The 63,339-nt window shown below is 38.0% G+C and overlaps 1 protein-coding gene across 1 annotated transcript; it reads left to right on the top strand.

The window, feature by feature from the left end:
* Positions 1-10,558: 10,558 nt before the first annotated feature.
* On the top strand, positions 10,559-63,227 carry LOC104155413 (RNA-binding protein 33-like; the record flags this gene model as incomplete). The annotated part of the gene is made up of 12 exons (XM_009707831.1): positions 10,559-10,652; positions 16,868-16,916; positions 18,950-19,026; positions 21,078-21,378; positions 22,511-22,610; positions 25,518-25,528; positions 29,889-30,060; positions 36,864-37,072; positions 39,011-39,167; positions 45,176-45,234; positions 61,845-62,004; positions 62,896-63,227. Coding segments are annotated over 12 exons (1,721 nt in total), but the record flags the coding sequence as incomplete, so codon positions are not given.
* Positions 63,228-63,339: the final 112 nt, after the last annotated feature.

Raw genomic sequence — 63,339 nt, 5'->3', positions numbered from 1 at the left:
CGTGCTCGGGGCTGCCGTCGGGGCGCGGATCGGGTGGGCCCCGCGCTCCCTGGGGGCAGCAGGAGTTCCCCTGGCACCGTAAGGCCCCAGGGGCTCCTCTTTTGCTAATGGGAGTCGGTGTCGTGCGGTGATGGGAGCTGTTGACTCCCTTTGGCCGGGGCAGGGAAGGGACGACAGCTTCATCACTTATCGCAGGTGTGGGACCGCTGGGTGGGATTTTTCAGACGTTTGTTTCCATAGTTTTTACAGCTACAGTGTGTGACCTGTTTGAATAACTTATCTCTCATCTGGCGAGTAGTTGTAATTTATTTTACAGACTAACTAGAAATAGAAGGTTTCGCTTGGAAGATGTAAAATGAAGTCAGTGCTTGACTCCAGGATTGTCAGGTGCACCACTGCTCTTTTTCTTGACTAAGGACACTTCTTCTCACAGCATTTTAAATAACAACTCAAAACCCGCTGTGGTTCTGATTGGTGTATTAGGCAAATTTTAAAATGAGAACGCTTGTGCCCACTTAGTATAAAGGGATCCTAATTCATGGTTAGACACAAACAGTATTCCATAACAAAAAAAAAAAAGTCTTAAAACTGCACTTTCCCCACTTAGTTGAAGGTTGTCTGCTGCATACACCTTTGTACATGAAAGCCCACTCATTCAACTTGCAGTAGAGTTTTAAACAAAAGAACTAAAATGCTTCAAAAGTGGCACTTTCTTTAAATTACTACTTTAAATTGTGCTAGTTTGTGTGGTTTGGATCAGTTATATGTGATGTGGAAGTGAACTTTGCATGCATGTTCTGTCTCTGGAAGTTTTTTTGTAGTATTATGAGGATAGAGTAATTTAAAGAAAGTGCCACTTTTGAAGCATTTTAGTTCTTTTGTTTAAAACTCTACTGCAAGTTGAATGAGTGGGCTTTCATGTACAAAGGTGTATGCAGCAGACAACCTTCAACTAAGTGGGGAAAGTGCAGTTTTAAGACTTTTTTTTTTTTGTTATGGAATACTGTTTGTGTCTAACCATGAATTAGGATCCCTTTATACTAAGTGGGCACAAGCAGCTGTTTGTTTAGCATTGACACTGTGCTCATCAATAATGGTGGCCAATTAAATATGATCCTTGCCCCATATAAAATGTTTGTTTAGTCTAGATGATCACTTTGCAACACTTGCCTGAATGAAGAATTCCAGAGGTGTCACACAGTTATATCTATATGACTAGACAAGGAAAATTGCTGGTTGAAGTTGTTAAATATGCTTTTAAAATCCAGTGAAAAAGCCTAGAACTTACAGGAATGGTATATGCAACTCTTTTTTGAAAGGGACTGCTGTCTAAAGTCAATAGTGGTGACAAATGGGAAAGAAGCCCAGCACTAAGTGGTTGTTTGGCTTAAATGTTTTGATCAGTTAAGATTTTAACTGTAGGAACTAATGTTTTGGATTTATTTTTGGATTTTTTGGAGGGAGGGAAAGACTTTAAAATAGGGAGATAACAGCAGTTACTTAGAAGAAACTTAACTGAAGGAAAATCTACTGAAAGGAGGAATGGTCCTGTTTTAGCCAAATCAGGACACCAGTGTTTCCTTAAAAGCTCTAATGGTTGGTATGGTAGTATGAAATAGATCTTGGAAAAATAAATGGAGTGTTAATTTGGTGACATTGCAGGGTAACAGTTGACAAATTGAGAGATGTTTGGCTTTGAAGATGCAGATTAAAGTTTAAATCCTCTGTAAGGATATGTTGCAGGGCTGAAGAATGAAATGTGAAATGTCCATGTCATCTGAACATTTAAATATATTTGATGGAAGGAAGGTGATTTGTCTGTTGGACAGCATGTATGGACTCTTTAGTCATTTATAACTTTTTAGGCCCTTCGGAGATACTGGCTTGATTCATATGTACTTTTGTGACCAGATACTTGTCTAAGGATGAAGGTAAAGGCTCTTTTTGTGATAGGTTTCACAAACATAAACTGTTAAGTTTTCAAGTGGTGGTCTGTGAGATCTTTGGGAGTGATTCACAGCTTCATATTGCTTCACAAATGCCTTTGCTATGGAGCTTGATTTAACTTGCTTCTAGTTCTAGTTTGGCTATATTGAAACAGAAGTTCAAGGTGAGTGTGCTAGTGATGATGAGGGACTTTGGGGGCTTATAGTTGCTCATTAGTCCATTGATATGGTAAGACAGCAGTTCCCAAACTTTGATTCAAACTTTCATATGAAAACAGAACCAGGACAACGATGTTGAATGTCGAGTAGTATAATATCACTTAAAGGCCTGCTACAAAGAGGACGGAGGCCCTTTCTTCCCAAGGGGCAACAGCTGCAAGTTGCACCAGGAGAGGCTTCACTCAGTATAAGACAAGGCAGGTTTTTTGTGTTGGGGTTTTTTTGTTTGTTTGTTTTTTACAGTGAGAACAATCAACCACTGGAAGAACCTCCCCAGGGACATGATGGAGTCTCCATCACTGTAGGTTCTCAAGATGTCATTGGACAGGGTGCTAGATAAATGATCTCATTTAGGCTGCCTTTCCCATAAAAGATTGGACCAGATGGTCTTTCGAGGTCCCTTCCAACCTGGACTGTTCTGTGATTTAGTGGTTATCTGCTTATAGTGTAATGTAACAACTGTGTTGTATAGATGCTGACATTTTTTCTTGGTATTTACTTCAATCAATTTACAGCTAGATTTTAATCTCATTTAGGGAGGGATGGTTACAGGGTAAACTATAAACTGTCACTAAACAAAGCAAGGAGTGCTTCTTGTCTTGATTGTCTGCCATACTGAAGTAAGGGAAAAATATTGTAAGTTTTCCTCCTTTCAGATTAATTCACTTCTGATGAACTTCAGTGGTCTAGAAGACTTTGAGTGTAGATATCCTTGGGGTGTGAATCATGACAGGGGGTGGGGTGGAGGAGGAGCTGAAGAGGGCCCTATCTATATGTGTCTACCCCATTTCCTGCTGGAAGTCCTCTACCAAGAGTAGCTGAATGGGTGTTCTGAGCCTGTTACATTATTCCTCCAGCTTCAACTTAAGCTGTCATCAGTTTAATTTCATTTTAACTAATCTGAGGGCTGTCGTTGTGCTCTCAGGAATGGAGTGGCTTTCAAAACCTCTTGTGAAGCTGTTGATAAGAATTAGAAAAAAGCTTACACTGCTAGCACAGCAAGCACCTTTCTCTGTGTTGTGGGTCACTATCCAATTCAAAGATGTAGAAAAAATTCTCCAGTGTGACAAATTCAATTGAATTTGTCGTGCTCCAGGCTGTTCGACAGCAGCATACAGGGACTGGAAATAGATTCTGCATTTGCCCCTAGGTCGAAGTGGGAGGAGTGCTGGCTGTAGTTTGGTACCTGTGGGTATTGCATCCTGCTTTATTAGGTGGACTGATGCAACTGGTTACTGTAACTTAGAGTTACACTGGAAAATCCACACACTAAACCTTCTCTAAGTGTCAAAGGCCTATAGAGTTTACAATCCATGAAATACAAATACATGATCATGGGCTATTGTACCCACTAAGGACTAATGCCAAAAAACATTACTACTTGAATGAGCTTGTGGCAGGCAGTTTTACTTTAAAGCATATCATTTTTTCATCTCTTTATGCTTCTTTGACAAGCTTTCACTGGAAGTCACATTCTTCTGAATGTTCTCTCATTTCGTGTCATCTAAATTAAACATAACCTTAGTGTCACCACTTTTCTAAAAAAGACAAACCATAGCTTATTGCATCAAATACTAAACTTCAGATTTTAGGTCACATAAAACTTGTTGTCCAGAATAATTTGAGATGATGGTTGTCACTGACTTGACCAAAAAAACCTCCAAGTAAGTAATGTGACTGGTCCTGTGTTACTGAAGCTGCATTACAGCACAATATTTTAACTATAACTTTTGCTGGCTGTGAAAGATGCTGGAGAATTTCTGGAGAGTTGCAGTTTCTCATCAGTGTCCAAAGCCATTTGGGAACCGAGTCCACATGGATTTCATTTAAACTCTTGGCCTTCATTCACTGTTCAGCATTTGTGAGGCAAGGACTATGACGCTTTTTAAATGTTTTTCCAAAGCAAATGTATTTTCAAATCCAAGCGGACTTTGGAAATGTTTTTTTGTGGCTTGGTGGTTTTGGGTTTAGATGTAGTTTATTAAAAAAAATAAATATACTATTTCTTTCAAGCAATGGTAAGAGAACTTCAGTTCCAGGTGGCGTATCATAATTAGTTCTGTTCTTGCTTATTGCTAGTGACTTGCTTTGCATCATGACCAAATCTCTAAAATAAGTTGATTTTGAGAAGGTAAAAAGAACTCTTCTCCTGTAGAAATTAATTTTTCTACTTTATTTCTTTGAGGAAGCTAAACTCTATCTTATAGGAGTAATTTGGAATGAAAACACGAAGTTCACTAGTTGAGGAACATGTTGTGCAATTGTTACATTGTTATAAATACTTAGTCACTGAATACTTAAGGCTTCTATGAGTAATTGTTTACCACTATAAAGACTACATTATGTCTGTTCGTGTACAAATAAGCTAAACTGTTGGTGTTTGAGTGTGATGTATTTGTGCATGTATGTTTTTGTGCATAATGTGGTAGTAGGAGTGAATGTGATTTTTATGATGGGATAGAGAGCTTGATTATCTGTAATAAAAGGACTGGATTCATAGTGTGCTTCGTGAAGTGTTAGGTTTACGTCACAGACTTGGGCTCAGGAGTTACCGTTGAGCTTCTGATTTTACTACTAGATTCTGTTGCAATTATGTTACAAGAAATTTTCATTCAACTGGTGTTAATAGTACAGTTACATTGCCAGCCTATGTTTTAGACATGGCTGTTCTTCAGAAACTTCTGTATTCCATAGCAAGATACCAAAATTCAGTTCAATATTAGGCAGAAACACAGATCTGTTTTTAAATGGTATACTGTTCCTGAAAATCGAGTCTTTGCAATACCTATGTGTTGTGTAACCTTTTGCAATGAAATACTAAGAATAATATTCTGTAGAAATAAACTATTACATAAAGATAAGCTGGTAAGCTGTTTTTAATCTGGAGACTTGTACTTGAAATGCTGTCAAGTTGTCATGTTGAGTATTTTAAGTATGATACTGGGGAATGGGATAGATCAAGATGGACTTGTTATGTTCAACTTTAAATCTAAGCATAAAGAAGTGGCATTTTTTCATGTGGTAAATTACTTTTTTCCTCTAGTTTTCTTTTATTTTTTCTTTTCTTCTTTTTTTAATAGCTCCCTTACCTGTTCTGCTGAAAAGCAGTGCGGCTTAGTTATTTTTTATAAAGACCTGTTGGGTAAACACTGCCTAATACTTTTTTTTATCCTTTGAACTATTGGATCATTGTGACGTCTCCATCTTGTTTTGGCTAAGGAGAAATCTTCAATGCTTTTTCGGTGCTTAAAACTAATAATATGTTTTATGTTCATGATAGTGTAATATTGAAGTGAACCAAAATACAAAACTGTTAAGGTTTATGAGACAGCATGTAGTTCATGTTCCAGAAGGTGTGCAGGTGTATTTCTAGGAAGACTAACAATGCAGTCATCAAGCGTATTTCCTAGTCTAGAAGACTTGGCCGTCTCATTGCAGTAAAATACTCCATCTTGGCAACAGTTGCTATGTAGGACTACCTTTTTAGGCTATGTTGGTACCATTTTAAGACATTAAGAGCTCTGCTTTCTGCTGATTCACCTCCTACGCTTGTGAGACGTGACTGTGTAGCTTAGGGCTTCCATTTTACATAGAAAAATGATTAGCGAAGGTTTTATTGAAAGGGTGTTCACAGAGTTAGAAACTACCACCAGCATAGCCAAAGAGGAAATGAGGCTTGTATTTTGTAGATTTTTTGTGTGGATGATCTGTTCTTATTAAGCAGGAAAAAAGATAACAGTTCTGGGCATACATCATAAAACCAAAATATAAGCTGTAGAGAACAACTTACAGCACTACTGGTGCTACACCAGGGTAAGTATAAAGTGAATAGGAACCTTCTTTTCAGTGTGGGGAACCAAGCGTGTTTGGCTGTCTTTGTGTTTATTGTGGTTCACAGCTGGCCAGAGCCTTGTGAGACAGGCTGGTCTGTGACAAAACAGCTAGTGTCAGTCAGTCTCTGCAGCATCCTGCAACTTCTCTGTTGCTTTGATAATGGTGATTTTCTTGGAACTGCAGTAGGAAGAGCCAAGTGGTGGATTATTTCTTTTGTTTTCCTCTATAACCGGCCTGTCATGCTTGCTTATTCAGTTAGTGCTCTTTTGGTATTTGATACTTTTTTTTGTTTGTTTTTTCCTCTTCTTCCTTCTAGTACTGCCTGGTAGGTAGAGAGGGGGCTTAGTGTGTTTAGTGATCACCTGACAGGACAGGATCTTCCACCTGATTCATAGCGAATATGCACGCATCTTGGTGAGCTTTGCCACGAAAGCCTTGAACTGAAAGGAGGGGTTGTAGCCATTGCATTGCATGTCTTAGCAACAGTTGCTAGGTATGACTGCCTTGCTAGGCTGCGCTGATGCCGCTGGAAGAAATACAAATCCTCTTCCAACTCCTACAATGGACATTTTCCTGCTTAAAAAGCTTATGTTTATGGATCCCCCCCTTTTTATCTCCTCTCCTCAGCTCCCACACAGTAGTACTGAGAATTATTAAAAAAAAATAAAAATCTTTGGCTGTTGCGCTCAGTGATACTGTGCTCTGCTGATGCTGAGCGTTCCCCTTTCTGTACAAGTTAATGTTTTACAGGCACTTAGCCATGCTTGACACAAACAATGACTTATATGAATTTCTCAAGGAGAAACATCCATAAATGTTATGCTGATTGTTGTTTAGTGGTATTTTCCAATGTTACTGCCTAGACAGGTAGAAGAAAAATGATAATACGTGTAGTTTCTGAAATGGAAAACAAATGATGCTTCACTGAGGTTTGCTTTGTATCACATTGCACTGCAGGTGTAAGGCCTGTGTCCATGCTATGAAGCTGGTGGTGAATGCTATTTGTAGATGCGTTGACTGTTGTGACCTCCTTTTCTAAAGGACAGCTACAACCTGCTTTGGGCTCTGACAACACTTAGCGTCAAAATGGCGTAATACGTAATGCTCATTGTCAGTGTCAGCTGTCACAGAACAAATAAGCATAAAAAAGAAAAGCTGAATCCCTCTATCCCAAAGATCTTTATACCATAAGTGTGTGATGAGACAAGGAGAAAAGGGGTGAGAACAGGGAGGTGGTGGGAACATATGTGGAACAGTTCTTATAAGCTGTGGTAACCACACACAGATTGACCAGTCATTTTTGAGACTTTTGTATGCATCCTGCTAGGAGGGGACTTGTAAACAGGGCTTTGAGTGGATGTAATTCAGCTTTGGATTTTGGTAGGAGTTGCTCATAAATAAGGAATAGGATGTGAGAAATTTGCAGGGGTTGGAAGAGCTGAAGGGTGGAGGTTCATGATGTTGACTGAGTTGGGGTCGGGGTCTACACTAGAAACTTGCCAGGAACCTGGAACCTCTTTTGGTGTTGTTTCTCCACTAGCAGTAATACTAGGGTGAAATACTTCTATAGCTGTGAAACCTAACTATCTGACCTGGAAAAGTACTATGAATTATACTGAAGAGTGTTTCTTTTTGCTGTAGAGAGATCTCAGCAGAGAAAAACAGTTTGGCATGTACTTTTCTTGTCTAGATTTAAGCCTGACCAATGTGAATCGTAGAATCATTTTGGTTGGAAAAGACCTTTAAGATCATCAGATCCAACCGTATGCTTTGTTGCAAATGGTGTTTTGACTACTGATCACCAGTCTTCCGTTCTGTCGGGGAAGAGAGCTGTAGGATGCGAGCACACGTCATAGGCAACTGGAAGTGAATCATAGAATCATCATGGTTGGAACAGACCTCAAAGATCATCAAGTCCAACCGTATACCCAATGCCGCCATGTCTGCTAAACCCACTAAACCATGTCTCGAAGTGCCGCATCTAAACGTTTTTTTGAACACCTCCAGGGATGGCGAGTCCGCCACCTCCCTGGGCAGCCCATTCCAATGCCTAACGACTCTATCAGTGAAGAAGTTCTTCCTAATATCCAACCTGAACCTCCCCTGGTGCGACTTGAGACAGTTTCCTCTTGTCCTATTGCTAGTTACCGGGTAGAAGAGACCAACCCCCACCTCGCTACAACCTCCTTTCGGGTAGTTGTAGAGGGTGATAAGGTTCTCCCCTCAGCCTCCTTTTCTCCAGACTAAACAACCCCAGCTCCCTCAGCTGCTCCTCATAAGACTTTTTCTCCAGGCCCTTCACCAGCTTTGTTGCTCTTCTCTGGTCTTGCTCCAGCAGCTCAATGTCCGTCTTGTAGTGAGGGGCCCAAAACTGAACACAGTATTCGAGGTGGAGCCTCACCAGTGCAGAGTACAAAGGGATGATCACTTCCCTAGTCCTGCTGGCCATCTGTGTAGGAATTGTGTGCTGAAGAGCTAAGATCTTGTCTTCAAGTGGTGTTGGTCTATAATACAGCATTCTGTAGTTCTAAAAATGGTGCCTGACATGAAAAAATACCATATCTTGCAAGCAAGCAGGCATAACTTAAAAAGAAGTTACTGTCTTCCTGATGGTGGTCATTGTCTTCAGCTGTATTAGTCAATATGCGGACACTTGTAATTTGGGTTGCTACAAAACCAATCACATTACCTTAAAAAAAAAAAAAAAAATATCTTTGGAGGTGGTTACATCAAGTCAGTGGATTACTCCAATCCAGCTGTAAGAACAATGACAGTGCAGGATATTTGTTCCCTTAAAATGGGAGTGCTCCAAGATAATCACTGCAGCATGGTTTTGAATGACCATAAGGAGAGCAAGGTGGCATTTTTTTTCAGAGATCACAAAATTGGATAATGTAGTGTTCAAGAAGATAGTAAATGCTAGGATATCTGTCTGGCTTTCCCTTGTGGGTAAAACAGGAATTGGAATTGAAGGAGGTTGCAATATGTAGGTGTTGGAGCAGAGAAATGTAAACCAACTGTTTGTTTCAATGGTGTTGGCCCCTGTAAATTAGTTTAAATATAGAAGATTAATTAAAATATAAAAGAATGTGTAGGGAGTAAAAGGGGGCACCTGATCAAGGGGAATTGTTTTTACCTACTGTTCCAAAAGAAAAGAGTTGCCACACTTTATTTGTGTTGCATCATAATTCATACTGAGCAGTCTTGTTTTCAGAGCTATTTATGATGGAAATTTCTGATTTGAAAGCTCTTAATGACATTGCAAGATCTGAAATTTCTCTTTTTAATGTTTTTACCTCTTTCTATCGGTCACTAACAGCTGTGTTTTGATTGTATGAAGAAAGAAGTGAATAGGTTTGTCATTGCATATGGGGAGTATTCAGTAAAGGATACTGGGTTGAGTTTAAAGAGCTGAAGACAGATTTGGTTTTGAAGATTCATTAAAAGCAACCAAACACAAAAACCAGTTGATCCTTGGCATTGTATTTAGTCAGAGTTGAGTGCAAATAGTCAGGAAAATGACTGGATATATGGCATCTTAGTGTTCACCAGTTGAGACTGGACAGACTGGATTGCTCACCCTCCTGTATTTTGCAGACCATTAAACTTCAGCCAGTTTCCCCATGTGTTGAACACAACTTTTATTTGCCTACTTTTTTGACTCTTACAAAAGTCATTAAAATGTGTGAAAAGAGACTGATTCCAGGTGTACATTCTTAGTTGGTCTCTAGCCACAGGATGGCAGAATGAGGGTTGAGTGTTTCTGAAGGTATGTGCTTTCAGTTTACAGATGATGAGACATCTGGATGTCTGAACAGAGCAGATGAGCTTTGCATTTCTCTTGCAGATAAATGAAAGTTTTAATATTTTTAAGTAGCAAAGTTATTTGCAAACTAAGCTGTGCAAGAGTAATTTGTGATTTGATAAGCTAAAGTGAGGGTACTTGTTGAGAGAAATACATGGAGCACTAGTTTTATCTTGGAAGGCATGTGCATGCTTAGGTACATGGTGTAACCTGCTTCAATGACTTCTAGTGTTTTTAATGCCCCAGTTGAGATAATTGATGGTGTGTTAGACTTGACTTCCCTCTTCTGTTTTGGGTTGCTGGTACCATCCTGCCTTGTGCTGACCTGAGGTTTACTCCTGTTTTCAAAGTGCCTTTGCAGGCTCAGTGTGGGCAGATGAGCTTGTGGCCCCCAAGGCAATCGGAGATCTGGCAGACATGGTTACCTTCACATCCGTTGTGCCTCAGTTTCCTGCATCTCTGGGAAGCTCCAGTCTCTGGGATGACCTCTGTTGGCAACATTTTCCAGTGATTTATCTCGTGCTCTGTTTTCCTCAGGTCATCCTCGCCTCAATAGTGAGAAGAGGGAAAGCTATATAGTACATTATGGTTTTTTATTATTGAAGCATGTTGGTATTTGTCCGTTTTCCTCATGTTAAAATGGAAAGTAGAAAAAGCTATTTTTGCATCTTATAAAAAAAACTCCCCCCCCCCAAATTCCCATCTAAGTGGTTCTTTAGAAACCTCTGATTTTAGTAAGAATTATTTAATGTAGTCACCTTCTTCACAGATGATGACTTTGATCAATTTGATAAGCCTGGTGCAGAAAGATCTTGGAGAAGAAGAGCTGGAGATGATGACTGGGACAGGTAGGTAGAATGTCTTCATGTTCAGTTTCTGTACGCTAAATTACATTGCTCTATTTTCATATTCTGGCATTTTGTATTCTTAACATTTAGAGCAGCGCACATTTAGATACTAATGAAGATATTGATTGTTATGCATGTGTCAGCCGACGCTAGATTGTGCCAAACACATACTTGCCTTGAGGAATATAGAGTGTGCTATGAAGAGATACCATTTAAAATTGGAGAAATACAAAATATTTGTGGTGTGTAATTAACTTTGCAATTAGTGTCCTAGTTTTCCTTTTAAATATTTAGTAGATCTCAGTGGTTTAAACAGATTTTGCTAGTACTTGAATTTGCCCAACTGAATTATTTTTTTTTAAACTAGATGTTTAAATTCTTAGCCTTAAAGTCCTACTTCAGTTTTACATTGAGGAGAGTAATGAAGCTTAGATATGGGCTTCTATTGAAAAATATGACTATTGTAAAGATTTAGAAGTATGTGTCAACTTGGTTATTTTGGGGGACAGTAAGAGCATGTTCTACGTGGAGGCACTGTAGCTGGGAAAGACTTGAATCAAGCTACTGGCTAGACTTGTCTAGTCTTTCTGGGACAAAACTTTCCACTTTTTTGTGTTCTTTTTTTTAATTATTATTCCTTTTTGGTAATGGAGAGACTTGCTCAGACTTTGCCAGTGTTTTTCACTATAAAAAGGGGAAAAACATTCCAAATAGATTTTTGTCTTTTCTAATAATCATTGAAGTGATTGTAGTAAACAAATTTTACTCTAAGTAGTTTTCCACTGAGCTGGGCCCTTGGCACATGAATCAGGTACTCTACATTTATTGTCATTCCAGAGGGATTAGTTTCCTCTTCTGTTCTTTTCTGCTAGGTTAAGTGGATAGTTTTCATTGCTCTAGGAGGTGGGTAGGAGTGAATAAGGAATTTGGACAATAGCTTCAGTATATAGGGTGTTCTGCTGTATGCTGGTGAGTGGTGTCTGCTCTCTGTCATGCCAGCACAGCTCTTTGTGGGTTGGATGGTGAACTACCTCAAAGAACTGATTTGGTTTAAGAGTGTAATGAAAATAACTTGTTCAGGATGGGTCACTGTACCATGCTGCTTCCCAGCTCCAGCTCTGGGTATTCAGAAATACTGAAATCAATATTACAGGCAAAATGCTTTGTATTAGAATATTTTCTGAACTTTTTGCCTTTGTTGACTTCATAGTATGAATAGGTGGGCTCTTAGATGCTGGCTCATCACATTTGTTTTTAGCTATCCTACTCTTACTACTTCAGAAAATTTGGAAAAGTCAAACAACCATTGTGTCAGAAGTTGTCAGCTTATTGCCAATGGTAAACTCCCTTTGGCAAAGCTATTTTTATACAACTTGAGAAAGGTTACAGTGTATTTTCACTAAGCTGAGACTTTGAAACACACAAGGATTCAGTTTTAGAAAAAAATTTTCATTTATGTGTTTATTATTGGCTGCATATAATTGAAGATAGATGATCAAAAATTATATTGTTTATTTGTGGAATATTTACCTGGGGGGCAAATTATCGAAACTAATTATTGAAGGCACACTGATTGAGAGTAAAGCTATATCCACATTCTCAGCACATAAGGCATCTGCTGTGCACACAAGGAATCTGCTGTGCAATGGTTCCCCACCCCCAACCTGACCTACAACCTTGGGTGTTAGCATGCCAAGGAAGCTTGGTGTACTGGCACAGAGAGGAACGGAGGATGGAGCGGTATGAAGATACTGCAGCCAGGCTCTGTGTATGAGGCAGGTACAGAGACTAGAAAGTACTGTGCCTATAGTTGCTGTCAAATAAGAGCTAAATATCCCTTTCCATCCAAAATACTGGTGCTGAGCTAACAGTTGCGGAGAAATTGTGTCCTGTGGATGAATTTTGCTCATTATACGCTCATCATAATACCAAAACACACGTTCACCCCAAAAGCTACCAACCTCTCTTCTACCTTGAGCGTGCTCTTTGAATTCTTTTTTGTCTATATCTTTAAAAGCGCAGCGAGAGAATTTTACACCAATCAATAATGAAAGTATGTATGACTAGAATCATTCAAGCTCCACCTAAACTTAGAAAATAGTATAAAATATCCTAATGACATGGGGATGCGGGGGAGACACCATCACTGAGAAGTCAAGGAGCATTGCAGACTTCCAGTCAACGGGCTGAACCTATCTTCCCCACCCATAGGGACGCCTTTGGGTAAGACTCGCACACTTGGTTATACCCAGTGCTTCCCCGGGAAACTTGGAAATCAATCTTGTATTTGTAATCACATTAGTAGCACTATATACTCACCTTTTTTTCTCTCTCTATATATTTGGTACCCAGGTGTGTTTTTTGTAACCTAAGTGTATTTTTGCAGACAGTGTATTAATCACCGGCTATTTAAAAGAACTTATATCTGTTGCTTTAATAAACCACATTATCTATGAATCTAGTTGTGAGAATTTCTCATTGAATACGTCCAGACTTACAGTATATATCGTACTGTTCGTGAATCTGTGTAGACCTGTAAATTCAATGATCTAACGACTCGATTTTGCACTATTAGTAAATTCATAATCATGTGGATTCAACATAATGCTGTACTGGCTGTTGAGCACAGTTGGACTTCTAGTGTCGACTTGAGGCTATTTTTGGTGTAATGGACATCACTCAGAAATAATCTCAACCGCCCCCAGTCCCTCTGATATCTGAGGACAAGCTGGAACGCAAGGGAGTTTAGTTTCTGCGAAATTAATCAACCCTTTTAATGCAACATTATTCCATAGTGAAATTTTGAGGAAAGTGGATTCAAGTGCTGTGCTGGAGATACCAGAGTTTCATCTTGCTGATTATGTCAGAATTTTTTTTTACAACTGTATTTGATAGAGTATTATTTACATGTGTTGGAATTTTTTTTTTTAAATTAATTCTTTTTGGATTGCCAAGCTATCTTTGGGAGTGTTAAGTTCTATGGTTGTCAGGGCAATTACAAGTGCTGTACATGGATATGTTGTTGCCTAATGTAATTGCTTGAATTTTTTAACTACTGGCCTAATTCAGTATAGGGGACAGTTTCTTGAAGATGGAAAAAAGGCTGAATGAACACAGTAGACTTTTTTTTTTTTAATCCTTTATGCTTTGTTTTGCAACCTAAATCACTTTTTTTGTGGGGAAGGGTGAAGGGGTTATGTTGTTAGTCATACATCTTGATCAACCATCAACTCTTACTGTGTTGCTACTTAACTGAGTCCCATCCCCCAGTCATTTAAATAATTTTGAATTTCCAGATATCTTTCCTTTCTCAAATACTGGAGGGTAATAACTGAGAGTTGGAAGGCCCCTGTTATTTGGGAGTACAACTGTAACATTGTTCTTGAAGAATTTTTCCCATTACATTTTTTTACAAATTCTTTTCCTGAAACACTTGCGTCCTTGCTGCTGCTCATGTTTAATGAAGCATGCTCATGAAATTGGAGGCTGAAAAGGGCTAGTCTGACGTCTTTATCGTGGGCTGTTAATTTATACATTTAGCTCTATAAGTAGCCCAAAGCTTCGGTTTGGGAAAAACATGCAGTTCTGGTGCTGTCCTGTGAGATGACAGAGCTGATTTCATAGTTGAATTTTGCTGAAATTCACTTGTTCTGACCCTTCTCTGAGATTGTTAATTTCTCTACACTGGCACAAAACTTTCCACTTTTTATTGTCTTTTTTTTATTGTTATTCCTTATTTGGTGAGCTGAATTTATTCAATGAGGGAAATGTTGAGTATTGGGAGTTGAGGAAGGGAAGGAAATAGGACTGTCTCTTGGGAGAGCAGTGAACTCTTAGATTATCTTAACCCTAATTTCCCAGAATTGTGGTTTTGGAAAGACCTTTCTGTCTTGATGATAGTGAGGGTGAGTTGCCTTTGGAACCATCACAGATGAGTACTCTTTATTCCAGTTTATTTTATGTGGCTTTATGTGGTATCAGATTGCAATCATTCATTTTTGTCTGTTTTTCTCAGCTAACCTAAAATCTTCTAGTATCTGATTTTGTTTTGGTTTGTTTTTTTATTTTTAATAGTCAGATCTACTAATTCTGGTCCCTCTTTCTGATAGGTAACTTCAGATTTGACTATTTCAAAAGAAGCTTGATATAGGTCCACTTTATTGTGCAGGCTTTTCACTGTTACTTTGCTTATTCAAAAAGTTACCAATGATGATTTTTCTTCTTTTAATTTATAAATGAAAATATTGAATGACATTGAATATTTTAATAAGTTTTGAAGGGCATTCTGTGAAACACTTTTGTTTCTGTTACGAGCTTCATTATGTGCTAGTGCTAATTTTTTTTACCATTGAGTAATAAGCCAAAGCTTTTAAAAATCTATAATATGTATGCAATTACTTCTATTGGCCAAATGTTTAATCTTTTTTAAAAAAAATCACATCGAGGATGTTTTCTAGTAATGTGTTGAGTAGCCCTAACTATATTTAGGTAATTAATTTAATCTTTTGCTTTCTTTTCCATTGCTTTTTTATCTGAATTTCATATTACCTGAACTTGCTTTTTTTTTCTTTGAATGCTGCTGTAACACACATGCTATATTTTGGGATTTCTCTAGTGCAGTTTTGTTAAAAGCTGTCAGTGATGCACTGTAGTGCTGGGAAATATTCTCAAAGCTTTTGGTGCATTTGTCAGATTACTGGCAGCTGAAGAGATTAGTGACTTTTTCCTACTTCAGTTTTGGCTCTAACTTCTTCTGCAGACATCTCCGTTTTATAGAGTTTTCTGTCTATGAAATAAAGGGCTTAAATTCTAGTCAATTTGCTCTTTGGAATGTATGTTATGTCCTATGTCTCAATTTTTGTTTAATATTGCAGTGAGCACAAAACAATTGCTATTTGTTAATGTTCAGTCATTCCTGGAACTGAAATCAGTAACTATGGACAAATACTGTGTACTGATGATAACGTCCTATTCAGAGCTGATTTAGAATATCATCTGTTCTAGCCCACAAGATTTTTATTCTCTCCCTGCATTGTCTGTGCAGTAACCAGCTCTGAAAGAGATTTATCCATCTGCAAAAACAGCTCTTAGCACTGATTTATGTCTTGCAATTGCCTCCCTATTTTCAAGTATTTCCTGTGTAGTCTTAAGGAACTCTTATACGAATTCCTATTCTGTTCATAGAGCCCATTCTCACTTTGGGATATTTAGTTTTTATGTAGTATCTAAGGCATGGTTTCTTGGTGGTGGTTTTTTTTTGGGTTTTTTGTTGTATTTTTAAGCTGTGCAGGTAGAAATAGTCTCGTATTCTTGAATTATAGCTCATATTTCAAGTTACTGATACCTGATTTTAGTATTAAGACATGCATGTTCTAATACAGGCATTTGTCAGTAATAAGTGTTTATTATAGAAGGAAGAATCTGTTTATTCCTGTCACAATTCTTTCACTGAAGGAAGAATGTGATTAAGCAATTGTCCTAAAGCTTAACTAATCTGGACTGTACTTCTTTGTGCTGCATCCTATTTATGGGACAGATGCTGTATGATAGCAGAAGTTTTGTAAGCCAGGTATTTCTATGCTTCCTGAATTCTTAGCCACACTTATAAAGATGGTAAAACGTACATTTGATTTTTGTCATCCTACAAATGTCTGTTTGACCTTACCCTCAACTTGAGGAGGAAGGAATAAAGTATTTTTGAAAGATCTAGGCCTAAGTGGTTCACAAGCCAGCTAGCCTCCCAGTACCTTCTTGCTGAAGTGCAGCTTGGGCTACATGGTGGCCTGTAGACCGAGTCTTGTCCAGAGGACATTACTGTCTAACTTGCTTCTTCCCTGGGGAGGTGGGAAACAGCAGTTTGGACAATATGCCCAAACAGCCTTGAAGTGAAGTATCTACAGTGAGGACCTAGTTAACTGTGTTTTAAATGCCTGTGCTATGTCTAGGTTTAGTGCTGTGTTATAGTTGCAGGGATATGGAAAGGAGAGCATACGAAAATGAAATGACTGCATAACAACGGCCTTAATGTGTATGATCTATTGTTTCATTTAAAAATATATATCCCATTTTTCAACTTCCTGAATGCTTTGCTAAAAGGAAAGCTTTGTGCAGACTCAGTGACAATTCTCAAGTTAGTTTTTTAAGGTGTGTACTCTATATGGTGTTTGTTTCTGTTTTCTAAGGTTCAGCCTCTTAAATTTGTTAATGTTTTCCAGTGAACTTGATGATGACTTGCTTGGAGAGGATTTGCTAACTGGCAAAAAGGTAAGAGGTGTGCATTAAATGGAATTGTTACAGGTCTTAAAATGCAAATATTGTTCAACTTGACCACTTCAGTTGTTTGGTATGGCCTTTTATGTATTTTACAGTCGCCTTCCCAAAGACTGACAGCCACAGGTACCCGAGATCTGCCCTGTTACCAGAGCACTCTGCTCCCAGAGCTCTGTTTCCTTTTGTGAAGTACCTCTAAGTGTGGCTTTTTAAAATACAACTTCTAGAAAATATTTTTTTTTTCCTGAGATAGTATTTCTTCTCCTAACGCATGGTTGAAAAAGGTGGTGGTTCTCAAAATCAGTTTCTCTGTAGCTCATTTTGTTTTAACAATTAAAAAACCAAACAAAACAGAAAAACCCAGTTATGGCTCCTGAGTGCTGATTAGCATTCTGGAGATTTTGCTTCAACTGCCAGTTTCCTGGCTATTAAAAGTTACTCATCAAAATACTGGCAGTATTTAGCAGAGAGTAAATAAAGCAGTCGGTGGTGTCTATTAAAGATCCACTCACTGCTCTCAGTCTGCTACTACTTTGTCTGATGTGTAGGCAGAGGATTTCCCCTTCTGTGATGAGGGAAGAGTATGGAAGCAGCTAGCATTGGAGAACATAAATGAGTCCCCCCATGTCTGCTATAGACTTCTCACTCTGATACCTATTTCCAAAATTCAACTCTATGAAAGGAACTAAGTGTATGTTTGGATTTGCCAGATATCTGCAGGAGAAGACAAGACTTCTGTTTGGGAAATCAAAACTGGCTAGTCACCTCTTTCTCCACTTTATCTGCTAAACAAATTCATTTAGAAAATAGTTTTAAAAGTTTTAGTTGGAGATGAATAAGTTTGTTAAGAAACCCAGATCTTGTAAAAGTTGAATTTTAATTGATGTCGTTTTTTATAATCACACTCTAAATGTTGGAAGGTAGCTTCTTGAAATTATTCTGTAAGTAATCCCTGTTAAAGACAGGAAGTTCCTTTGTCTCATGTACTGGTTTAAAAAATAAAATTCCAGGAGGATAGGGTTTGCAGATGTGAGTTACACAGTTACCAAAACCGTAAGCAGTTAACATTGCATACATCTTTATAGTTGAAACGTGAGTTGATAAAGCTACTTACTTATCTTAAAAAAAAAAAAAAAAATCTGTGTGAATACTAACCAATATTAGATTTCTCCAATGTATTATGTGTTCTTGTGCTTTTTCTATTCTTGTTTTCAGTTTGCCATGTTACATGGCTCTGAGCAGTTTCTGTGGGTATGGACTTACATGGTAGAGTAATAATAGATTTCTCAGGAAGTTTTCCCTGAGCAATTTAGGCTAAACTTGCCTCTACTTAATCTCATCCCAGTACTTTTAGATAAATCTACCCTTGTATAACCTTTCTGCCCCTATTACTTTAGGGGATGGAAAGAATGTTGCTTAGCAAAACTGCAGTTATCTCGTCCTAGTGGGTAATTATTAAAAAAAAAAAAAAAAAAAAGACAACTGAAAGTATGATAGACAAATTAGGAGGAGTTCAGAAAAGGCACGATATTTTCTTTTTTTTTTTTCACTTACAAACTAATTATGGTTTTCCAGTTTTCTTCACATCATCGTATTCTTTCCTCCAGTCTCCTAAGTATCTCTGATCTGTAAAAGCCACAGTAATTTAGTGGATTTTCTTGACTTGCCTAATGCATCAAGGTCACAGGGCAGCATACTAAAGCTAACCTTTCTTTCTTGCTGGTATTTAAGTGAGTTGTCATCGTTCGCTGTATTTGGGAATGCACCAGTGAAAAGTGTTGCTAACTAGGCAAATTTGAGTTCTGTAAATTTCAAAAACTGTCAAACATTTATTTTCAGATTTGTTGTCTTGTGTAGTGTATTTTTTTTTCATTGAATTAGGCAATTTCATTGAAGATACTGTCTTAGTCTGGGATGAGTTCTTCATCAAAAATACTTGGTGCTCAGAAGTTTCAATAGTTTCAGTACTGAGTTAGTTAAAATTTTATATCCTTTATGTTCATGATTTGACTTTTTGTGAAACCTAGAACCAGTCAGACTTGTCAGATGAAGAGCTGAATGATGATCTCCTGCAAAGTGACAATGAAGAGGAACAAGAATTTCGGTATCTCTTTTCTAAATCTTGTGTTTTGGATAACTCAAAGCTATTAATGACTGCTACTACTGATAATTAATCACCACTAAACTGAAGTTATTGATATATACTTGAAATAATTTTGCTTTTTACCTAGCCAGCTGCTTAATGATGTATATATAATATGTTCAGTAGCATTGTTAGCATTTCAGTAAACTGATTTTTTTGTTTATTTGAATCTAATAAATTTAACTCAAATCTATAAAAAGAGCTTATAAAGAAGAAACCATGTCATCTCCTGTGCATTTAGAATTATTTATAAATATTTACTCAGCTCTTGTTCTGTACCTTCTTGGTATTGTTGTAGGCTTCCTTCTCCTGTAAAATCCTTTTCTGCTATCGTTCTTTTAAAAATATATCTTATCTCCCTAGACCATGAGGGCAGCTTCATAGTTTGTAAGGCTTGATTTGTGGCTTAAATATTTCTGACGCAGCAGAAAATTTTGTACAGAGTTTACATGATTGCGCAGGTACTTCCATGGGAGTTTACCAAGTATCCTGCCCTGTGAATACTCTGTGGTGATACAGCTCCATAACTGAATTATGGGCATTACAAGTCAAAATGAGTGTCTTGACATTGTTGCTTTTCAAGCTGGACTGAAAGGGAAAGGAAGATACTTGTGATGCAGTACCACTGGTACTTTTAATGACCTGTGTGTTTTGCCAGCTTTTCCTTTACTTGTTGCGTGCTATGCAGGCATGTCATCTGAAGGGGTATGAATCTATGTCTGTAATATTGCTCTGAGATCTCCTTTCTGTCCTTGGCTGGAATTAGTATAAGGAGTCCTGTCCCTGTGTTGGATTGATCAGGGTGTGGTGAAATACCTTAGACCATCAATCTCCTTTGGCTGCTGTTTTCCTCCTGCAGGAGTGAGAGTTGGACTATTCCCTTCAAAATGGGGAATCCCAGTTACAATCCCTGCTGTTTCTCTCTGGGTTTCCTCCTGGGCAGCAGGGTTGGCTATGTGACTGTACAAGTGATGAGAAAGTATCTGAAGTGTGATAATATTGCTCAGTGGAAGCAGGTTTCTGTAGACAAATCTTGCATTTTTAGCAGTTTGATTGCCAGAGAGTGAGACCCTTGCTTCACTCCTTTCCCCTCTCCCTATGTTTCCATTCAAACTCATTTATGCCTCTGTAGTTGGGAGCATAATAATAATCCTGCATAATGCCTTCATTTTCGTGTTAAGTGTTCTGTCTTCTGGACGCAAATAGATCAAAGCTGCCTGGATCTTGTTCCCCCAAGCTTAGGAAAATAGTGAATAATAGGAAGGTAATTAAAAAAAAAAAAAAAATTTGTTTTCCTTGTACCTGGAGCCCTCATATCAAGAAGAGCTTTTTCCCCCTACTTTTCTAACTAGTCTGCAATTGATTAGTTGCTCTTTTATGTGTTGATGGCACTAGCTATTGTAAACAATAAATTGCTTTTCCTCTGGATTATAAACTTGCCAGTTTTTGTATTGATTGTTTATTTTCAGTGTTTGTGCCAGTGGTGTTACTAAGTTAGAATAAGTCTTAAGCATTTAAATGACAGTTCTTGGCTATATATTTTACATCATTTTAAGTAGAACATTAAATCTGTCGTAAAAATGTAAGTTTGCATTCAAGATAATCAAGAAGGAACTATATTGATACATTTAATAAAAAAAAAAAAAATCTACTAGCATATTCTGAAACATTGGGAAAACAGATGCAGTTATAGTAATTCTGTCTGGTTTTTTGTTAGTCTTGGAATTAAAATTGAATCCGGTTTTCTTTGGTTACCAAGCAGGACTTTTGCCAGTTTGACCTGCTAAACCATCTGGTTGATTTGATTCCCCTGGTCAAATAGCCTGTAGCTGGCGATAAGCTGCAGTACAGTATGCATTATGAGAATATGGCATGGAGTCAAATAGTGTATGAGATATAATTTTGTCCACCAACTTGGAGAATTTGTATTTGTTGGCTTTGTTTTTCTAAATCGTTGTGAGTAGTTGACTGTTATGCTTCAACCTCTGAATTTCCCCCCTCCCATACTGTAGTTCTCAAGGTGTCACAGTTAGCCTCAATGCTACATCTGGCATGCTTACATCATATGAACTCTCTGAGACCATCAACGATCCATCAATAGAACATGAGTCTGAATATGACCAAGGGGAAGATGAAATTGTTTATGACAAATCTGAAGCACCTGAAGTATATGCTTCAGAATATGCACATGAAGGACATTATGAAGGCAATGATCCTGAACTGACAGAAGACCAAATAGAATATGGGGAAGAGCCTGGAGAAGAAGATGAAGTGCTAGACCTTGAAATCAATGAACCCCTAGATGAATTTCCAGTGAGTTTCTTTCTATTGTATCTTCAAAGATAACATTGCTTCATGTGCATAGGGTTTTAGACTGATTTGAAATCTGTTTACCTCCCTAGGGAGGAGGGGAAATTAGACCTATTATCACTGTCTGCCAGTTTCTTTATCTAGGCTGTGACAAAGTTTGTGTTGACAGCTTGTTTGGCGGTAGGTAATGCTCCTTTGTCATGCTGGAAGGCAGTTGAGAATCATGACCTTGAGGATTGTATCCTTAAGGAAGAAAACAGCTTTGTGTGGTGGAGATACACTGCCAATTGTTAGAAGTACTTAATGCAAAAGCTTTTATCCAGGCTTTAGACAAGATCTGATAAAGTCCTTCGAAGGTGAAAAGATTATTGACCTGCTAAAGACATCTTTAAGGTGCTAATATCCCAAAGTGATTGATGTCCTGCTCGTTCATCCTTTTTGTAACTGAGAACTGTCTAAACCTGAATAAAGAGATTGGAGGTTCGTTCAGAAAATGTCACCTGCATAATTCAATATAATTTAAGCAGCGTATTAGAGAACATGCACTAGCTTTAATTGCAAGTGAAATGATTTAATCTTAATTAAAACTGTATGTGATCAGTGACATGTTTTAAAATACAAGCAAGCTTAAGAAAGGTTTTACTCTCATTTTATGTTCGTAATTGTTCAGAACTGAAGCCATTCATATGTAAGCACTTGCAGAATGATTTAAGAATGTTTATATTTTTGATGGGGTGAAATCTGATGTTAATATGTATGTGCTATAGATGCATGTTTCCTTTGGTAAGACAGTACTACAGTGTTTGCTTCATGAATTTGTAATCAAAGGATGTAGAAGTACAGAAGTAGATGGGGCAAACAGTGGTAGATGGGATCTTCATGATTAAATTGCTAGGATCTGAATGAAAACTGTTTTGGTTATGTTTTTGACAATATTGAAATTATTGTCTAGTGAAAAGACCTGCTAATTATACCTTATGTGATACGTCACTTATATTTGACAGTTCTGATAGGCACAATGCTTCTCTTCCAGTTCTGAAAGCAATAACAATGCATACAGACCCTGTCTCTTAAGGGGTTTGTGATTCTGTAAGATTGGCCTATGTCTTTTCACCTTCATGTGTTTTTGCCTTAGGATGAAGATTACATGCAGTCATATAATGAACAAGGAATGGAAGAACAAGAAGAATATACTGCTGATGAGGAGCTGGAAGAATCCCAGACAATCGGAAGAGGTATGTTGTGAATTTAATGGAAACTTAAAATAACTAGTTATTTCAGAATTGGAATTTGTAGAATTGTCCATATTGCTGGGTAGGAACTGATGCAACTTTGCCAGTGTTGAATTATTGGTGGTATTACTCTTTGTATAAGATGAATTGTGATAGCACCTATGTCGTCAGATACCTCAGATCCCCTCTCCCCTTTGGAATGAAAATCAGAACAGAGAGCTCGAAATGTCCATATTTAATTTGAACTTCAACATTAGAAACTTCAGGGGCCCTTTTGAGTAGGGGAACGATAGTAATACTGCATGCTGTCTGTTAAATCTCTAACAGCTATGGTGCCTTGCTTTCCAGATGGATAATTTGCTGCTGTTGGGAGTGTAGATACACTTCTTGGGTATCCCACTTTGAGGAGGAATGTGAGCATGGCAGGTTCTGTATGTTAGAAAGGCAAACGTCAGATTGTTTGTTGTTTTGAAAGAAGTTGTGTTGGGACTGAAATCTCTGAAGTTTATCTTAATTCTTCACTTAGGAAAAAGGAGGAGTTCTTTCATTTGCAAGAAGAAAGCTTATGCCAAAAACTGTCAAGTATATGTTCTTTGGTTATAGCCTGGAACAGGGATATCATACTTGTTATTAATCTGCAGCAAGTTTTTGATGTAAGAATTTTTCGTTTCTCCACTAGGAATCTGCTTTAATATTACTTTTATTCCAGTGCTTAATTAAATAGGATTGAATGGATTACCTGCTGAGAAGTGTAGTCAGAGTGTGTTCCTTCTTTGGAGCTTTAATTCATCAGAAAAGTAATTCCTCAAAGACACAGCAATGTTACTCTATGAAGTTCTAACAAATGGGTGTGCTGTGATACTCTGGTTGTATCAAACTTACTATAATAAAACGCAATTCTTTGGTAGGTGGAGTGGTGCATTGAAAGGGACCACCTGCATCGTTCAGTCTTCGCTGTTGCAAGCATGATGCCTTACACCAAATATGCCTTAGCGTAATTAATTTCCTACTTCCTATGTATTAAATCTACCCTTCCAAAGAACTGTGAAACACTTAAACTTTTTTTTATTCATTCACTGGGTTATATACACTGTCCTTCTGGTGTTTTAAAAGCGGACTGATGCGTTTGTACTATCTGCAGCCACAGTCTGTATGAGGCGATGAAAGCACTGCACGTCGTGTAAAATTAAGTACATAGCTGGGATTCATTGTCAACCTTACGGCTTTAAAAAAGAACAGCTTCATTTTTAGAGTATGAACTAGTGAGAATTCTGTGATACTCATGATGTCTAAATTTGTCCAATTCAGAATTAAATTTCTTGCATTAATGTTATCTTTTGAATGAAAGTTTTTAATTGATTTTGTTAATAGAGCTTTTAGAGAATTTGTTCATCATGTAATGTGAACATTTTGGCCACATCTTTATTCAGTTACTCTACATTTCTGGCTTTATTCTGATGGCTTGCGCATTGCCACATGTTTCTTGTTTCCAAAACAGTACCATCTTTTTATTCCTTGATTATTTCATATGTAGCTTATTTACATTTGTCAGTGGGCTCACAATTGCGCTTTCCAAATGAGAATACCACCAAGAGAGATAATCTTTGTAGAGTTTGCACTTCTGTTTATTACATGATTAGGTGCGTGCCTCCAGCTCTGAATAGTTTTGTTCTTTGAGTGTTACATAACAGTGCTCCTCCGTAAATCTCATCACATTCACTGCTTGTAAACAAGGGTGGTTGTTGGCATTCTCCCCTAGAAAATACAACACCAGAATGGAGCTATAATAGATGTGGTACAAATAAATAGCATTGTTATTTCTTGATTGAAATTTGGTGTCTGAATAACTGAGAGTGAGCTGATAGAGAAAAGTGTTTGGTAGTGTTGTATTTTAAGCATGTCATAGAATGGTTTGAGTTGGAAGGGACCTTAAAGACCATCTGGTTCCAATACCCCTGCCATGGGCAGGGATACCTTCCACTAGGCCAGGTTGCTCAAAGCCCCATCCAACCTAACCTTGAACACTTTCAGGGATGGGCTATCCACAGCTTCTCTGGGCAACCTGGCCACCCTCACCGTGATAAAGTTCTTCCTCGTGTCTCATCTAAATCTTCCCTCTTCCAGTTTAAAGCCATTGCCCCTTGTCCTGTCACTCCAGGCCCTTGCCAAAAGTCACTCCCCAGCTCTCTTGTAGGCGCCTTTAGGTACTGGAAGGCTGCTGTAAGGTCTCCGCAGAGCCTTCTCTTCTCCAGGCTGAACAACCCCAACTCTCTCAGCCTGTCTTCATGGGAGAGGTGCTCCAGCCCTCGGATCATCTTCGTGGCCTCCTTTGGACTCACTCCAACGGGTCCATGTCCTTCTGGTGTTGGGGTCCCCAGAGCTGAAGGCAGTACTGCAGGGGGGGCTCTCATGAGAGTGGAGCAGAGGGACAGAATCCTCTCCCTTGACCTGCTGGTCACACTGCTTGTGATGCAGCACAGGTTACTGTTGGCTTTCTGGGCTGCAAGTGCCCATGGCCAGGTCATGTTGAGTTTCTCATCAAGTAGCACCCCCAAGTCCTTCTCCTCAGGGCTGCTCTCAATCCATTCTGTGCCCAGCCTGTGTTTGTCCTTGGGATTGCCCTGACCCATGTGCAGGACCTTGTTCTTGGCCTTGTTGAACTTCATGAGGTTGGCATGGGTCCATCCCTCCAGCTTGTCCAGGTCCTTGTGGATGCCATCCCTTCCCTCCAGCATGTCGACAGCAGTTTTGACGTTAAGACTGAAAAAAGTCTTTTATACTACATGAAGAAGTCTTGTACACTAAGAGAAAAGCTGACTGGCTGGGGAATTGGAACATGATGGGGGCGGAAGTGGTGAATAAGGGAAGTGAGACACATTGAGTGACACTGAGGTGGGAGGTGTGAGGAAGAGGCAGGAGAAGTTTGTTTCCTTGGCCAGATCCGGGTCAAGACATGCTTTTTAACTTGATACTTAATTTGAAACAATGCTTAGAACTTGGATTTTGAGTAAGTAACACCTTTGTGGAACTTTCTTGAAAAATGTACCAATGCTTTAGGAAATATTTTTGCCTTCCTAAGGTGCAAAGCAAAACTCAGTGCCCAGAAGTACCCAAAGCAAATAGGTGTGGTAAAACTGTGAGTTATGTGTGTTACCATGTCATAAATATTTTTTAGAAGAATAATATCACTTCATTATTTCATAAAAATGTAACCTCCTGAAGTGAGAATTCGTAATTTCTTTTTTTTTTCATATTGGAACTAATCTCCTGTGAAGGCTATGATAGGGGGTTTCTCACTGCATAAATTTAAACTATGTCTTGCATTATGCTGATCAGAAATGATGAGGACTGTAATCAAGAAAACATTTCATGAAGTGCTACGTACTGCTTTTCTTTTGATAGAATACAGTGTTAGAAGAAAAAGGGCAATGTCTCAAATTGTTCCATCTGTGTTTAGTCAAAACGTAAGCATTTTAGTTCTCATGTTCAAGTATGAAGATAGTAGCTGTCAACCTGGAGGAAAATGATGAAAATGGTGCAAATCAAAAGAGCCAAGTTTTAAACATATTTAGAAGCTCTTAGGTTTGGTTTTTCATTGCCATTTTTCATCTATGAAGTGGAGGTGCCCTTGGAATAGGTGTAGCGTCCTCTTATCTGCTCTCTCTTATTTCTTGATCCCTTAGGATTGCGCGGTTGCTGCTGCTTCAGTGTTAGCCTCTTGTAGAAGCCTCCACGGCTTATTTTCCAGCTAGTTAATGAAAGTTCTTTGTTTTACCTTCGTAATGTTTCATGTAGAAGGAATCTGGTTTAGCCTTTGCAATGCTTACCTGTTTTGTACGTCTTAGCAATCTCTGACACAGAACTCTCCAGAACACTTGACAATCCCATGTTTAGGAAGATCCTGTGCTAAGATCAGCATTTATTATGCTGACTATTGTTTTCTTCAGCTTTCCTTGAGCTATGCACATTATCAGTCCTGCAACTGCCTGGTAAGCTGTTTTGGGCAGGAGCACTCTTTGACCATAGCAGATCATAACTTAGCATGGGGAATTCTGGTCAGTGGCTGGGATTTATGGCATAATTATTTAATGAGGATGGCAGAAAACTCTGACCTTGTGATACAAGAAAGGTCATTATTTTTGTTTGTAAGGAAGAGTCAGCAAAGCTCTTTGGTAGCTTTGTGCAAGGTGTCATAATAGGAACTATTAAGCTCCCTTTGAGGAGAACTGCTAAGAAAAGAATCCTTGGCTGGCTAGTCCAGTCAAATGACCTCAAGTGGCTGTTCAGGGACTGTTTATGTATATGCAGAGGTATTCATGCTTAGCGAGTATTAAATAGAATCCTGTAAGTACTAGTATGTCTTAATTCTATGTCTGCACTTGTGTCTTTTCCTGTATAAATTTCTTCTGAAATGTAGAATCCATTCATATACTGTAAACTTGGCAAAACAACTCATCCTGTTAGGCTGGGAGTTGGAAAAAGTGATTTAAAGGAGTCTTGTATGCTACAACTGTTGGAACAAATTGTGGGGGAAGGGTATATGCTCCTACACAGCTCAGATAACCTTTTCTGGAGCTATACGTAGAGAACATACGGTTACTGTCAGACATGTTTGTGTCTCCATTGCAACTAATATAAATCCCTCAATAATGTGTGTAATCAGACTTGGGCGTGGGTCAGTTAGCATTCTCAAGCACTGCATTTCGTTGATGCCTGCTTTTTCATTAGCTCCTTTGATTTAATTTTTTTTTTGTCTTTGATATTTAATGCTTGTATGGCTGTTGTTTGTTAATAGGTGGCATGAGTGTTATACAGATGAAAAAGTGAGTTAGACCCAAAAGACTACAGAATTGGTATAAGTGGCTAAGAATAAAATAGTACTGGTCTAGAAAAGTTTGAGAAATGTTTTTGGTTGTTGCATAGGGGAGTAATTGTCCTGTAGTCTGTTACAACTTGCATTATTTTTTTTTGAAAGGATTTTTTTTTTTTCCCTCAGAATTAGTAATTATCAAAAAGCAACAGAGCTTCCACAGGTATTTTCTGTAGCGTTTCATTAAAGCATTGCAGAATTTTTCAGGACAATGCGGACTGCGTTAACAAATCTAGTTCTGATTCTGCAGTCCGAGCCACACGCAGAACCTTGCATGAGTAAGTTTTGCACTCACAGATGAGCTCACATGACTGAGACCAGTCTTTGATGAATAAAAACTGGAATTCCAATGTAGCTTTTAAGGGGCAAGGACATAGAGAGTGGATGTGTCTGGGGTTTATGCCCTGAAGTAAAGCAGGAGGCTCAGTGTAGTGAGAGAGCACATCTTGCAAAACAGCCACTCCGGTTCTGACTTCCAAATCCTGATGCTGAAGGGAAAGTTTTTGAAGACAAGTATTGAGACAGTAAAATTATGATATTTAAAAACATAGATTTGATAGAAATTGCTACTCCTTTCTCTTTTGGGAGTCTCTCTCTTGAAAGTAAAATGCTAACGCTGCCTTTCTCCCTTGTTTTATTTTGTTTTTATTAAACCATGTTAGTGTCTCTTTCCTTACTAACGTCCCTCCTCTGTTCCATGAGTCTCAACTGCCTGTCCTCGGAGGTGCTTTGATTATACATGGATATGTTAATCAGACCAGTTGTGCTCAATTTGGCTTTGCTTTTAAGGTTTGGATTTCTTTCAGTCTTGAAGAGTATTTTTTTTGGCCTGCTGTCCTGTTTGTTATTTTTAGCTGCATTTTTTGATATGCTAAAGTAGTTATATAAAAGTAAGTATCTTTTTAAAATGTAAGTCTTAAAGCTTTTTGTAAACTTTGGCTGTTCTCTTGGCTGTATCTTAAAATATTTCTGTGAAGTCAGGAAGTGTAGTGCTTGAATGTTTACCTGGAATGGATAAAACACATTCTGAGATAGAGAAGGTAAAATGAAAATAACTTGAGATCAGGCACCCATTAAAGCCCAGTAACTAAGTATACAGATCATGTATTCACCAGACCAAACTTGGAGTAGCTTTGAACTTGAGTTCATATGGTCTGCTGTCTTTTACGGAGTCTCTGATCCTGTCTCTGATCTTGCCTTCCATGTTTCTTTTTGATTTTGGATGAAGTTAGGCTCCTGGATAAGGAAATTTGCACTCTCTTGCACCATTTTGCCATTAATTCTTTTTTTTGATTTGTGACTTAGTATCTGTCCACCTGACTGACACATTTATTGTGCCTTTTTCATACAAATTACTGCACCAATCTGGTTAATTAGAAGATTAAACCATTTTTTGCATGTTATATTTCACTCATTTTTTAACTCTCCTCAAGCAACATAAAAGTTATGATGTATTTAGTGGCTTTGCAAAGAGTTAAAATGCATGTGCAGGCCCTAAGAAATGAGCCAGTAGGCTTGTGCAAGAAATAACCAAATGCACAGTAACCAAATATTTTATAGAAAATCGTACTATATTTTTTCAACTCTAGAAATCAAATTAACTTGTGTAACATTCTGAACATTAACTTTATCATGCCAGCACAGGAAAATGGAATTGATTTTTGCCTTTTTTTTTTTTTTTAATTTGAAGGAGAGGGATCCATTTTCATTTGGGACATTATTTCATCTAAATAAATGTTTTCTGTTATAGAGAGAACTAGAAAGTAAATGAGGACAAGGGAGTAGCATTCCAATACACAAATCTAGTGTATTCAAATTTTACCCAATCCTGTTCTCCATTCTCTTCATCAATTGCTGAATTAAAACTGGGAGGTATTCAAGGAGTAGAAAAAGTAAAAACAAGTGTGGTTATACATACCTAGAGCAATAAAATTGAGATGTAAGGTTATCTGTCTTTTGTTGTGGTGTTTTGGTTTTTTTTTAACAACATACTACTTGATAGTTGTTAAGAAATGGAAAAAAAATTATTTAATGTTGGTATTACTTGAATCTAGTAGTATCCCAGGTTTGCATCGTAGTCAATTCACTGATAAAATGTTGCTTTGTGTGCAAAGGTAGCTACTAATCAGATGGTGACTCTAACTGGAGTTTCCGTATTCCCTTAAATATTGCAGCAAAATGGGGTTTCTCAATAGATTTTACTATATAATTTACTGTATAATTCGTATCTTTATATTTTAAAAAAATTCACCAAGCTCTTAAATGTTCACTGAGTTGTATATGAGAATAATGTATAATGCTAGCAAAATTTGTACAAAGAGACCTTTAAAGAAAGCTCTCTCTTTTGATGCTCACTGATCACAAGAAAGTAGATTTTTCAGGTTGCATGTCCTCTGTATTTTCTGATTCAGGCAGCTATTGAATCTCTGGAACTTCAAGAAGAAACAAAAGAAGAATCTGATGAAGAGGAGGATGATGATGAAGAGTCTGGACGATTACGTTTCAAAACTGAACGGAAAGAAGGAACAATAATTAGGCTCTCAGATGTGACGAGAGAAAGGAGAAACATTCCAGAAACTTTAGGTGAGGTTTTGTGGCAATGGAGCTATAATAAAAGAAAGTAAAAGATGGGCTTTCTGAAACTTTTAGAGAAGAGTTTAATAGCAAAATGTAGAACAGTCGCCTTCTAACGTACTAACCTATATCCAAGTAGTCTGAAGTCACGTGTAGTCTGTTGTAGTATGTGTAGTGTCTGTCTCCTTGGGAATAATATTTGAGCGTATCACGTTTTGAAAACCAGTGCAGTGTTTGTTCATTGAGACTTTTGTGGTGTCTTTAAAAGCTTTCCTGTTTTCAAGCAGCAGCAGCTATCTAATCTGTGCTTCACTACGTATTTTGGTGGAATACATTTTAAGGAATTCCTTTGAACTTCTATCCTTGGAAGATTTTTCAGTTGATAACACAAATCTTGTTACTTGTGTTCTGCTGTGAAATACCTGCATGTTTGCTGTTTTCCCCCAGGAACTGTGCTATGAACCTGTTGTGTTCCTACTGTTGGATTGGCCTAGAGAAAATGTAACTTGCTGGGGAGCATATTAGAAAAATACGGAAACCCCTGTTTTCTGGGTTCAGCTTTTCTAATGTGGGACAATCTTGGTCTCTTATACCACCTTGATTCTTTAGGCAGTGTCTAAAAGGGTATATTTTCTTTGTATTTGAGTAGCATAACACAAGTGTGTTTCTAGGAACACTGCTCCATGTAGGTAATGCATTTGCCATTGCTAGTTCAGAAGCAATAGTAGATTTGCAACTTTCTTGCAGCTGCTCTGTTTTAGTCTATAAATAAAATCACAGTAGTTCATGGTTTTCAGAGTTGACTTGAAGACCCATCATGTGTCCTGGGTACTCAAGTATCTGATGCTGGTGTTGTACCTGCCCCACTGGGAATAAGTATATTGTCTCTCCATGTTGGCCTTACAGTGGTGGTAATAATAATAAAAAGTCAAACGAAAAGGGTGATACGAGGGAGATGGGCATAAATTAAGTTTTGCATTCAGAAGGGTGTACCATTCTTACAGTCTGGAATAGTTTGGAAGCTGGGTGCTTCAGCTTTCTTTCCAGATGAGTCTGTGTCTTTAGGGCAACAGGGCAAATTGGAATTAAGTTCCCAAAGCACATACCTAGATTGCAGGAACTCGTCCTGATGAAATTTTCCTCTTACCATAAAGGCCTTGCTTTGCAAAGGATGTTAGTTCTAAGGATTTTTCTCTTGAGTTGTGTAGCTTACTAATTCTTTAGTTCAGTTGCAAGGAATTTGGGCTTTTCCTGTGCCTGCAAAAGTTGAGAAGTCTTAATTCTGTTATAAAGGTGTTGTGGCTAAGAGAACTTGTTCATGAGCCACAAGGAGTCAGCTGCAGAGGCTGAACCAGACTTTCACAGCAGTATTCATGTAGGCCATGTCATGCTGTGAGACGTCAGTGTGTGATTTTGAATCAAGATCTTTCTCATCTGTTTTTCTTATTTAGCAAATAGCTCTTCTTACTTGCAATTTCAGGCAAAGAGTGTATTAAGAGCCTTTATTCAGCATTGTTTTAATAATCAGGAATTGATTCTGATTAGAATAAGACTGAAGGGAACCCTCTAGAGGCACAGAGTAGTCTATGGGCAAGGGATATTTTAACTGATGTGCATTCCAAATGTGTTTTCAACCATAAGGCCGTATTTCTACATAGCACATGCAGATGGTACCTTATTTATACAAAAGATGCTGTTGGCTTTACAAAACAGAATATTTTAAAAACAAGAGTGCACTAGAATAGCTAAGTCTCTGCATGTAATTGCAAGGTAGATGACAGTTGCTTGCATTTTCATATATCTGTGGATTTACTCTATAGTTTAATGTAAAGACAAGACCAGCCAGTGAGGAGAAAACCTGTAGTGGAGCTTGACTGTTAAAGGATCAGTGATTTGAATTAGACTTATTTTTAAGTGTAATTTTAAGTCATTTGGGGTGTAGCTCTGAGATATAAGAAAAAATATGCAAATATGGATGAATCTGTAAACTAAAGAGTTTTTTTTGAAAATAATCTTTGGCAAAAATACAATCTTGCTGTTGTGAAATGGTATCTATTCATACTAGTTTTTCATGTTGATCTGTTGATGAAGAGACCAGATCATTGACTATGTAGTGGAAAGTTAAACAGCAAAAAAATACTTGTTTGCATATAAATAACTGCTTGCTTTTGAGATTATACAGCAAATTTTTACAGATGCTACTGGTTTAAAAATGAAACTTCATTGCAGAAATACATCTTCTTACTTTAAAATCTGAACATAGTTGAGAAAACACTTAAAGAGGAATTAACATTTCAGTTGAAGTTACAAACGTAATTTCCATCCTGTCATATTTTGGTGACCTTTTGTGACAGCTTGTCTCTATTGGAGGAGTGCATTCTTACTTGCTGATTAAAGATGTCATTTGAAACCATTTTATTACCAGAGATAGTGAAATTAATCTTGACACTTAGAGACAGTAAAAAATAATTGCTGATTCACTGCATTAACTGTGAGATCTGTACAGTGAAGATGAGAATAAGTGTGTGCTGGTAAAAAATACATAAAAATAGAGTATTGTAATTAATGTAGCTGATATCTTTCCTAAATGTTTCTTTATCCAGAATAATTTAAGTAGTGGTTTTGAAAAGTTTGAAGGAGAGGACAATTATGCAACTGATTTCTAGAGATACTGAGTTTCTCATCTTTGATGGGAGATAACTTTTTTCTGTGAGTGTAGCTGAACTCTTCCCAGAGTTGGAATTTTCATTATGCTCTGGATTTAGTTACTCGTTAAGAAACGTGAAGAAGAAAAATGGCTTTGTTTGACATCGCGAAACTATTCCCTCTCTACATGATTTAAAAATCAAAACCCTACACTTATGCAGAGCCATTTGCAAAATGATAGCAAAGGTTATTGGACGTGGTAGTACTTTTTGTTATGTCCTGCTTAGTTGGCTTATGTTCATTCTGATAACTGGTGGCTGAGATTTCAGGCAAGGCTAGGAAATTAAAATCAGTGGTTTCACTGTTGCACCATCTGCAGAAGCACGTAGTGTAATCAGGTTGCAAGTCTGGACGATGAGGAGGAAAAAAGTTTGGGTTTTTTTTAAAGAAAAAGAACATTGGTGATCTCTCAATTTAGATTGCATATGTATGTAAATGCATGTGTATATTTTCTTTTTATAGCTGTTCTGGAATGTGATTCATGTTGTAAATCTCTGTGTTATCCAGGATAATAGGGATTCTGGGATTCTTGAACCTGGGGCTTTGAAATGCTGTTACTCTCAGGGAGCAACCCAAGGCAGATGTAACCAGAGAGACCTGTGCCTGGGTTGACATGGGCAGGAGCTGACAGCCATGTGCTGCAGCAGCCTGCACACCCTGTCTAGGGGACATGGCAACATCCAGCCTGGCTCAGTGTTCTTTCGCCATGCTGCACACAAGCTCTTAGCCAGGGAGAAGCAGTGGGCCTTTTCATGTGAATACCTGGCTGTGCTTTGGAAGAGTCTAGGCAGGGCAAGAGGATCTCTTCTTCTGCTTGGCACCTCTTTTCTAGTTAGCAGTGTGATCTTGCTTTCAGGAAAGACAGGAACTGTTTTCCTTGCTCCTCTCACTACAAAACCATCTTCTATACTATCTTTTCTTCTTAATCTCTGTGTGTGGCACAATGCTCTCAATTTCAATAAACAGCCCACCTAATAATTGAGCTGACTGTATATTTTGCTGTGTGGTGACTGATACCAATATCAAGCACTTGAGGTATTAATGAGTTCACTGTGTGAGTCTTCACTTTTGCAGTCTGTCTCTGAGACCCTGAACCTGCAGGTTTTTGTGTAAGCAAATGCTTCGCAGGTGGGACACTGTTGCCTTCAGTGGCATGTTGTGGGAGAAGTATGCTTGATGTTCATGTAATCTTACTTTTTTTTTTTTTAATCAAATGGCTGTATGGTACTTCTGTGATCATAGATGTGGTATGAATGTAGTGATGCTTGCTGCAGTGAATTCATGGGGGGGGGTTGTTTTGGTTGGGATATTTCTTCCAAGGTCAGTTTTACACAGATTTTTCACTTTTCTGGCTGAAAAACTGAATACGTGGACTATGTCTTTAAAGACACAGCCTTTGAAGTTTGACAACTTTTGTGTAAAGTGAGTAGGAAAACAATTTATTAGTTTTCATTTTAAAGAGAGTGAAAAGTACAATGCACATTGAAGATCATCAGGACTGATTTTGCCCTGGGTGCTGTCATCCCTTCCCTGAGCTTAATCTGTGCAGCCCTCTGAAGTCATTTTGTTTGGAACAGCCCATTCTTTCTTCTAAAGTTCTTTCTATTCAGTGTCTCTGTATATGTGCTCAAGAGGCTAAGAGACTCTATTCTCAGGTTCATTAAGAATTGCTTTCCTCACATGTGACTTCTAATCTGTTTAATAGGAAACAGCTTCTTATCATCTTGAATGAGTATCAGTTGTTGCAATGACTGAACTTTGTTTTCCAAACTACCTTGCAGAGTTCAGGGTTGTAGTGTGGAAGATGGCAGAAAAATTGTCCTGCCTGTCCTATTCTTGGGGAGAAAAAAAAAAAACAAACAAAACCAAAATTCCAACTAGCAGCATGCCTAGGATGCCCTGCAGGATTTGGATCCTCTCTTATTAAAGGGAGAAGAGCTATTGCTTTGCAATGTAATGGCACCATTTCTTCCCATACATATATGGGAGCTAGTGGTCTGTCTTTCCTGCAGACCAACTAAAAGCCCATGTTAGCCCTATCACACTTGCAAGCCTGCGAAGAAACAGCTTGCTGCAGGTGTGGACAGGAATGAGGCTTGAAATCAGAGCTCTGCTTTTCCTGTTAAACCAGCTTTTTTCATCCTTGACAGCTAAGGATGGATAAGGTGATTGTTTTAGTTGCATCTAATGCTTTTGATTGCTTTGAACAAGAATGCAGTTGTCTTAGCTTTCCTCAGAAATCCATAGTGTGCACATTTAATACTATACTGAGACCTGAGGGGGTGTTATTCCTTGGCCGTTTCTAAGCTGATGTCTCGAGGCAGGTGCTAGGGCAAAGGTAGCATTTCATAAGAGTATCTGGTGTGATTTATGCCACTCAGTTGAGGCTTTATGCCACTTAACTGCAGTGTCAGAGGGGAGAGAAAAGAAGGTAGAGAAACTTGTCACCAACATGCAGAAATGAAATGGTAAATTGTATGGTAGATCCTGGGCTTTTAGGAGTCCGTCATGTTTGCTGTGTTCTTAGACAGTCAGCAAGTTCTAAACTTTTCTTTTAAAAGTCAAAAAGCCCATGCTTTCTGGAGGTGCTGAATACCTCTGAAAACTGGGACATGCAGATTTACAGTCTTTGCAGCTCAGTTGTGCAGGTAGTTTTTGTAGCTAAGTAAGAACAACTGCCACAGTGGGAATGCATGCTGCTCACCCTTTTCTGCCCTTCTGTCAATCCTCAAGTTCAAAGACTAATTGAGATTACTTATAAAGATATTTAAGATGGTGGTTTAAGTAGCTTTGACTTTTAGACTCGCAAGACATTTTAATAGTTTTCTAATTGCTTTAGTTGCGTATTCTTGATGGAGGATACGTAGTGATGTGAAGACGTTGTAGTAGTGTCTCAGCTGCCAAATACAAACTGGTTTTATTCTGATCTTCGGATATTATAGCCACTATGTGTAGTATTAGCAAGTAGAAACACTTTGTCCTGAAAAGTGGTCACTGTACCCAGTCTCCTTTAACATTAAGAGCAGGCTTTTTAAATGGAAAACTGGAATTCTTGCACTAATGGCCATTTATATAAATTCAAAATATGTTTTTATTTGTCAGGAGTGTGTTTCTTGTAGAGTAGTTTAATTTTGCCCTATTAGAGGCAGAAGTCAATTTTAGAGGTAACAAGGGGTCTGACTGGTACATGGCAAAACCTTCAGCTGCATATTGGGTTAAGGTTTATCCCCTTTAAGTAACTGAAACCTCATGATGGCACTGCTGGTACCGTCATGGTGGGTTTCATGAAGTTTGTTGTAGACTTTCTCTGTATTTCCAAGTAGTTTGATTACCTGGGCCTGTTACTGCATGGTTTTCTCTTAATGTTATCAGCATTGTCCCAGGTTTCAAGCAAATTTGGCAGTCTTTGAGTACCATCTGTTCTCTGGTGTTTACCTGTGATGCGAGTTGGGTGGCTGTTATCAGTGGCCATGTATTTGACTTGAGCTAAGCACAGATTTCAAAGTGTGCTCTCTCTTAAGTGGAATTGCCACTTGTAAAGTACAGCTGGTTCTTAAACCGCATGGAATAGAATAAATATTGTGTAGTTACATACATAGAAACACTTCAGGGACCAGAAAGTCCTTCTTTGGAACAGACCAGTATGCCAAAGAGTCTGGCCGATAAAATCTGTTTATATGGAAGACTCGATGTATCCTTTATTGTAATGTTTACTGGGAGTTTCATTGTACTACCTGACATCTTTGCATGTGAGGTGTTTAAGATGACAAAAATGTGAGAGGAGCCACAGCCTCCTCTTATGCTATAAGGCAAACTTCAATAGCATTTTAAAAAAAGCAAACAAATAAACCTTTTTGTTCATGTTTCTTTCATTTACCTGCTGCTTTTCGCCTGTGCAACAGACACAAGTATCTCTGTGCCTTTTCCTTTTAAAGATGTCTTTAGTGAAATGTTAACATGCCACCTAAAGGAGATCAAAGTGCCTGCAAATTTTGTTCTTTGCAGGGATGCTTCTGTAGTTCTAGCGATGTTTTTTTTAATTGTATTTTCCATCTTCTCAGTATGAAGCTAAAATATTTTTTTCCCCCATCATTCTCTTTTAACAGAACTTTCTGCAGAAGCCAAAGCAGCATTACTTGAATTTGAAGAGAGGGAAAGGCAGCTTAAACAGGGACGGTATGGCTCAAGGAGAGGAGGGCGAAGAGGAGGCTCAGTTATGTGCCATGGAATGGGAGAACAAAGGAGAGACAATAATGATAGGGGAAGAATGAAGGATCACAGGCCTGCACTGCTGCCAAACCAGCCATCAACAATGGTACTTTTTAATCCTTAGTATTCTTTAACCATACTTTCAGGAAATTGTGGAGAAATGCATTCTAAATTGTGAATCTTTACAAATGTGGAATATATATTCCAAAGTGCACTTTTTGCTCTTTCAGGACACTGTTAGGCAGGATGGGCTTTGCATAACATGGTGATTGTGAAAGTATGTGCTTAGTCCTGTTACAGACCTCAACTTGAGGAATCTCAAGGCCTCCAAATGGAAAGTGATTTTGACTCATAAAACACAATCAACCTTACCTACTGGTTTGCATAAGGATGGAGGAAAAAGTTAATTCCTCTGAGAAGTTCTCTACATGCAACACAGAAACATGTTCAGTCCCATTTTATTAATATTTCTTGTTTTTTATCAAACTAATATTTTTGCTGATACTTCTAAAAAAATCTCTTTCTGTACCTGCGGTGCTACTATGGAGGCAAATAAAACCTTAGGAAGGTAATCACCACCAGATAAATTAGTATCTTGGGATTTCAGATTAAATTTAGCTTTGTTACTGTCCGCACTGCCCCCCCGGCCCCATCCTCCATGCTTTGTATCACAGTCTAAAAGATGTTGATTTTTCCATCCAAAAAAACCCCCAAACCCCAGCAAGAGTGTGATCAAGAGGTAGCCCACACTTATTTTTGTTAATTGTCATAAAATGTATCGGGAGCTGAGATTGTAGAACAAAGCCTGTGTATGTCTTTGCAGGACAAGGTCATCTGTATTAAGTAAAGGGGATTTTTTCCAACAGCAGTAACTCTAGGTGCTGATCACTAGCAGGAGTCGGTGGATATCTCAGCGATTGAGAGCCCTGCAGTAGAATATTTCGTGTTTTAAAACAGTGAAGGTGGAATAATTTTTTTTCTGTATTGTTGCAGTCTTTGCTAGTTATTTTGATCTTAAATGTTGTAAACATTTTTGTGCTCATCACAGTATTCTTCTTGTGCATACTTTGTAGCTGCTTTGCTTTATGTATATGGCTGCTGAAAAAAAATTGTGTCACATCTTTGTTACCAAAAGATTGCCTGTTTGGGACTCTTCTTGCGCTACTATTTGGAAGTTACTGGACTAGGACTGATATCTAGTTATCAGTGAGTTCAGAAGCAGAAGAATGTCTCCGAAGAGAAACATGATAATTTTTTTTTTAAATTATAACTGATTTTGGCCATTTGTGTTGGAGAGCGTTGAGCAGCAGGAGACTTTGTACCTTTTCAAAGGTACAAAAAGTACCTTTGAAACATATCTTTAAAGTAGTTTTTTCTTCAAGCAGTATGGGTACGTGGGCTGCACTGATATCTTAAGAATATAGCTTATTTGTATTTTGAATTTTGTTGCTACTGTTAGGTCTATTTTCTCAGAGAGGCTCTTCTATACATGAGACAAGTTAGTGGATTTGTTTTGATACTAGGACTCAGATTTCTAGTGATCATCAGGTATACCCTGTTGCAGTTGACAACTGTTTCCAGTGACATATGCAAAACCCTAAGACATGAAATTAGACAGTTTCACTGTTAAAAATGAGTGAATGAATGTCTGTGTTCCCTGTGTGCTTCCTTGCTCTTTGCCATCCTCTCTTTCACATGAATGTCTTTGATTGTTCCTTTGCTTTGCTGTGCTGATGGTTCTTAACAGTTCCAGTTGATGATATGGGAAAGAAGTTTTTCTGTTCATATTTGGCCTTAATTGTTCTCCAAAGGTGTCTTAGTTTTGTGCTGGTTTATGTTAGGATATTTTAACTTTAAAGCTTATTGACTTTATTCTTTTGTCTGACTTTAGACTCATTCACAGAGGTTAATTCCAACACACCAGCAACCTGTTAGGAGTCTGTTCCAGCACCAACAGCAGCAGCAGCAACAACAACAGCAGCAGCAGCAACAACAACAGCAGCAGCAGCAGCAGCAACAGTTACAATCTCTGCTTCCTTTACAGCATCAGCATCATTCTTCTCCTCCTCCAGGGCTACATATGCCCCCTCAGATAGAAACACCTAGAATAATGATGACTCCACCTCCAGTGACACCTCAGCAACCGAAGAACATACACATAAATCCACATTTCAAGGGGACAGTAGTGACACCTGTGCAAGGTGAGCTTTCTGAACAGCTTCCCAGTCATGCGAGCATGACTCATCTTGCCAGAGATGCAACAATTTGTTTGTTTATCACTTCATGGAAGTGTGCTTTAGACTGATATTTTTTTCCTTAAGCTTGAAACAAATGTTTAACCTGAAGTAAGACATAATGTTGTTGGACTGTGGCCAGCTGAAATAGTAAAGCCTTTTCAACTTCTTTGTCATCTTTGTTACTCTAAAGTCTGCAAAGAGCAGTAAAAATGGAAACTGAAAAGAGAATGTGCTTTTTAAAAGTTGTGAATGTCAGTTTTCAAAACTAGGTAAGTACTGCAGTTTATAATTTCCCACATCATTCCAGCTTCGGTGAGTATTCACAGAATGACCACGCACCTATTTCAGGGAGAATACACTGAGGCACTCCTTGCACTGTAATTGCTATGTGAAAGGTACCAGCTGCTATTCTTACTTGACAAGACACATGCCCTCAGTTCTCCTTTCAGTGCCACATTTGTGATTGTTTGATTCGCAGCTTGAAAGTAATGTTTTTTCTGTAACTTAACACGAGCACTCTTTGGGCTGGACTTTTTAAGGCAGCTCTCAGCAGAGCTGTGAACATTACTACTTACTTAGGAAGTCTTTAATCCCTAGGAGGATAAAAAAAAAAAAAGACACCTACATAGCTCTGATTTGTGATTCTGTTGGGACCAGACACAGTAAATCATAGAATCATAGAATGGTTTGGTTGGAAGGGACCTTAAAGACCATCTGGTTCCAATACCCCTGCCATGGGCAGGGGCACCTTCCACTAGGCCAGGTTGCTCAAAGCCCCATCCAACCTGGCCTTGAACACTTCCAGGGATGGGGCAGCCACAGCTTCTCTGGGCAACCTCTTCCAGTGCCTCACCACCTTCATAGTGAAGAAGTTCTTCTAATATCTGATCTAAATCTTCCCTCTTCCAGTTTGAAGCCATTGCCCCTTGTCCTGTCACTCCATGCCCTTGTAAAAAGTCTCTCCCCAGCTTTCTTGTAGGCCCCTTTAGGTACTGGAAGGCTGCTCTAAGGTGTCCTTGGAACCTTCTCTTCTCCAGGCTGAACAACTCCAACTCTCTCAGCCTGTCTCTATAGGAGAGGTGCTCCAGCCCTCAGATCATCTTCGTGGCCTCCTTTGGACTCGCTCCAACAGGTCCATGTCCTTCTTGTTTTGGGATCCTCAGAGCTGAAGGCAGTACTGCATGGGGGGGGGTCTCACAAGAGCGGACTAGAGGGGCAGAGTCCGCTCCCTCGACCTGCTGGTCACACTGCTTGTGATGCAACCCAGGATACTGTTGGCTTTCTGGGCTGCAGGTGCCCATGTCCGGGTCGTGTTGAACTTCTCATCAACCAGCAGCCCCATGTCCTTCTCCTCAGGGCTGCTCTCGATCCATTCTTCACCCATAGAAATACTTAATATATTTATGCATATTTACCATTAGGTCTTCTGTATTTTTTTCCCCTTCAAATCAGCACAACTCCAAGGCAGTGCTATCTTTGCTTCATTTATTTGACTGATGAAAAGTAGGAATTTGGCAGGGTAGGATATTGCCAGTTTATAGAGATCTATTAGGCTTCTCATACATGGCTTCACAGTAGCTGCATTGTAGAGATTATTTTGCTTTTTCCTGTCTAATAAAATCAATTTTTCCCACCAAATTATGCATCAGGACAGATTATCTGAAAGCAGTCCAAAAAGTCCTTTAGTCTTGGATTTATGCCTTCTTTGTATTTTCCTAACATTTCCAAAGCAATAGTTACTGTTTTGTGAAAAGCAGAAATTGGTTTTAGACTATTCTAGATGCCTCTCCTCTCCTCCCGTGAAACAGTCAACAAATCTTCTGTATCTAGGTGAACAAGTGTCTTCCTAATGCAAGCAGTGGCTACTGAGGATTTTTGCTTTTGCCTAATGTCAAAAGTATACCAGTGTATCATCTTTGTTTTGTCTTGAGGTTTTCTTTTTTCTTCACGTTATCAGGTGGCTTCAGGCCTTACCACTACATCTGTGGCACTGTGGGTGTTCCAGGGGCCTTGCTTTGTCTTGAGCATAGTCTTTTTTTCCTGTCTTTACTTGCAGATCCTCATTTTAACAAAGTTGTGTACCTTCTGCATGTTAGGAGATCCTGAATACTGGATTTGTAGGTGTGGGGTTTTTGTTGGTTTTGGGGTGGGTTTTTTTGTTTTTTAAATCTTGTGTATGCTGACCTTGTGTGCACATTCATTTCTTGACTGGTAAAAGTCTAGTTGTCCTCTCAGAATAAGCAGCTCTGGAGAATGAGTGATCAATTTTTGAATGGTGTAAGACCTATATTCCAGTGAGGAAGATCTTTGCTATATGTATTGATGACAGCTGGTTCATAAGAAATACCTTTGTGCCATCCATTTTACTGAAGAAATCCTTGGCAAGACTACTGAATATTTCTGCTATTACGTGTGCAGCATACTATTAAAATGCAGTCTTTTAAATCACTGTAGAGTTTTAATCTTCTTGACTAGAGAGCATGTGTGGGAAGCTGAGTCTTCTGCAGTGGCTGAGAGTAGTGGCCATCTCAGTCTTTTAGTCTGCAGTGGTACAATTATGTTACCTGAAAGTATACATTTGCACACCTAAGGAAAATGTGTAGGATATTAGTAGTCTTCTTCAGGGAAGATGAACATAATTCTAAAATCTTCAATGGCGTTTGCATATTTAGATGAATTTTTAAGGAGTCACTGCAGGCAAATGGTAGACAGAAATTCCAGGGTAGGGAGAGCTGCTCTAAACTTCCACTTAAAAAGTCATCCTCAGTTTAATCCGTCTGCTTGAGGCCCTGATAGGCGGAGACTGGTAGTTGACAATATTAGGATGTGTTTCACATGCAGCATCATTCATTTCATGGTAACAGGAAGTATGAAAGATCAGATTGACTTAATGTTCTTGATGATGTCCTGCCCCTTCGTGGCTGAATGTATTTCCACATATATGAGAGTTTTTACACATTGGAGAATACAGTCAAATAGGTGCAAAGTTTATTGGGATTCTGTTGTTGAAAATGTGATGCCTGGAAGCTAATAATGCCATGTCTGGAAGTGCATGATATGCACACTTAGGTTCTGGTAATTTTAATGATGTACTGTCATGTTTTACTGTAGACTGGCATTTTTTCCTTTCTAATTTTATGGCAGGATTAAGCTTACATGCTTCTAATTGTCAGTGCCGGGAACACTTTTTCTAACTGAAAATCATAGAAATATACTTTCTCAACATATTTTTGGTTTGAGTTAGTCTTGAAGTGGGTCAAGTATATCAGTATTTTCTGAAATACTCAAACCTCCTGGTAGGTTGTTACAAAATTTTCATGTGAATAAAATAACATGTGTAAGAGCTCTAGTAGCCAGCTACTCCAACCTGAAAGTGAGTTGAAGCACTCTTGAAGAATCTGATCATTGGCTTATTCTTTTGATATCTCAAAGGCAAATCTCTTACAGTGGCTGCCATCTTCCTGCCTGGCCTTGGATCTTGGTTCAAAAAATCAGTTACTTTCAAGTCAGTTTTGTTTCAGACAAATTTTTACATTTTTTTAGTCTTTGAAGTTTTGTAAATGATTAAGAAGGCCTCAGTCTATCAGAACCCCTAAACTGGTGATGTGAGCCTCTGCACATACCTGCTGCAAATACTGTTCAGTTGTGCCTTTTGTGGCATTTGAATCCCATGTCTTTTAGCTGCTTGCTTGTCATACAGTTTTCTCTTTTCTTTGTGTCCTATGCTGTAAATTAGTTTTGAGTTGTAAGTAGTAATTTTTGGCTGAATGCATGTCCAAATTTGAGTATGATCAATTCACAAACACTGAAGAACTGTACATAGATGTATTATGAAGTACTAATTCAACCTGTGATAATAGATACTGAGTTTTTTTCCCCTTAATGTTTATACTACAAATAACTATTTCATGGATACTGTAGTGCTGCCAAAATTGATGTGAACTAATGAGCAGTTTATGGCAGCTCAGTAGATTAGTATGCCATTTACCTTTTAAAAACTGTTTGATGTCTTGGGAAAAATTACGTTATAATAATCAGTATGGGAATTGCTTCTTCATCTTTCAGATGTAGCATTGGAATTTACAGCCAAAAGCAATTTGATCTTCTTAAAATAGTGTCTAACAACATGCTGTGTATTATTTTTGAAACATACTTTTGAAACATATGGAAGATTTGACATCAGGAAGATGAATGGTTGTTTGAGACGACTTTGCTGCTTCAGCAAGTGTCCAAGGATTGAAAGGGCAAAGAGTCTGAACTACTGTCTTTCTTGAGTATTAAATTAATTTGCTTAAAACCTCTAAATATATATCTCTCTATATGCTACTGCCAGAGGCAGGATACTGAAATAGACACAAGTGCCCTGATCAGTTGACATTTCTCTACATTTCCCACCTTAGGTGATTTTTCTCAGTGCCTCTCTGACCTGTAATACCTGAGCTATTTTGGTCCTAGGTCTGTCAAGAGCACCCTGTCAGTTTTTTCCAGGCGGCCATGGCTGTTTGATATCGACAGATGTTCATTAGAAGCCAAGATGAGACTGTTCAACTAATTTTCTCATGTAACGTGATACAAAGTTTTCACACAGTCCTTCAGTGCTGAAAGACTGGTGCAATTAGTTTACCCCATCAGTCCATGAACTAGTGAACCACAAGTACTTAACAAAAGTGGATAGAAGCCAGATATGGACATGAACTAAAAATAACCACTTAATGCATTAGTTCTTGTGCCTCAGTTAGCAAGGAAAAAGGGATTTTTTTTTTTTTTTAGGAATCTTAACAAACTCCTGCTTTGGGAAATGCACCCAACTTCTCCCTTAAACTATCTGCATTTCGTAACATCTTTCCTGCTCTGGAGTGTACTGCAGTAGTTGTCTACAAAGTCAATGTTTAACCCTGTGTGGAAAATGTTTTTCTGTCACTTTCAGAAGTGCTAAAAATAAACTGAAGAAAAGTAACTTTACTAGAAGTTCTTAGTAAATGAGCGAACATATTCAGTGCTGTTTGAAATGCTTTATTTAACTTCTCTTGGCTTTTTGTTTAACATTGAAACATCTGTATTTTTAACCACTTAGACAACTTGGACAGGAAATAAAAAGTGTGCTGGAAAATGGGAAATCTGTCATTACAGTCTGTACCAGGGATCCAAATACAGATTCAGTCCCCAAACTGATCCAGCTGTGGGTGCTTTGTGCATTATGCCATAATATTAAGTGAATGTTTTGGGAAATATTTTTTTGTGACTAGTCTTTTGAAATGCAGTTGTATGGACAAGTCATCCGTGTTAATCCCCCTGAAATACTAATTTTAGAGGTTATTTTTGAGGAGGAGGGTCTCCTAATTCTTCTTGATATCTCTTTACAAATTAGCAGTCTTTCATCTGAGATCAGCAGTTCTCTGATTAGACAAACCATATTGCATATACCATTATGGTGGCAAGGCCAGATTAAGTAGTTTTTGCTTGCTGTTAATTGTCACTGCCTGCCTCATTTTACCCTCCTGTGAACAGTGATTTGTGCCAGGTATTTCCTCTCATGCCCATGCTTGTTGTGGGAGGTTGGTGGTGAGACTGGGAGATACCTAGGAAATCTTGAGGGGCCTGAAGTTGAGAAGGCAAATTAATCATGCATCCTTCTATTTGAAACATGAAATTATTGTTAGAGTCTCTGTCAGCTTTGTCTAAGAGACATCTTTGGCTGAATAAGTATTCCAGCTTTCCTTCCTGCAACAAGGAGCAATTTAATTCTGGAAAACGCAGAATTAAATTATGTAAATTAACTAGGAGAATCCTAATTGCCCTGTTGCATGTTGCAGGGGAGGGAATGGTTGCTTAAAGTTAATTGTAAGAACTGTGACATGTGAGGGTAAATGTAGTGGATTTTAATCATGGCAGCTTATTGCAACTGATTTTGGAAATAACAGCAACAACTGTTAGGTAAATCAAATGGTGTTAAAAGGTGCTTCTTGTTTCAGTGCCCTTGCTGCCAGTTCCAGCCCAGCCTAGACCTGCTGTAGGACCCCAGAGATTTCCTGTGAGTAGCAGCTGTTTCTTCTTCTCTGATATGGATAAGCATACATTTGCAAGGAAATATTAATATAGCAAATAAAAGCTGTTCTAGTGAAATATAATTTTAAGGATTTGTAAATATTGACAATACACTCTGCAGTTGAAAATGTTTGTTAAAAGCTTAAGGTCAATGGATTTTTGAGAGTAGAATTAATTCTGTTTAACTGTAAAATTGTTGAACCAGCCTCTCCAGTGGGAGAGGCATGAATGCATCTTATCTTAAGGAATATGGGCTTCATTTTATTACTTGACTCTTTCTGTATAAATAGAATCCTTATTTTATTTGATATAATAAAAGGCTATTTGAAATAATCCCTAAGCTTAAAAAGCAGTAATATGTATTTATTTTAAAAATCAGCAATCATTTTTATTATTACTTCAGGCATTTAAATGCCTTCATGTTTTTTATATAAAAAATAGGAGTGGCATTGCATGACCTTGCTTTCTCTTATGTTTCTAACTCCTAAAACAAACAAGGCACTTAGCTGCTTCACTAGGCTAATTTCACTTGATTTTTTTTTTTAATTCTGTGAATGGAGAGAGTGCATGCTTCTAGACCTTTTCTCATCATTTCAGTTTTGTTGTCCTAAATTTTTAGTTCAAGTGATTTGCAGAGTATCAAAATAAGCAAAAGAAAAAATAGTTTGTGCAATATTGCCTTTAAATATTTTCAAATAAAGACTCCATATATGATGTTTCCCAAATATATAAAACACATAAAAATTATCCTCTGTTAATGTGTGCAGTGCTGAAGGAGGAAAGTAGATGTTTGTGAACATCTGTGTAGTATCACACAGTAAATTACGTGCATAGAGATCAGATGTACTTGAAAGAAACAGATTTTGAAACCTGCTGTGCCTTTTGATTGCCACGTGCATACCTGGTTATTTTTGACACAGAGTATTTTTTGTACAGGATATCTAGCTGAGGAATTGTGGTGTATGTATTTTGTATGGTAACTTGAGGTTTTAAATTGCCGTGTTTCTTCTGTGAAGTATAAAAACATTAGGCAGTAAAACTGCAGTTTCATTGAGTAAATTCGTGTTATATAATTTCATCATCAACACTTTAACCAGAGATATTGTCCTATTTAAAAATAGTGTAATTTTCAAAGGAAATAGTTTTCTTCAACAGCCTTTAGTATTATGTGGAGACCTTATTAACATTTTAAAAGTAATTCTTACTGTTTTTTATGAAAACAAGTATCTTGCATTTCTTTTCCTTTGACACTAAGTTGCTTTGCCAATAAACACAATTTGGGATGGAAAAGAGATTGGAGGACAAGGAATATCTGTAAAGGCATTGTAATTGACATCTTTGAGGTGCGTTTACATCAATGTGGAAAAATTGGAAATTAATTTTTTTTGATTGTGAAATTAGATTTTAATTCTGTTCACTTCTGGTTTTGCAAGCTGGGAAGTACTGCAAATGTAGCTAATTTGTATGCAACAGTTCTTAAAATGGAATAAAATACACTGAACATTTTTGGTAGGACTCTTGCTCCTTTTGCCTGAAGGAAAATACTTGACTACTTGCTGCCTTTTTATGTAAGCAATGCACTAGCAAAGAATCAATGTAATTCTTTTTTCATAAAGAGGAGGAGGGCTATCTTAACTAAGAGCATCCAGTACTGTGATTTGGTTGCTCTGAGTGTTTTGGTGTGTTTTTTCTATTTCAACCAGTAACCTGCTATATGACCCTGAGAAAGTTACTTAATCTTTCCATGATTCACTGAGTTATAAAATGGGTATAATAAGAACTTCCTTTTTAAAGTACTTTATAAATTTTGCATAGGTTATCAGTCATATTAGGATTAGGAATTAAGTGTCACTGTGTACATATCTCATGTTTGTTTTATTAAATATAGTATGTTAGCTCTTGAGCTGAAGTCAAATTTACTTTCTAACTTGAACCTTTTATCTTGCAGAACTACCTTTTTTGCTCTGCTACGTGTCAAAATGCCTTTGTGCCATTATAATTCACTTGTTTATGTGTAAATGTTGACTTATAGCAGTACAGTAATGCTTAGACAACTTCACTGACAAGCCATTTGAAAAAGATCAAAGAAGTATTCCAGACTATAGTTCATTCATCCTATTCCTCATTGTAGAAAGAATCGGATATCCAATAAAATGAATTTGCTCTTCTTTTTAGGATTGCCTAATCAAATGAAAATAGTCAACTGATTTTTCTGGTTGCTTTGTTTCAAAAAAACTCTGGGATTAGAATTAGATACTTGTAGTCTGCTTTCCCCTTTTAACTTTGAGCTGGATGATTTATTTTAATTGAATGTAGCAGAGGTAGAAAGATTAAAGCTAATGAAATTCTTGCAAGGGAGAGACCTAAAGAAGCTAGTGCCCTAACCAAAAGAAAAATTGCTGCTGAGTTCCTGTCTTTTCTAGGAGAGAAGCCTCTCAGCAAACCTCTTCCAAGCACGGGAAGAGCTTCAATCAGAGCTAATCAATTGCAAGTCATAAATCTATTGGAAACCAGGTGTTATTAATTTAGGGCTAATGAAGTGACTTGTAACCATGTAATGGTTAATTCTTACAGCCTTTTGCAGAAAGATGTAATTGAAGAGTTGAGCAAAGTTGTAATGAGCGTGTTAGCGTATTGGTTTGAGTTCTAAATGGTAAGAAATAATGTAGTATTAAATCAGAGTAGTGTGGATTAGGATTGAACCTACTTGGAATTGGGACTGATTAAATTCACTTAACCTTGAATCTAAATTTGAATATTTCAGGGTAGGGTTTATTGTTTAATTATGTCTTACTTAAAGCATTTCTTACTTAAAGCTTAACCCCTTAAATGTTTAGAGAGGAAGTGCTAGAGAGGACATAATGGAATGAATCTGTTTGTGTTCACTACCTAAAGTTATTTTAACATTTACAGGAATCTTGAATCAAGCAAGGAAGTTGTCTATCTCTTACTCTGTAAGCATTCAAGGTGACTTAGTGTGAATGATGTTTGAGAGCTATGCTGAACTGATTAGGACTGAATAAATGGTGGATCTGAGGCATGTTAGCAGCTGAGAAATGTGGTGAACTTGTGCTAACCAGGACTTCTGCAAAGGCTTCTACACTTGTTTAAATTGCAAAGTACTCTTCAGGTAGCTGTAGTTGATTGTAATCCAATCTTCAAGCATAGTTAATGCTAATATTTTGCCAGGTATTTGAGTTAACCTGGAACTGTGCAAGTGCCAACTGTGTGCTTTCTTTAAACTGTTTAAAGAACGGATTAAGCTAACTATTTGACTGAGTACTCTGGAGGTCTTATTTTTTCATCTACCTTTGCTTTAAAGTGGTTAAAATACCTTTCTCTGAGTTAGTGTGTCAGTGTCATGGTTGATATTTCACAAATAAGAGTCTACTTTGGGGACTGAAGGAAGGTGACAGAAAGCTTTGTTCGTAGACTAGTTGTATGGGTCTTCTGTATTTTTCACGTGTTCTCTCATTAAGCAGATGCCCCAGTGCAGGTATGGAGCCTGTGGCCTTTCTTGTTACACAAGAAGGACGATTGTGGGTTCTGTCCTATGTTGTTTATTATCTGAGCTAATTTCTCTTTAACTGCTGTGTTTTGTGAAGAAGGGTGGGGTAAAATAAGGAAAGAAGAAATTAAATAGTAAATGGAAGAGGTGTTTCTAAACACCTTCCACGTGGACTGCTGCTAACGGACTCTTGTAGAGGCCAGCTCATTGTTTAATATGAAATTAGAAAAATTGTTTGCTTTCAAATGGCAATTTTTGTGAGCTAAGTTGATGGTCCAGATCTCTTAATCTCTTATGTGAGTCCAGCAGCACATTCTGTATCTGAAATATTTTGATGTTTGCCCAATGAAAAATTTTAAAATAGTTTTTGCTTCAAACATTATTTAACTTAATCAGCACTGAAGTAATTTTCATATGCGGCACGCTTGTGTGAAATTTTTTTAAGGACATATAGAAGTGGAGCAAGTGTTATCATCCGTTTTGGGGTAGAACATGGCAGAAGGAAAGTGTTTTACACTACCAAAATTCTTCAACAGGAAACTATGAGAGATACCTAGCAGCTGAATTTGGGGCTGGAAACAGAGTATTTAGAGTAAAGAAGTTCTTGGGGAGAACCTGCCTCACACTGCTCAAGGCAGGAGGGAGATTTGGGGCCATTCCCCATCTGTCTCTGTCCTGGATCCTTCTCTGAAACTGCTGCAGAGAGCAGAGCCTGTTAATGCAGCTGTCTGCCCTTTGCCAGGAGAATTTTCAGGAAATTGTGATAAATTCCAAAACTGGGATAAATTCCAGTTTAGCTGCTGTCCTTAACCTGACACCCTGGGTGTGGTGCGAGCTGGGCAGGTGTCCATGCCACAGACACATTTTAGTAACTTTGGTCAACTTGAGTTTCAGAGGTGTGGTTAGATATAGTCTGAAACGGCACAAAGCACAAGATGAAGTGACAGTAATGTCTGCCTGACTAGTTTGTGCTAGGAAGACTTTGATAGTTTTTAATGCACAAATCTTTTCTACTCTGATAGGACATCTTAGTGCATAGGGTACCTTTCAAGTAGCTGTTGAATTCAGGTCTGAAAGTTGAATTGTATAATGTAAATTATGTTTTATTCAGTATAAAAATAAGACTTTAATAGAGCAACGTGTCCTCGGGCCCTTGTGAATATTCTACATCACATGTCTTTTTAATTCTCAGGGGGCTTTGACATGATTTGGTTTTGGAACTTACCTTACAATTTCCTTTCAAAATCATCTTTATCCCAAAAGAATACTTGATATTTTTTTTTTCTTTCCTTAAACTGCAAAAACCTTAGTAAACTTTCTTTATGTTCCCATTCAGCATGCTTGTACTTGATCTCCCGGACGTCAGGTGTTGTCTTAAATGGGTGCTGTGAAAGTCAGTTGATTAGTTTTGATTCAGTTTCTTCCCCATTTCTGAAAGCTCTAGTTAGACAAATTCTGAGCTTGCAAGTGTTGTTTGGAATTCAGACACTGCTTTTAAACACTTCTTTATGCTTTAATCTGTGAGAGGTTTTTAAACAGGTGCCCAGTTGTTACCCAGAACAAAGTTTACTGCCCCTCATTTGCTTGAAACATTTCTTTTAGACAAACAATGTATTAGTGCTATGCAAAAGAATTATAAAAGGTACATTAGAATATGATTTACCTGTTTTTCCCCAAATTGGCCCTTGGACTGACTTGGATCAGCCTATAACACCATTTTAGCAAATTTGAGGCAGTTTAATAGATACTACAACGTACCTGGGTTCGTGGGTATGCCTTTATGTAAACACCTCTTGTAGTACATAGAAGCAGAAGTTTGCAGTGCTTTTGAAAACAAAACTCCTTGCGATAGTGTTTGCTGTTCGTTGTGGGAAATGCAAATAGGGAATGAATTTTTTTTTCCATTGTTTCAAATTGGATTATGAATTGCTATGAGTGAATAAGGATTTTAGCAACTGTTACCAAGGTCATGGCTCATATTTTCCAGTACTCACAGTAAGGACAACTTAAACAGTGCTGCATCTGAATACAGTCGATTGTTTTAAACCGGTATTTAGTAAGTAATGATATGAGTAACTTGTACATGCTTGCAGCAATATGTATGTAGGAGGCAAACTGTTAATGGAAATAAAAAGCCACTTGTGAAAATTTTTCTCATACTTCCTCACAATTGTTCTGTTTTAGCTATGGCTTTACTGTGATGAGTAATAGTAAATGAAATTTTCACTCTATTACTGTGTAGCAGTAGCAGATCACAGGTAGTGTAGAAAGCATTTTGTTTTCATTTAACAGGATACATGGTATCAGGTGGCGTTGATTGACATTTTTTGGATAGTGCTTTATACAGCATTTCATGCAAATCATGTTTGAATGAGACTGCTGCATCAAATTACATTTCTTTCAGATTATAGCCCTTGCAGATGTGAGACAGAGCTTGTTCAGCAGCTAGCAAAAAGCTTTCATTTTTCACACTTACTGTTTTCACAACTTGACTGCAAAGCCCTGTAATTACATCACTTAAGATAGTGAAGGAATGATGGGCACTTTCTCTTATCAGATCTATAAGTAGTAGCAAGCAGATGCAGCATGAGATCCCTCCAGCTGTCAAATTTTGTCAGGCTGGCATAGAGGGAATGCAGTTTAAAATGCAGGTGACATAATACCCAACATCCTCCATTTGCTAGTGGGCTTCTGATTAATCACGATTACCATACATTATCATACCATCAAATTTAATCATATCAATGAATTCCCATCTGCAGGAGGAGCAGCAGCAGCTAAACATGATGGTAACAGCTATTAAATAAGAGAGAGATAGATGGTTTCTAAATGCAGTAACCCTTTAACTTGTCATGCTTGCTCCAGTGTGCACATGCTCTGTAGATATTAAAATCGGACAGAAAACTTGTGAATTTATATTTCATAGTTAGTCATTTACCTTTCTGTTAAGTGATTGCTGTTTAGCACTGCCAAGGAATCCAGAGTTGTAGAATTCTGCACGCACACACACGCACACTCCCGTTAATGATGCTAGATTTTCTTCAGCCTCAACTTGAGTACCTGCTAAATACAGAATCACGGAATAGTTGAGGTTGGCAGGGACCTCTGGAGCTCACCTTGGCCCACTCCGTGCTCAAGCAGGGCCACTTAGAGCTGGTTGCCCAGGACCATGTCCAGATGGCTTTTGAGTGTCTCTAAGGATGCAGATTCCACCACCTCTCTGGGCAACCTGTGCAAGCACTCAGTCACCCTCACAGTAAAAAAGTTTTGATTTAGATATATTTTTATATGTATATAGCTATGTATATTGGTTTTGATGCATCTGAATGATTGAAATTTGAAGCTTTTTAAGCCTTGTGAGCAAAACACAAATTTTTATCGAGGCAAAGAGGAAAAAGTATTATGCATAGAGCTATGTAACCATTAATTAGGCACTGTTAAAAAAATACTTTGCAGAAGTCAAGACTCATAAAGAAATCCAATTAAAATATACAATTGACTTCCTACTATAATGCAGTAAGATGAATCTAGTGCTTAAAAACTGAATAGAGAACTAAAATACATTTATAACTAGAGTCCTACGTGATAGTATAATTCTCTTAAGCTATTTTCACTGAGCTAAAAAATGTCATTTTAAAAGATAATTCAGTATGTTTATGTCATCACAATACAAAAAAAAAATCTATAAACTGGTATTTATTCACCTTCTGCACCTTCAGTACTTGACATTTCTTTACAATATGAAAGGAAAAAATGCTTCATTCATTATAAAAAAGTAAGTCATAACTGCTCTTTACAGTAAAATGAGTTAATGTAGAGGAATATTATGAGTTGACTGTAGGATACTCAAAAAGGAAAAAAGTTCAGGCCTTCATATGCAACACGAGTAGTACTTGCAGGCACGTTGGGAGCTCTGGGTATGTAAAGTTCTCGCATCAAAGTGTTTGCAAGGTCAGAGATGTGTAAAACATCACCAAAATGAGATTTCCGTACAGAATTAAAAATCAGGAATCGGGTAATTTACCTACTAAATAGTCAGGTCTGAAATGTCATTTTCTAATACAGATCAAAGTCCAGGTTAGCAGCAATTCTAATATTTGTCTTCTATAAAGCTGGCTGCTGCTTGACTTTTTTGTAGCAATCTGAGCATTTTTTTGTTGAAGGGAGAAGCATCATCCCCAAGTCATGTATATTTATCTTTGAGGTTCTCAAATTGTTCTAAAATTAACTATAACTGCACTTTCAAGCTTGGAGTGAGTGCAGTGTAGGAATCCTGAATGGGATTTTCATGATCCAGTTTAGTTCTGACCTCAGAGTTGTTTCTAATCATCAGTGACTTGCAGGTCACCAAGATACACAAGGTTGCTAAACACTGTAATAATATTTCCATGGAGTAGTCTCTGCTAAATCCAAGGATAAGGTATGAATTTTGTTAGATGTTTTATCTCAGTAGTTCGAAAAGCAGAAGAGGTCCAGAACTTTTGAGTCCCTAATTTTTTACATATCCCTAATACTGTTAGCCTTCAATACAGAAATACGCAGATGGATTTTATTGTCTTTAAATAAAATTATTATGAAATTCCCTTCTTTCAAAGGAGATTTCATAATTCTAAATGACACTAATGTCCCTTATATTCTTTCTCCAATTTCTATTTGCGATATTTCTATATTGTATTTAATCTTTAAAGGTTAGAGGGCATTAAACAAAAATGTTCACACTGTCTTGTACACCATACCCCTGAAGACAATTACAAACTAAAGTGAAACTGAAACTTACAGATGAATTAGTTTAAAACACCTGTTTAAGAAATTATTTAGGTTTGTGTGCTGATCTAGAGGCTTGGGTTTACTCTTCCTTCAGGCAGTGCAAGCTGCTACAACTTACTTGTCATGCTATTTTTTGTTATGGCCCGTCTCTCCTTGCTGCACTCATCCTTCAGCCATACAAAACAGATGGATGGGAGCATGGTTTTTCTGCACATCAGCACTGTTATGAATTTAGAGTTGGAATTTAGTTAACCATATCTTTCCTATGCCTATATTTCACTTTGGAATGTTTTCTGAGAATTGTTCTTGAATGGGACCACTTGTCCTGCAGATTTTCCTTTTTCTAATGTACGTACCTCGATGGTAAAGCAGAGGGAGGTCCAAGAAACCTGTCTGTGAAGCAATCCTTTTATGTAGCACTGGTTGCTTATAGGTAATTCTGCTTTGTTACTTCTCTTATAGAAACACACTGAAGTTGTGAGTATTTTTGTCTCCATTTGCAACACAAGTATGTCCCTGCTTGATGGATTAGGAGGAATGCCATGAAACTTGCTGGAAAGGGATACTTTTAATATGCAGTGGTTCTAATTTTTAGCTATAGTCTCCTGAACTGTTTGGGAGTGTCTTAGTATGCTGGGAGTATCCTTCTCTGTATTGCCTGTCCTTTAGCTACTTGCTCATGAGTTGGCATAAATAACAAGGGATTCCGTGCCTTTCTCTCCTTGCTCGTACTGGTTTTCCATGGTGACTGAAATCCATTTTGAGACCTTAAACAGTGAAATCGGGCATTGGTGATTTTTCTTATAGATGACCTGGACTTGTACCTAAAAGTCCCAACACATTTTCTTATCTCTTGGAGTTGTGGAGTATCAAAGAAAAGCTTGTCCAAGTTATGTAGCACATTTAAGTATTAAAAATTACTCTCAGCTCAATTGAGGAAAATACCAAAGCACTGTCTCCCAGACACAATCTGCCTGTAATACTTGGATCTGTGCAGTCCACATACGTGAACCAGTAGTTGTCATCTCCTTGCATTTTCCCCTCAGAAAAGACTGATGTATGGGTAGCATACATTCATTGTCTTGAGTTTTGTGATGACTCTGACCTTAAATACATTACAGTCAAGAAGGACAAAAATTAAAGGCATGAATTTTTGTATAAGGAGGTCTTATAATGCTAAATTAATGGGGAAAATCATGGTGCTTGCTAGGTTTTAGTTCCCGTTGATGGATTTATGTGATTGTCATAGACATCACGGGAACACTAATGAGTCATTTAAACTATAAGGAAATACCAAAAGACATTTTATTATTAAATTTCAGTGAATCGTTCCCTTTCTGTATGCTGTGCATAGTAAATGAAAATACTATGAAACTTGCATGTGAAGAGCCATGGTTTGTGGGATGTATACATTTCTACTTGAAAATTTTTGAACCATATCCAAGATCTATGAAGCAGGGCTTCTTAAACAAGAGAATGGAAAGTCAATTCCTTGCACCAGAAGGTAGCCATTTTAGGAAGGCATTTCAAGAAGTCTAGTAGCTGCTGAAATAAGAGGATTAACATCTTGTGACAGATGGCTCTAGTTTTAATTGTCATAGGTTATAGTGGTCATTATTCTTTGCATTTAAACCATATAAGAAGAATTAACTGAGTGGCCCTGCTTAACTGTCAATGGGGTTCTCCTAGCTCTTTGCATTTTAAGCAAGATTAATAAATGAAAACATGTTGTAGAGGCAGGGTGTAATTTATTGAAAGATTCATGAAGTTTCAATGACATTGTTAAGGTATTTAATTAGTCTCATGAAAAAAGTAGAGTGACCCTTTTAGAGAAGCTGATAAGTCATATAATAGCTGTTAGATCCTCTTTATTCCTTGCTTTATAAGATTAACTTTGTGCTAAGCAATTTATGCTAAGTTTTCCCTTTTATTGGTAACCAAAGTTATCTGTGCTTCATGAATAGATTACTGGAGATAACATCATGTAATTAACAAGAGATGCAGAAAAGTAAAAGTACAATTTGTGTAAGAATTGTATGAGAGAGAATGTTAATTTCTTAACTAGGAAGGATATTTAAAGGGATAAAAGGAAGGCAAAATAGTGCAGTTCTTTGAAAGGATTAAAGTAACCTTATCTCATGTTCTTTTGGAAGGTGGGATTGCCTGAGTGTGTGAAAGTCATGTTCAATGAGCTATTCACAACTCTAATGAATTGTAGATGCAAGTTTGCATTGCCTTTTTTTTCCAAAAGTGATTCATAAGGTGTAAGTTATGCCTTAGCTATATTGAATAATGGAAGTTAGTAAAAGGGGAAATTGTGCAACCTGCAGGCATGCAGAATTGTCTAAAAATGTTAGTCTGAGGTGCTGTAAATTATAGTGTTGGGGAGGAAGAGTGGGTAGATTTTTTTTTTTTGTCAGAGTAAACTTCACAAAATTAAATATTTAAGACAATAAAATACCTGTCAGTAGCATGTCAGTGTGCAGTTGTCTTCTCCTTTTCAGTATTTAAGAAATATCTGTGGTCTCTTTGGAAAACCACACAGAACCCCATTTCCAATGTAATTTCCTCCTAGGCCTCAGTTCTTGTATTCAAAAAAAGGTGATATGTAAGAATTTTCAAAGTAAAATTACATGAGAATAAATTAAATGATAGAGTTAAACATACTCCTTATAAACAGGAAAAAGTACAGACCAAAAATTACTTTCTTTGATAGTTTAAGAAGAAACTTTATCTTCAGTAACTTGCTTTCAATGTTCAGGCATTGACATATTTTGTCTTTTGTAGACGGAAAGAAACAATGTCCAGAGCTGTATCCCCTTGCAGCCCGCAAAGCCTTACGGAGAAGACAGTTCAAGAGCTCTCCAGCTTTCCAAAATGACAATTTCTCTCTCAGATCTTTGAAATAGTTGTTAACACCAGGGCTGCAGGTAGTGGTTTAGAAGGAATGACAGTGCTGAAGTGGTTGCAGTTTTGTGAAGGGGTACCTGTCAGTTCGGTAAGGCCTTCAAGGCCATACTGTGGTGTGACAGGTACGTCTGCTTCAGGTCTTGTGCTGTCTCCTGATTCTGTGCTCTTTGTGCAGCTAGCTTTAAATCTAGCTAAAAACTCCATTGTAGGAGTCTTTCCTTGCAATTTGCTGCACTTCTACCAAATAATGATAACATATGATAACAAATATGATAACAGTACTAAATAAGCAACATTAATGATACAAAATCAATAATAATGATACTATATAGTCTAGTAACAATGAGAAGTGGAGAGGCCTCCTCCAAAAAGTTACCGTATGTGCTCTTCTGAGTCTGTCTTATATGGACCTTTGGTGGCTCAGTCTTTGTAACCATTTCTGTATGAAGGTGAGCCAGCCTTGTGGGATCTCGCTGGAAAGGCACATAAATACTTTGTCCTTTCCCCCAATGTCAGAGTTGGCCCCAGTGTTGGACTGAAAGGTAGAATTTTGCAGCCGTGGCTGATCATAGGAATTTGCAGTTCTCTCTTTTGTTAGACTGAAACCTGTTAACTTGAAGACAGGTATTTTGAAGACTGCAAGATTTCTAGGGAAATCTTGGGAAGTTCCCTATAAGGTTTAATAATGGTGAAGTAATAGTTAAAATTATTTTTTGTAGGGAGTCTTAGTTGATGTGTGTACTGAGTAGTTGGTTGTAATTTGAAACTGTCCGGATAGCAAAACCATGAAAAATGGGAGTAACTACTGTGCATATAAAGATTTATTATGCATCTATGTTACAGTATGCTTATTTTATCAAAAATAGACCATTATGAAAACTGGCTTTTGCACCTGCTCTTCATTAATTTTTGAAGTTAAATAGCTCTGCGTGGTCTTTTCTACGAAATACCAGAGGGCCCTTGGGGGTTATTAGCAACAAATAGTTACTGAACGTAGAGTTTAACACTAATGGTAAAATAATCCACTTCTGGAATTATAGTTTAACCACTGTTAAGGAAAAAAAACAAACTCACCACTCTCAAAAACTTTAAGTAACGGAGGACTGTTATATTACTTTGCACTACTTTTAAGAGAACTTAAATTCAGTATAAGTAAAAGTTGAAGTTGTAGTAGTATTGTATTCCTATTAAATTGGGAAAAAATAATAAAAATGTAGTGGTATTTCAGAATAATAGACAAGCACCTCATAACTTAGAAAAATATCTACCACAATTTGCATGTTTTCTGAAAAGAAAAAAATTCAGTTCATTTGTGTCTGGAAGTAGCTCTAGTTGAACCTTAAAGTTTGTTTCACATGTAGTGTGTGAAATTAATCAATCACACAATCAAATTCCTGTTGGAATTGTCCTGAAAGCTTTTTCAGAAGAAAAATCTCAGCAATGTAAAATCTGAAAAGACAAGCTTCCCCCTACCTATGTTACTGTAATTTAAGGCAGAATTTTATTTCGCTCTTTAGGGATTGTAGAAGCAAAACTGGTTTAGGAAAAAAGTAGAGGTCACGTTTTTTTCACAGATATTAGAAGGAAAAGAATCAAACTAATTTCTTTTTTTTAGGAGCAAATACTGGTAATTTGTTTTTCATCACATAACAAATGTCTTTGCAGTTAATTTTGCATGATTGGCCTTTCGTTATCAGCTGAGAAATGTGATCAGTCATATTTTAGTAGTTCTTCAAATGCCATATATGTAAAGTTAAAATTTGTTCAGTGATCAAATAAGTAGATATTTCTTAGCGATAGTCTATTGCTTGTATGGGATGCAGCTTTACTGTGGTGTGACCTATATCAGCTGTAGTTCTGGTGATAGTTCTGTAGTTTTCTGTAGTTTTGCCAGTTTTTGTAGTTGTCTTGCTGGTTATTGGTTTCTGTAATTTTTTTTGTAAATAAAACTATTTTATTTTTTTTAAGTGTGACCTTTCTTAGATCTAAAATAACTTTGTATTACTCAGTTCCAGTACTGACTTCATAAGGGTTTAAAGTTTCCTTGTAACGGGACATACAAAGCTGTTCTCGGCATGTATAGTACTACCAGACCTCTGTGGTTTGAACCAAGATGTTTTGCTGGTTGCCTGCTTCAATTTGAATCATTTTGGTTGAAATTTTCCAAATACTTTCATTCTGAGATTGGAATGATAGAAAAATATTATTATGCCCAAGTGAGCTATTTAGAAACATTTTATTGTTGCTCGATTTTTCAAGGAAGAAAATTGAGTTTGGCTGTACTGAGGATGTTTCAGTACATAAGAGCTGTGTGAAATTCAACACGACTTCCCATGCATTTGCAATTCAGGGCTGGGCAGATCTGGGCATAGTAACGAGAGTGTGTGTTGGCAGGAGAGGGAAAGCTGGTATGAAGAAGTATTTATTTAAAATACAAGTAGAGGATCTTTTTTCCCTGTGCTCTCATTTACTTCTCCTTCCCTGGTAGGAAAAAGCAGGGAAGTTGCCTGGGCTAAGTGTACAAGCAAGAAAAGGCTGGGTCTGGGTGGGGTAAATGGGAGTTCCTGACCAGCTGCCACAAGTCAAGACCACCAGCTTGGAGTCCGGGAGCTGGGAAGCTGGATACACGCTGGGATTAGGAACCAGTGGGCAGAGTGAAAGATGTGATGGGGATGAGAGAATGTATCCAAAGAGGCAGCAGGACCAGGAGAACAGTAAGGCTAATTGGACAAAGAATTAATATTGGGGAAGATAAGCTTGAGACTGGGTTACAAATTTGGTCATAGAAGCGGAGATGCCTGCTTGTTTTTGTAGTCTAGCCCTAAACTGAATTTTAGGAGTGGGAGGAGAGACTGATAAGGATCTGTTACCTCGACCAGGGCAGAATATGTCAAGTCTGGAAGAAGCAGGTAGAGGAGACTATGGTCACTGCAGTGCTATTTGGTGCTTGGAAGCAAGCCCAGCCAGATCATTACTGCTGCCAGTTCTTCAGCTCGGGTGGCAAATATGTGATACTTATGCTTTATTAGCCCAGGTTTCAGTAAGTTTCCACATAATTTGTTTTTGCTGACTGTTTTAGAAATAACTTAAGACACTTGTAGGCATATATTGTGTCTAGAGAAAAATACAGTGAGTATTTCAGAGCTTCCAAGTCAAGCTCTCAGAAAATAGGAAAAAGCAGGTTGTCTGTCGAGACTGCTTTCTCTCTCCTGGTGCAATATGTTGATGTGACTACGTGTAGTAAATAAGATGTAAGATAAAAACTGTCTTGTGTGAAAACTGCCCTGATGAACTGGTTTCTCCCCTGCCTCTGTTGCAGTGACCTTGTGCATTATGCAGTGATAAACAACTACATAGCTAAATACCAGTTCGCTTGCTGGGTGTCTCCCTTGAGGTTGTGTGGCTTGCGGAAGCACTGTGTATTCCCTAGGATGGCTGTAAGAGCAGTGCTTTGAGAAATAGGCTTTTATCACCAAGGCTTCCAGGATGAGGGAATGCATTTAACCTTAGTTTGAGAGTACCTCTGGCAATTCCTACATGTGGTGATGGCAGAGGTGTGTTTGGGGAGTGAAGGGTCAGGATCCTCAAGGTTTGTGTTCGGTTGCTCTTTTGGCAGGCAGCCAGTGCTGTCCCACTCAACATGAGGGAAGGGCAATGTGGTTGAACAGCCTTGTTCAGCTAAACCTGAATGGATTTTGATGGGACAAATAAATGTCACTTTCTCCATCCCAGATAGCTCCCTCTTCCTCCAGCTGCTCTTGTTTGCAGACAGCCTCTGAAATTCAAAAGTGTTAAGTCTCTTCTGAGGTGGCAAGAATATTTTGTGTTGGTAACTGTTCACTTGCAGAAGCGTAGCAGCTCCTCCTACAAACAGTATGTGTGTTAGGAGGACTGTCGTGCTTGAGTGTATTATAATGTCTTTTCACTAAATGAAAGACCCACAGGAGACTGGCTGACTAGGAGCACTGGTAATGGAATACAGACCTTTAATCTCTGGGAATGATAAAGTATTTACAGTTGTTGGTTGTATAATGACAGAAAAAAAGTAGTCACAGTCTTGCTTCCAAATAAGAGGTCTTAGTATCTCACATATCCCTGTTTAGGTGTTTTCAAGAAGGCCACAGATTTAATAACAGCTGTGATCTTCAGTGCCTCTCATCTGCTTGTTTGTGCCTTGCCAATCCCAGCTGTATTGTGCTGGTAGAAGGGTGTGAAGCGGCTTTGTCTTGTGCCACTTTGGTAGTGAGTAGACTTCAGTTTCCAGGGCAAATACCCATTTTGGCTGTGCGAGGAATGATTTTCCTAAAATGCTAGTATTTCTGCAGTACAAATAGGATAGAGTGAGGCTGTGCATACTGTTGGTGAGGGCAGCTCAATAGATAAATGATAAACCACTGCAACTTACTTGTTTGGTCCTTTGCTGATGACCGTATTTCGGTCTAGCAGGGAGTGTTAGGTCTGAAATCTGTTTTGAAAAGCTTGTCTTCAGCATTGACAAGTTTTAAGCTTTAAGGTGAGCATCAAATGTAGACAGAATAGATGCCACCACTGATTTCAGAATCCATGTAAAGAGGAAAACAAGGATGTTCATAGATTATTTTCTTTACTTATTTGATTTATTCACGCATAAGAAAGAAATGCTTGTGAATATCATGATTTATGTGAAGCAGAGCTTCTGTTTATCAGAGGTTGCCGACATTTTGTGAACTTTTGATATAAAAGAAAAAAATGAGTGTAAATTACTCGACTGAGTGTGTCTTCTGCAAAGTTCTGCATTTGCATTAACATCCTGCCTTCTGCAATATGTAAAGGCTGACTTTACATTTAAAAAAGAAAACCAAACAAAACTTACTGAAGGAAAGATGATTTTGAACTCTTTCTTACAATGCTTCAGATGCTGAGTTGTGAATAGACAAAGTGTTACTCTCTTGTTACTTCCTTTTGAAACATGATTTCATTAATTTTCTGGATGCCATAAACTGTCCTCCCCCTGCTTTTTTAAGTAAAGCTGCTTCACTTGTGTAGCTTACATTGTACTAAATTGATGGTGAAGAATAATGTGATTTAAGAAGATAAATGTCAGGAATGTCTTCTAATGTAGACATTCAGATTTTTTGGATTAATGGGAAAGAAGGCAAATAATTGCATGGATTTCAATAAGCTTGAGAAGAAATCCTGTGGTGCTAGTGATTATTAAAACATTGTTTATTCATTTCAAGATACTGTACTTGGGTTTAATACCTCTTCCATTGTGAAAGAATGAGTCAGTAAGGGCTGCCAGTTTGTACAGATGATAGATCATACAGCTGATACTCATAAAGCAACTGTAGTTTTAAGAGAAAAAAGTTATAGCAGTCAATAGATAAATTCCTGGATGGTAGTCTTAATCTTAGTTCTGCCTTATTAAATAGGGCCCTCCAGACTTTCAGCAGCATACGCCTGGACCAGTTCCTGCCAACTTCTCCCAAGCCCCAAGGCTGCCCATTCAGGATCAATGGAGAGGACCACCACCACCGCCACCACCACTCCCTCCTCCACCTCCTCAGGAAAGAGATCCTTTCTTCATAGCAGGTAAGCATTTTCATTTCCATTAACATACAAAGTCCACTTTTTGTAAAATGGCTATGCGGTGTAAGCATGTATCATGTAGCATGAAGTGTTTGAAGGAATCCGAGGGCTGGAAGATCCCATTTGTAGCCAGACTAGTACTTGCCAAAAATTCTGGTGGTCTGGTATCTTTTTACTTTTTTGATGTAATTGTATGTCTTCATCTGTAAATATCATCAATCTGGGCATTTATGCAGATACAAAATAAAATTAACATCTAAGTGATGGTTGTAATAAAGTTATTGTAATTTATTACATTTTAGATAACCAGTACTCTCGATGCACTTTGATTTCCACTGGTTACTCTTTAAACTGCCTGGACTATCTGTATACTCTAAGAAATCTCTTAAGGTTAGCTAAAATGATACAGCATAGCAAACAAAATGGATAGTAAGTGCATGTGCTTGTGTAGATAGATAGATATGCCATAGATATGTAATATGCATGTATCTAATGTGTATGCTACAGACATTTTACACACACGAAATATGTAAAAATTTGCTAAGTGTCTGGTCAGCAAATGGTACCAATGTTTTATGAGTTCTTGTGTGGTTTAAACTATAATCCCTGGAATCCTTCATTGATTTCATTAAAGTAGAATTTCTAAATGGTATTGCTAATTCCAGCAAAGTGCTGGTTATGCTGGTCTTTGAAGCATCAATTCCTTTTATACACAAGTGGCAGAAGCAAGAGAAACGTAACCTTGAGAGTAACTCTTGAAATTTAAACATCCATACGATTTTGTGTTCTGCAAATTTCAGGTTACTTTTCCAAATCAAAATAGAGCTTTATGTTTTGAAAGCGTGTTTGTGTCCCAGGGATGTTGTTGTTTAATCACTTATCTGATTCCCACAGATCCAAGGTTTCCAAGTCATCACTTGTTTGAGCAGCGAAGCCCCCCACCGCCACCACCCCCTCCGCTTCTTAATAGCGCGCATCCTGTCCCTACCCAAAATCCGATGCCATTCAGCCAGCCCGGGCCAGCATTTAATCAGCAAGGACAACAACCAGTGTTTCCCAGAGAGCGGCCAGTACGGCCAAACATGCAACCTCAAGGTCCTGTGGGGATTCTCCACTTCAACCAGCCAGGTTCAGCAAATCCGCGGCCCTTCATCCCTCCAAGGCAGCAGTTCCTGCAGGCTCCGGGCCAGCCCTTCCTCGCCGCACACACGCAGCCCAGCATGCAGGTACGGGGCTGCAGTGGGAAGGGGCCTACAAGGAACGGGTCAAGTGGCCTAGGGCTGCCTCGTAGGCTTATAGGAGTAACGTGTCTAAAGTGGAGTTATTTGAGTTTACAGG

The sequence above is a fragment of the Cariama cristata genome, unplaced genomic scaffold (assembly GCF_000690535.1).
Source record: "Cariama cristata isolate BGI_N322 unplaced genomic scaffold, ASM69053v1 scaffold5409, whole genome shotgun sequence".
NCBI classification, from domain to species: Eukaryota; Metazoa; Chordata; class Aves; order Cariamiformes; family Cariamidae; genus Cariama; species Cariama cristata.
This window is presented reverse-complemented; position numbering and strand designations above follow the sequence as displayed.